Here is a 72,089-nt window from a genome sequence, read left to right as displayed (position 1 = left end):
CTTTAGCGTTCTCCTGGCATCCGCCAAACCCAGATTTGTCCATCAGACTGTCAGATGGTGAAGAGTGATTTATCACTCCAGAGAACACGTTTCCACTGCTCTAGAGTCCAATGGCAGCAAGCTTTACACCAATCCAGCCAACGCTTGGCATTGTGCATGGTGATCTTAGATCTTAGGCTGCTCGGCCATGGAAACCCATTTCATGAAGCTCTGGACGAACGGTTCTTGTGCTGACGTTGCTTCCAGAGGCAGTTTGTAACTCGTTAGTGAGGGTTGCAACCGAGGACAGACAATTTTACACGCTTCACGTTCCATCACTCGGCTGTCCCGTTCTGTGAGCTTGTGTGGCCTACCAATTTGCGGCTGAGCCGTTGTTGCTCCTAGACATTTCCACTTCACAATAACAGCACTTACAGTTAGTTGACCGTGGCAGCTCTAGCAGGGCAGGAATTTGACTAACTGACTTGTTGAAAAGGTGGCATCTTATGACGGTGCCACGTTGAAAGTCATTAAGATCTTCAGTATGAGCCATTTTACTGCCGATATTTGTCTACGGCGATTGCATGGCTGTGTGCTTGATTTTATACACGTCAGCAACGGGTGTGGCTGAAATATCCAAATCCACTGATTTTAAAGGGCTGTTCACATACTTTTGGCCATGTAGTGTCTCTAGATCTATCACTCCAGTGTCCCTGCACATTGTAAATAATGGTGTTGGAACTGACCCTGTATATAGCTTACTTACTTTCTTGTGTTCTTCTTATTTTAATTTATTGTGTGTTTCTGTTCTACCTCATGTTATTTTTAGTACTACATTGATACTGTTTACTGCATGTTGGGTTACGAGTGAAGAGCTTGCAGGAAAGGCATGTCACTGTACTTGTGCATGTGACATTAAAACTTGAAACTGAAACAAGCACTCGTCTAGCCCTCGGAGTGGCACATTACATTTTAATGGTGAAACTAGGTTGATGGTAATCTGACACCTGAAGGCTTCTGAGCTGGACAGTGGTGGTGAGAGAATGCTGGGAAACGGAGAGTGTCTGGGTGATCTGGCGACTGAGCCACCCTGCTTAACCGGGCTCCTCTGAGAACATCAGAAATGTTTTAACAGGGCTTTAATGGGCAGCCTCCACTCTACTGCTCCTGGGAGGCTTTAGAGTAGCTGCTGTGCTGTGAGAGGAGAGAAAAGCTTCTCTGGCTGATGGGAGATGACATGCCCTCCTTTTGCTCTTCTAGCTAGCTGCCGGCTAACTCGTCACGTGGCCAGGGCTGGGTGACACGGGGAGAAACCCTAGAGAATTTTGAATGTAGCCCTCGGGGAACTGAACTGCCTCCCCTTCCCCCCTTCTCTTAGAGAGCAGAGAGGGTGGGTACTATACGTGGGTAAGGGAGAGTCTGTTCCTGACAGAGTACCTGGTTCTTCTCATCGAGAGCTCCTTTGCAGCAGTCATTCATTTTTCATATCAATTTGATAGTTGTTATGATTCAACACTGAATCATACTGTCAGCTCTGTTCTATGAGACAAACCAGAGAGAGGAGGCTAAGTATAGTTACAGTATAATGGAAGGTATAACAGGCAGGTGTCCATGGAATAATTGATAGTGCTTCTCTTTTGTTCGTTATTTACATGCTGACACGTACTGCAGAATCTGTTTACACAGACTAGTCCAAAAAGCTGTCACAATTGTTGACTTAGTTTCTCGTGTGAGAAGCGGCAAAATACTGCTGTGTTTGCCGTGACAAATTTCCTGTCTAACCACCCTCTCTCTGTTTCTCTCTACCTCCCTCCCTCTCTCTCTGGCCTGCAGTGTGGCCATGGCCTGGTTTCTGGACTGAATGGGCATCCTGTGATGGTGCGCAGAGCTGCTGGGCACGCTCATTAGCAGATTGTAGCGACACACTGGCGCTGAATAGAGGGACTTGTTGCTACACAATGGTTCCCCCTGAAGGCAGGTCCTTAGGCCTGGCTCCACACTGACGCCTACATGGGCCAAACTGGTCTTGTGTCTCCATCGGTGGGCCCAGCCTGTCTTCCAGTGACAGGGTCGGGGAGAATGGGCCCGTGTTGTTGGCCTGACTGGGTCACATGGTGCTGCCTGGTTCTGCCTGGAGGACATGGCTATTAGCAGTCCCAGCCACCCGGCCACACTGTTAATCAGATCAGAGTCACTCATGTAGATCTCTAAATCCCCCCTACACACACGCGCACATGCCCAGACGGACACACGCAGACACACATGCATCATTGCGCGTATACACATATATTCACATAGTTCAGTCTCTCTCCCCTTCTATCTCTCTCTCTCTCTCTCTCTCTTTCTTTCTCTGTTTTTCTTTCTCTCTCTCTCACACACACACACACACACACACACACACACACACACACACACACACACACACACACACACACACACACACACACACACACACACACACACACACACACACACACACACACACTCATAGCCTGGAGCATTGGAGTACAAGGGCAGGGAGTGTGAGTGTTCTGCCAGAAAGCATCATCTAAAGGAAAAGTATTTCTGGCCTCAGCATTCACACCACAACTGTTACAACTCAACAGGGGGCTCCATTTACCCACTTCCGGTTTGTTGTTGTTAGTTTTTACTTCAGTGGCCATCTCCACAATTTGTATACTGTAACACAAAATGGAGTTACACTGTTGCATCAGGCCTGGTGTCCATACTGTATGGCTGTGTGTGCCCTCATCATCCCTGAACCTCTCACAGTTGTAAGCAACAGAAACAAAGTTAGGCCTGGTAACAAGATAACAGGGCTTATTACACGCGTTAACTGCTACATTAGAGCTGAGATGTCTGCTTGCTTGCATTTTGTATCAGTCACATGCAAAACATTTCAAACTGAAACGTTTATTGATTGACAAGCTAGCGGATGGCACCTACCCGGTCTTATTATCCCCACAGTGTTGTAGAGAAAGACTACATGCCCTCTGATTTGCCAAAGGGAAAAAATGTGTGTTTACAAGTCAGAAGCAGAAAGTTCACACTACCATGAACTTCATGTTCGTGCATTTGTGTGTGCGTGAGTTCTTGCATGTGTGTGTTTTGTTCTTTGAGGGAAATGAGTATCATCTCCTAGAGACCTATTACCTCCGATAATCATAATTCCAGCGTTTGGCAGATGGTCAGTTGCTCTGCAGAGGGAGAACCCAGGGTCTTTCATGTTGCCCATGCCCTGATAACTACAGTGCCTTGCGAAAGTATTCGGCCCCCTTGAACTTTGCGACCTTTTGCCACATTTCAGGCTTCAAACATAAAGATATAAAACTGTATTTTTTTGTGAAGAATCAACAACAAGTGGGACACAATCATGAAGTGGAACGACATTTATTGGATATTTCAAACTTTTTTAACAAATCAAAAGCTGAAAAATTGGGCGTGCAAAATTATTCAGCCCCCTTAAGTTAATACTTTGTAGCGCCACCTTTTGCTGCGATTACAGCTGTAAGTCGCTTGGGGTATGCCTCTATCAGTTTTGCACATTGAGAGACTGAATTTTTTTCCCATTCCTCCTTGCAAAACAGCTCGAGCTCAGTGAGGTTGGATGGAGAGCATTTGTGAACAGCAGTTTTCAGTTCTTTCCACAGATTCTCGATTGGATTCAGGTCTGGACTTTGACTTGGCCAGTCTAACACCTGGATATGTTTATTTTTGAACCATTCCATTGTAGATGTTGCTTTATGTTTTGGATCATTGTCTTGTTGGAAGACAAATCTCCGTCCCAGTCTCAGGTCTTTTGCAGACTCCATCAGGTTCTCTTCCAGAATGGTCCTGTATTTGGCTCCATCCATCTTCCCATCAATTTTAACCATCTTCCCTGTCCCTGCTGAAGAAAAGCAGGCCCAAACCATGATTCTGCCACCACCATGTTTGACAGTGGGGATGGTGTGTTCAGCTGTGTTGCTTTTACGCCAAACATAACGTTTTGCATTGTTGCCAAAAAGTTCAATTTTGGTTTCATCTGACCAGAGCACCTTCTTCCACATGTTTGGTGTGTCTCCCAGGTGGCTTGTTGCAAACTTTAAACAACACTTTTTATGGATATCTTTAAGAAATGGCTTTCTTCTTGCCACTCTTCCATAAAGGCCAGATTTGTGCAATATACGACTGATTGTTGTCCTATGGACAGAGTCTCCCACCTCAGCTGTAGATCTCTGCAGTTCATCCAGAGTGATCATGGGCCTCTTGGCTGCATCTCTGATCAGTCTTCTCCTTGTATGAGCTGAAAGTTTAGAGGGACGGCCAGGTCTTGGTAGATTTGCAGTGGTCTGATACTCCTTCCATTTCAATATTATCGCTTGCACAGTGCTCCTTGGGATGTTTAAAGCTTGGGAAATCTTTTTGTATCCAAATCCGGCTTTAAACTTCTTCACAACAGTATCTCGGACCTGCCTGGTGTGTTCCTTGTTCTTCATGATGCTCTCTGCGCTTTTAACGGACCTCTGAGACTATCACAGTGCAGGTGCATTTATACGGAGACTTGATTACACACAGGTGGATTGTATTTATCATCATTAGTCATTTAGGTCAACATTGGATCATTCAGAGATCCTCACTGAACTTCTGGAGAGAGTTTGCTGCACTGAAAGTAAAGGGGCTGAATAATTTTGCACTCCCAATTTTTCAGTTTTTGATTTGTTAAAAAAGTTTGAAATATCCAATAAATGTCGTTCCACTTCATGATTGTGTCCCACTTGTTGTTGATTCTTCACAAAAAAATACAGTTTTATATCTTTATGTTTGAAGCCTGAAATGTGGCAAAAGGTCGCAAAGTTCAAGGGGGCCGAATACTTTCGCAAGGCACTGTACACGGAGGTGTGTGGGCTTCTTGGTTTAGAGACAACTCACTCCTGATGGTGTGATTTCACCCAGACTGACACTCTATGATTAGTCACACGTGACAGACAGACAGGATTATACACGTCAGCCATGTGATGAACTTTTAGCTCCCCGTTTGATAAACTTTTAGGCTCCCTAATGCTGTCCAGTGGTCATTGAAATGGTGGGTGCAGTGTTAGTGTCTGTTAGTCTTTCATCAGACTTACTTAGATATTCTACTGCCAGTCTCCTAAAACCATTAGGGGGATGGTGACCTGTTCATGTCTTTATGTTATTTTGCTACACTGATGGCCTGCACCTTAGGTCCTCAAACGGGTCAATCTCCAGTTGCCCCTCATCTGTTAATTTGCCTCATGACCTGTTTCTGTCTGGCCAGGAGGACAGGGCTTCAGTGGGACCACATTGCATGGCCTCACTCAGGATGGGTGAAAAACACAATCTCCCCATGTCCTGCCATAAACCTGCTGAGGGAACACTTACTGTACACAGGAGAAAAGTGCTAAGCAGGAAGAATGAACGTTTTCACTCAAGCGATTGGAGCGAATACAACACTTCTGGATGAGTTCCCCTTAAAGCTTTTCAGGTTTAAAATTGAATTGGTTGGCATCACAGTGAAATAATAGATACATATTGTATATATTTATTCCAGCTAGCTTTCGTTCCTCTTCAATGTCTGTCTGTCTGTCTGCCTGCCTGCCTGCCTGCCTGCCTGCCTGCCTGCCTGCCTGCCTGCCTGCCTGCCTGCCTGCCTGCCTGCCTGCCTGCCTGCCTGCCTGCCTGCCTGCCTGCCAGCCAGCCAGCCAGCCAGCCAGCCAGCCAAACTCTATAGAGGAGACCTCTATATCACTCATTGTAATGCCCTGGCCTCTACATTCACATTTATGAGCTGCTCATTAACTCTGAGCCCTACCACTGAAATGTATGGGATTTCAAAGTTCCAACAGGTTTTTGGTATTTTACAGGATTATGGAGAAAAACTCAGTGGTCACAGGAGAGAAGGGTATTTGCCTTATTTGGCAACAGTGTGTTGTAAATCTAGGTCTGCAAAGACCTACTGCACAATCACAGAATTATAGGCTTCAAACGGATAATGTATTAAAATGTGTTTTTTCACTACCAAGAAATGTCCTTTCATTTGACAGTTTGTTTCTTTAATCCTTTGTTGTTGTTGTAATGAATTCTTCACAGCATGTTTCTTTTCATCATATTTTAAGTAACTTGTAGTGAATACTCTTTTACACTGTCATGAAGCATTATGACTGTACTGTGTCACTTTAATTGGACTAAGAAAATACACTTTATGACACTGTCAAGAAGCATTATGACCACCAGCATCGTATAAGGCAGATAGGCCTATCACATACAATGCATGCCCTTATGTCTGTCATCAGTCAAAAAGAGGGTGTCCTGCTCCTGAAATCTGCTCCTGCATGCATCCCAGTCATCAGCAACAGGGCATTGGGGTAGGTGCATGTCTGAAGGTGTGCACAATTACAATTATAATTTGATATGGTCAATTTCAGAAAACGTTATATAACATAAAAATGCTATTGACACAAGTAGGGTATGGTGTAATATGTTTTGCCTTGTGTGGTAGGTTTTGGGGGTTTTGCCATTCTTAGATTTACATTTTACATTTTAGTCATTTAGCTTGAGCAATTAGGGTTAAGTGCCTTGATCAAGGGAACATTGACGTAGCCTTGTTGGCTTGAGGATTCGAACCAGTAACCTTTCAGTTACTGTCCCAACGCTGTAACCACTAGGCTACCTGCTGCCCTATAGGCTACCTGCTGCCCCTTTTATGTAGGTGTCATAATCAGCCATAAAATAACACAATATATGTTACCACCGGTCTAAATATATGTGTTATGACCATATTATGACAGGTTATGGCATGTTATGTTAAGCTTGTGGGGTCTGTTTTGTTAGACTTCAGTGTGGGTGTTGACATTATCGATCATAGTCTGCAACTGGAAAAACATTTGTGTTATGGCTTTACACCCTCTGCTATAATGTGGACAAAGAGTTACCTCTCTAACAGAACACCTCTCTAACAGAACACTAAGCCTCTCCAACATAATCCAGGTAGAATCAGGAATTCCCCAGGGCAGCTATCTAGGCCCCTTACTATTTTGCAATCTTTACTAACGACATACCACTGGCTTTGAGTAAAGCCATTGTGTCTATGTATGTGGATGACTCAACACTATACTCATCAGCTACTACAGCTACTGAAATGACTGCAACACTTAGCTCAGGGCAGCACGGTTAGCCCTTAAATGTACACGGAGAGCTAATATATATGCATGTCAATCTCTCATGGCTCAAAGTGGAAGAGAGATTGACTTCATCACTACTTGTTGACAAGCTGAATGCACAGAGGTGTCTGTTTAAACTACTAACACAGCTCGGACACTCATGTATACCCCACAAGACATGCCACCAGAGGTCTCTTCACAATCCCCAAGTCCAGAACAGACTATGGGAGGCACACAATACTACATAGAGCCATGACTTCAAGGAACTCTGTTCCACATCAGGTAACTGATGCAAGTAGTAGAATTAGGTTTAAAAAACAGATACAAATACACCTTATGGAACAGCAGGGACTGTGAAGAGACACAGACACGGGTACAGACACACGCATATGCACACACACTCTACACACACGTACATTGTAATATTGTTGTATGGTGGTATTATACATTTTGTATTGTAGATATGTACTGTAGTGGTGTAATAATGTTATATGATGTGCTGTTTTATATTTTGTTTTATGTTTGATGTAAGTGCCTTAATGCGTTTGGACCCCAGAACGTGTAGCTGCTAATGGGGATCCCTAATAAATACAAATGTCAACTGTTATGACATATTATGACATGGTTATGACCGTTTCACAACGTGTTATGACGCTAGGTGTCACGTAAAGTGTTACCCAGTTCATATGTTAGTCTGTCAACAGTTTGTTCTAGATTCAGTGTGTGTTTAGAGAAACAGTTTGTATACACACATACACCATCTCCTCATTGTATGTTTGACGGTTTCCACCGTTGTGCCACTCTTCCCAGTCACTGATTTAACCTGACCTCTCTCTGACTAGGCCCAGGGAGTTCAGGAATGTACACCTTTGCTGTGTGTGTGTGTGTGTGAGAAAGAGAGAGAGCGAGAGAGAGAGAGAGAGAGAGTTATGTTATGTTGAGTAATGGATTTTTCACAAGCACATCACTCCAGGGAGCATGTCTTGTCCATTAGTACATTTTTGTCTGAGATTTTGTTTCTTGTGTATATGTTTTGCTACTTTCTCTGTGTCAAACTCTCTTTGCAACTTCAAAGTGTGTATCCAGTAAACTTGTGTGTGTGTGTGGTGATACTTTGCCATATGTCCATAGGTGTCTCACAGGGATGTAGTTTTCACTCTCCCGGCATGTGAAAAGCCCAGCCTCACATGAGAAAGGGTGTTATGACTGGCTCCTCTGTCATCTTTATAGCACTCCCCAGAGGAGCTTTCCAGGGACAGCTCCTAGAACTCTTACGAACCCAACACCCCTCTCACGCTATGCCCTTAATTTGTTGTCTCTAAGTTTATTACAAGTATTTATTATTGTATACTTAGACCTGTATGGTACTGTATATTAATGAGTGTGTATGAGTGAGTGTGTGTGTGCTCGTGTGTGTCTATGTGTGTGTTTGTGCCCGACAGAGTGTGAAAGAGCATTGTGTGGATGTGTCAAGGCATTTAAGGAGTGAAGCGTGGCTTCGTTACCCCAAAACACCAGTTTGCCCCCCCCCCCCCCCCCCCCCTTCTCAGACAGGCCCCACATGACACCATGTGAGGCTGCCCCCTCCCCAAAGCTCCAGCAACTGCCTTGACCTCCTCACCTTTCAACTCTACTTGAACCTCCAAGGGGGACTTTTGCAAGGAGGGGGTGAAACTGATTTTAAGATGTGATTATATGTTAGGTTAGCAACGATGCTGGGGTTGTGATCCCTTCCTGTGTGTGTGTGTGTGTGTGTGTGTGTGTGTGTGTGTGTGTGTGTGTAGATTGATTAGGGCAAAACATTATTTGTGTGTGTGGTGGGTATCTGTAGCAAGGTCCTGGGTAATACGCTTATGCTTGTAGGCTAATGCTAAACCTGCACCCTGCTGTATGTTGTCAAACAAAGGGTGATTATCCCCACCCCAAGCTGGAACATGCTACCTGCACCACCAACAATGTAGCTTGCACTTAGTGCATTAAGAAGAATAGCGCATTGGTTAAGAAGAATAGAGCATTGGTTAAGAAGAATAGAGCATTAGTTAAGAAGAATAGAGCATTGGTTAAGAAGACTAGAGCATTAGTTAAGAAGAATAGAGCATTGGTTAAGAAGAATAGAGCATTGGTTAAGAAGAAGAGAGCATTGGTTAAGAAGAATAGAGCATTGGTTAAGAAGAATAGAGCATTGGTTAAGAAGAATAGAGCATTGGTTAAGAAGAATAGAGCATTAGTTAAGAAGAATAGAGCATTGGTTATGAAGAATAGAGCATTGGTTAAGAAGAACCGAGCATTAGTTAAGAAGAATAGAGCATTAGTTAAGAAGAACAGAGCATTAGTTAAGAAGAATAGAGCATTAGTTAAGAAGAATAGAGCATTGGTTAAGAAGAATAGAGCATTAGTTAAGAAGAACAGAGCATTAGTTAAGAAGAATAGAGCATTAGTTAAGAAGAATAGCGCATTAGTTAAGAATAATAGAGCATTGGTTAAGAATAATAGAAAATTGGTTAAGAAGAATAGAGCATTAGTTAAGAATAATAGAGCATTGGTTAAGAAGAATAGAGCATTGGTTAAGAAGAATAGAGCATTAGTTAAGAAGAATAGAGCATTGGTTAAGAAGAATAGAGCATTGGTTAAGAAGAATAGAGCATTTGGTTAAGAAGAATAGAGCATTGGTTAGGAAGAATAGAGCATTAGTTAAGAAGAATAGAGCATTGGTTAAGAATAATATAGCATTGATTAAGAAGAATAGAGCATTGGTTAAGAAGAATAGAACATTGGTTAAGAAGAATAGAGCATTGGTTAAGAATAATAGAGCATTGGTTAAGAAGAATAGAGCATTAGTTAAGAAGAATAGAGCATTGGTTAAGAATAATATAGCATTGATTAAGAAGAATAGAGCATTGGTTAAGAATAATATAGCATTGATTAAGAAGAATAGAGCATTGGTTAAGAAGAATAGAGCATTGGTTAAGAAGAATAGAGCATTGGTTAAGAAGAATAGAGCATTGGTTAAGAAGAATAGAGCATTGGTTAAGAAGAATAGAGCATTAGTTAAGAAGAATAGAGCATTGGTTAAGAAGAATAGAGCATTGGTTAAGAAGAATAGAGCATTGGTTAAGAAGAATAGAGCATTAGTTAAGAAGAATAGAGCATTGGTTAAGAAGAATAGAGCATTGGTTAAGAAGAATAGAGCATTGGTTAAGAAGAATAGAGCATTGGTTAAGAAGAATAGAGCATTAGTTAAGAAGAATAGAGCATTGGTTAAGAAGAATAGAGCATTGGTTAATAAGAATAGAGCATTGGTTAAGAAGAATAGAGCATTGGTTAAGAAGAATAGAGCATTAGTTAAGAAGAATAGAGCATTGGTTAAGAAGAATAGAGCATTGGTTAAGAAGAATAGAGCATTGGTTTAGAAGAATAGAGCATTAGTTAAGAAGAATAGAGCATTGGTTAAGAAGAATAGAGCATTGGGTAAGAAGAATAGAGCATTGGTTAAGAAGAATAGAGCATTGGTTAAGAAGAATAGAGCATTAGTTAAGAAGAATAGAGCGTTGGTTAAGAACAATAGAGCATTAGTTAAGAACAATAGAGCATTAGTTAAGAAGAATAGAGAAGTTGTTATTAAGAAGAATAGAGCATTTGGGTGACATCCGTTTCTTGTTTACCAAATATATTCAACAGTGAATTCCTGCATGTGTTCAAATTGTTTTCCTGGCAAAGAAGTACTGTTCAACTCAGTTTAGATGTTTCCTTTCTGAGCACAATAAGAAGCATTCTGAGTGTATCTCTGGTGTCTGTGTGTGTGTGCATGTGTGTGTGAAACAAAGCTCAGGGAGTGACACATACCATTAACACTCTTTTTATATCGGCCTGCTCACTTGAGTGTGTGTTAAATTGGGGATTACAGTCTTTCTAGGGGGCTGTCTGCCTGCTGTGAGTGCTGCCAGCCTGGCTGTGCATTGAGGGCGTAGAAGGGCGCTTGGGTGCATTATATCCTGCTGAATGGGTTTGATTGGGTCAAGCCTGTTCCTTCTGCAGTTTGTTAGCTGACTAATGCAACCTCTGGTCTTGGGCAAACCTACCGGGCTACACTCATTTTAACATTCCTCACAGTGTGAGCATACCCCTAAAAGTCTGTACTCACAGTACACCACTTATGACAGTGTGTATGGCGAGGGGAGAAGGAGAGACATGAAAGTGTCAGAGGAGAACAATAAGAGAACATGGCATGGGAGGGAGAGTATGATGAGAAAGGGACTGGGTTACAAGAGAGATGGAGGAAGATTAGCTGTAGAGATAGTAGTATGGTGGATACACGATGAGAGGTGACAGATTGAAGTTTACTAGAGAGGGAGAGAGCTCTGAAAACCTGCATTACCCAGTCTGAGCTTTTGCTATGCATGTGTGATCAATCAATCAATCAAATGTATTTATAAAGCCTTTCTTACATCAGCTGATGTCACAAAGTGCTGTACAGAAACCCAGCCTAAAACCTCAAACAGCAAACAATGCAGGTGTAAAAGCTTTGGAAATAATTTTTCTGCATGATTGATTTTCTATTGAACAATGGTTTGTGTTTTCACCCAAAAATAAATTGATCTAATACTGTACATTCAGCGATTGCTACAGATGTTATGGTCGTGCCAATAGGCGACTATAGTGAGAAGGTAAGGTTGATGCTCAAATTTAAATACAAATTGTCCTACCATGACATCTAAGCCAACATGACACCAATGTCTATTGAACTTTGCAAATCAACTTGATTGGAGGTACACGACACACTCCTTGCCTCTCATCAGACATTCAGCCATTACCGAGAACCACATACCAGATTTTCTTATTTAATTTTACCCTCTTTTCTCCCCAATTTCATGGTATCCAATTGCTAGTAGTTACTATCTTGTCTCATCGCTACAACTCCCGTACGGGCTCGGGAGAGACGAAATACGAAAGCCATGCGTCCACCGAAACACAACCCAACCAAGCCGCATTGCTTCTTAACACAGCGTGCATCCAACCCAGAAGCCAGCCGCACTAATGTGTCGAGGAAACACCGTGCTCCTGTCTACCTGGTTAGCGTGCACTGCGCCTGGCCCGCCACAGGAGTCACTAGTGTGCGATGAGACAAGGATATCCCTACTGGCCAAACCCTCCCTAATCCGGACGACGCTAAGCCAATTGTGCGTAGCCACACAGACCACCCGGTCGCGGTCGGCTGCGACAGAGCCTGGGCACGAACCCAGAGTCTCTGGTGGCCACCCGGGAGGCTACATACCAGATTTTTTTAATACTTTTTTTTGTTGTACCAGATTTTTTTAAATACATTTTTTGTTGTTGTACCAGATGGGGATTTTCAGCAATGAGACAAGATTGAAAATTGGAGAGGAAAAGGGGTAAAATACAACAACAATAAAACATTTATATATATAAATGTTAATGTATATATAAATGTTTTATTGTTGTTGTATGTAGGCCGGTTGTGGCATCATCTTTTGACTTTACCTAGAGCATATAAATATACATATACGGATGTATTGCTCTCACATGTCCAATAAAAACCAACAATGTGCTACCTTTTTGTAGCATTTCTGACAATTCTAACATCTATCTTTTTCAGACACTCTGAGTTCTACAACCTGGTTGCTGGGCAACTCAACAGCATGCAGCTGCACAGGCAGATAGACACTGAGACAGCTGGCATTCAGATGTAGATGAGAATGAGGGATGATGCAGTAGATAGCTATGGTGGTATTCCAGTTGAGGTTAATCAATAAATGTACACAGATAATTGTCAGATATTAAAAATGTGGTTTCATTAGTGGGCTGTTTCCAATTTAATAAGTTAGCCATTGAATGTGGTTTCATTTTGGTTAGCTTGTTTTCCAAAACTCCAGCAGCTGGCCAACGTTAGCTAGCTAACACCACTCAGATGAGAGCCCACTAACTAGCTAACAAACATGCACAGAAAGCTAGCTAGATTTGGTTATGGAAGGTTTTTACACAGATTACTTCGGTCATTAGCTTGCTAGCTAGCTACTTCACACAGCTAATGTTAGCTTACCAATGATATCGAGACAGTGGTGTGGACATTCTTGCACCACAACTCAATGTTTAATATGTCCCACATTCTTCCACAAAACAAGCTAGCTAGCTAGCTAGCTTGATAAGTTCAAGGCCAACACAAAACTTTGGGAAACTGCCACGCTAGTAACTCTGCATTACTCAAATCACTAGCTACCTACATTTCCTTGACTAAGACCAGCCAACACACAACAACAAACTGTGGCTGAGAAAACAAATAGCCTTGCCAAGAAACAATTGGTTGTGCAATGCAGTGTACATGCTCACTAGCTTTCGAGAACCCAAGGTTCCGAGAACCTTGATTTTTGGAAACCTCATATAAGCGGGTAATAATTTTAAAATACAAAACATACACTCACCGCCTTGGTTACAACACATTCTCTCATCTTGCGCTTGCAATTCCATTTTACCATTCCTTTCCACATGGAAAATACAGTCAAGTGCAACTTTCCTAAACTGGGTACAGTAAGTGCATCTTTTGTACTTAAAAAGCAATTTCTTGCTTATGTGAAAGTTAAGTTCCAAAGGTTTCCAAAACTGTATCGCATGCGATTCGAATTTGAGTTTAGACGGAGCATTTGGGCAGTGTCGGGGAATTCCCCCCAGTTGGCAGACAGCTTCGTTAGTAGACGGTATCATGTTTAACATGACCATTTATTGAATGCTCAATAGCTAAATACACTAGATACACATGGCTGAGCATTCAGAAGAAGTTCCAGGTCATTACCTTGATGCAAATTCAGTACGTTCCCTTCCCCTCCCTGTCATCGTCAACTCTTCACTCTTCTCTTGCCATTTAATCCCAAAGATCTCTGGCCACAACTTTGCCATGACAGCTCCGAGCTAGCTACTTGACAGCTAGCCCATGTGTACTAGCTAACTCTATTGGTCAACAACTCCACCATGCAGGGCCGGATCCAGTGGCACACTGCTGGTGGGGGCAACCTCCCTCCAAACCAAGATGACAACCATTGTATAACGACACATAGCTCAGAAACACCATAAAAGTCTCTATGAAGGTTGAAACGGAGTGTGAAAAACCCAGCAGCGTTGCAGTTCTTGACACAAGCCGCTGTGCCTCGCACCTACTACCATACTCCATTTAAAGGCACTTCAATCTTTTGCCTTTCCCATTCACCCTCTGGCACACATACACCCCATGTCTCAATTGTCTCAAGGCTTAAAAATCATTATTTAACCTATCTCCTCCCCTTCAACTACACTGATTGAAGTGAGTTTAACAAGGGATCATAGCTCTCACCTGGATTCACCCGTCAGTCTATTTCATGGAAAGAGCAGGTGTTCTTAATATTTTGTATATCATTAGGCTGTATGTATTTTTAGATATAGGCCTATTGTAAATGTGTTTTATTGTATCGTCACCATCTTTACTGCGAAAATAAATACAAATACAAACATAACTTGCATGTTCATTTGACTGAGATAATGAACTGTCCATTAATCAACACAGAAATTGAAAGAAGAGCACCATGTTTGTAAAAAAACAAATGGTTGTAAGCTTATGTCAATATTACACAGCTTAGCCAATGGTTACAGAAATCATGAATGCAGACAGGCTCTAAAGACCTCTCTATCTACAGTGTATTTGGAAAGTATTCAGACCCCTTGACTGTTTCCACATTTTGTTACGTTACAGCCTTATTCTAAAATGGATTACATCGTTTTTTATCCTCATCAATCTACACACAATACCCCATAATGATAAAGCCAAAACAGTTTTTTTGACATTTTTTCCAATGTATTAAATATAAAAAGTGAAATATCACATTTACATAAGTATTTAGACCCTTTACTCAGTACTTTGTTGAAACACTTTTGGCAGCGATTACAACCTCGAGTCTTCTTGGGTATAACCTTTACCCAGATCTGTGCCTCGACACCATCCTGTCTTGGAGCTCTACGGACAATTCCTTTGACCTCATGACTTGGTTTTTGCTCTCACATGCACTGTCAACTGTGAGACCTTATATAGACAGGCGTGTGCCTTTCCAAATCATTTGAATTTACCACAGGTGGACTCCAATCAAGTTGTAGAAACATCTCAAGGATGATCAATGGAAACAGGATACACTGCAGCTCAATTTCAAGTCTCATAGCAAAGGGTCTGGATACTTATGGAAATAAGGTATTTGTGTGTGTGTGTGTGTGTGTGTGTGTGTGTGTGTGAGTGTGTGTGTGTGTGTGTGTGTGTGTGTGTGTGTGTGTGTGTGTGTGTGTGTGTGTGTGTGTGTGTGTGTGTGTGTGTGTGTGTGTGTGTGTGTGTGTGTGTGCAGATTGGTTAGGGCAAAACGTGATTTAATACATTTCAGAATGAGGCTGTGAAAGAAAAAAGGGGTCTGAATATTTTCCGCATGCACTGTCTATGAGTGACTGTGTTCAACACACCACGTGTTGTAGTGTTCCACAGCTACCGACCAAGAAATTATGTTATCATGAAATATACGTTTTTCTCAATGACATATATTGATAAAATAAAGGTTTAAATGAAATAAAAATGGCAAAGAACAGCAGGCAGGTACCTCATAAATGATTACAAGGCATAAAGCTAATTCAATCAAGCCTGATGGTCTAATAAAAGCAAAGCTTGCATTCATATAATTTAATATAAAAAGTTTGAAAAAGTAGTGGAATGGGATAATGTCTTGGTGTGAGTTGGAAAACGTGCAATACATTATTTTATATGTATGCGGTACAGCACCTCCTCTAAGAGTATGAAGTAGGCTGTTTGAAAATGTTTGAATCCTAAGCAACCTGCCTACACATTGTTTGAAGTACAGTAGACAAACATAGCTACGGTAGTAGATCAAAGCTATGTACTGGAAAACCTTGGTAGAGCATGGATTTAGAATGTGTCTGTGTCTGTTCATCTGAAGCTCTTGAACTTGAAGCTGTACAGCGTCCTCGGAGGCCACGTCTTTCAGACCAGAGAAGGTTCAGGGTCAGTGAGTTTCCAAGAAAACAAATACTTTGGGAATCCCTCTAAGTTTAACCTGGCGAAAGAGACACAAACCGCTTGTGTTGCACATGCGCTCATTTATCCGACAGCCTGATTGACCAGGGAAATGCAGCCCATGGGTGGGAGTCATAATCAGACCCTGCTGTCTGTTGGCACAGATTTTTTTATCTATGTATTTATTTAACTAGGCAAGTAAGTTAAGAACAAATTCTTATTTACAATGACGGCCCACCCCGGCCAATCCCTAACCCAGACAACGCTGGACCAATTGTGTGCCGCCCTATGGGACTCCCAATCACGGCCAGTTGTGATACAGCCTGGATTCAAACCAGGGTCTGTAGTGACCCCTCTAGCACTGGGATGCAGTGCCTTAGACCGCTGCGCCACTCGGGAGCCCAGATGGTAGTTGCAGTAGGCCTCTGTCTGTCAGTAGCTCTTTCAGGCCAATTGTTGTCTAGCCTGGGAGGACACAGGGGTCAGCGGGGTCAATGGCCCATCTGTGATACACATCACAAAATACTGTATGGCCACGGGTTAACACTGCTCTTCTCATATCACTCTGTGTGTTATAGGCTGCAGGTGCTTCTGACTGGAAAGCATGGATTAAACCTGACAAAATCGCCCTTTGTTCACATACAGTATCACAATGAATCAATACATGCCCCTGTATTTGATACAAGAGCATTCACAAAAAAAGACGTGTTTCTTTGTGTGCAGGGAGGGATTGCAGCTGGTCAGATTTAAAGATATAGTAATTTTCTCCTGGCCTTTGTGTAGTCCTCTCCCAGTGTTGATAACCTGGTGGGGAGTGACAGATAAAAAGTGAGGATGAAAACATCTGGATAAGGAGCTATTGGATGACCTCCATAAGGAGCTGGTCTGGGTAAAGCATTAGACACTGTGAAAGGAAGAAGGCTCTGGAAAAGACACTCACAGGGAGAAAGAGAGAGGGCACGGTTTTCCTTTGAGCCCCCCTCCAAACCTCACCCACCCTTTACTGTCTATTCACAGAGGTACGTACCCTTGTTTCTCTCCTTTTATAAGTCTGTCCCACTTCTCTGTGGCCTTGATCTCTCTGTTTCATGTCTGTTTCTTTAGATGAGGGCTAGATTTTAAGCACCAGAACTGCCTGTGTGTTTTGGTCCACATATTGGTAAAGAGACGTTTACTTGGCCAGCAGGGTTATGATTCAAAACAACGATGACACAATGTATTCATCTGATCTAAACTGCAAGGCACTTGAATATGATGTTTTTTCTATCTTTGGTCGAATCTAGTCCAAGTGGCCCAGACAAACCCAGGAGTAAAGGGGTCTGATGCTCTGCCAGGGCAGGCCTTGTTACAGAGGTATTAGCTGGACTCAAGTGGCTACATTCATTCCGGAACCAGGGGCCAGCTGTTTGCCCATGATTAGGCCTCCATTTTCAATGTCCCTGGTCCGGTGGAGGGAATTAGCGGCCCTTGAGTTGGTATGTGGGGGTGAGGGAATGAGGGGGTGTGGCTCTTCGTGTATGAGTGTGTGAGCGTTTTCTGTATGTTTGGCTCTGGGTTGGATTCTGATCTAATTCCTGGAAATAATTACTTACACCCGACTCCGGTCATGCAGGCTCCTCATGCACCCTCTTTTTCTTTATACCCCCCCTCCTCTCTCTCCCTCCCCCTCTCCCTCTCCCTCTTGCTCACCCTCTTTCTCCACCCCCCCTCTTCCCTCTCTCCCTCCTCCCTCTCTCCACCTCCTCTCTCTCTCTCTCTCTCTCTCTCTCTCCGTCTTTCACACACCATCACCCTATTTCTCATCCCCTTCTCTCTCTCGTCCTCTTCACACACCCTCCTGTCTCCTCTCTGTCTTTCTCTTTCTCTTTCACCCTTTCTCTCCTCTCTCTCTCTCTCTCTCTCTCTCTCTCTCTCTCTCGCTCTCTCTGTCCTACTCCTGTCTGTATTTTCACATAACCCCACAGCTCCACAGGGACAGCCCAGAGGCAGGGCAGGCATCACAGGCCCAAAGAGTGAGAGGCGCTAGCTAAAATAGCCCTGGATAAATAAAAAAGCGTGGGAACCCTCCGTTTGTTTCCTCCATTAGCCACATTTATCAGGGATCTGTGGAGGCTGTGTGCTAAGCCTCTATGTTGTTCTTTCATAGGGAGAGAGGGATGGTACCCTGCTATGATGTGAAATAAATCACTCTCAGACACGCTTTACAACTCCATTTTTATATCCTCCCGTTTCGTTTGTCTTGGCTTCAACCGCTCTTTTTGGGAGTTTCATTTTCGACGGTGTCTGATGTGCTTGAATGTGACTGGAATTACAAGGCTTACACTTCAGAAACAGGCCACGTTATGCCTACAGTCTGTACATGGGTTCATTCTTTATTTAGTCCGCAACTAATGGGGTTTATTTGGTCTGCTTCTCAATAAACTTGAAAAGGTAACGAGAGACTACAATTGTAATGGAGATGCATCTGTGTGCTCTAGTTTCCCTGAATTACACTGCCTGGTTGTTCCACAGTTCTACCAATATTTTGTTCTAAAAACAGTACAGCATATATGATGGGACAGAGGCTATATGAGAATAGCACACGTTTTGACCACCCACTTGTACTCCCACTGGGTCTCCTGCTTCAGCATGAACCTATATAACCTCTCTCCGTCTGCTTCCATGTTGGTCCATCTGTCCCCCTCTGCCCTCCACCACAAAAGGGCTACTGTAGCTGTTACAGCTATAGTTATCACCCCCCCCCCCCCCCCCCCCCCCCCCAGCATGCACTTATTAAAGCACGGTAATGGTCTCTCCTATGAAAGCAGAGTAACGTCTTGTCACACCTCTGGTGGCTGGTGCGTCAGAGAGGCCCATCAGCCACTGGCTGATCTAATGACACAGTTCTCTCATTTAACATCAGTTCATAGTGAGTACAACCAGGGCCTCCGGAAGAGAAGCAGTGGGTGGCAAAGACCACTTACACTTTCGATGTTTGAAAAGAAAAAGGAAGAAGAACCGTGCATTCACATAGTGATAAGCCCCATTACTATAATAAGATAATAGTAGACGTGCTTGTGAGGGGGAGACACTATAGTTGGGCAGTGTCCAGAGGCTCTGGGAAGCTGCCTTGTGGTCCTGGGAACTAGAGGTCCTGGGGCCATGGTGAAGCTGACGGAGCAGAGCGAGAGGAGGCTGCCTCTGGGGTCTCTATGGGTCCCCTATGGCTCCCTGGGTGGGTGAAGTCCCTAGTCTTGGTCCTGGGAACTGTGATGTGATGGGAGATGTTCTGCCAGGCTCCCAGGGCCCCTCTGGGAGCGTGGAAAGGGGACAGGGGCAGAGTGGCTGCAGCAGGTCAGGGTCTCTGCTGCTTCCCAGTGCTCCCTGTCCCTGTCCTGCTAGGGTCAGAGGGACATGGTCAAATCAGGCCCTTGCTGAACTCAGAGCAACCCTGCCTTGCCTGAGAGGATGGGAGAGTGCCCTGGCAATGTCAGATTCACACACATTACTAAGAGGGTAACTGGAATCTAGTTTTGAATGCTATCCTTAGAGTTGAGAGAGTGTGTGTGCATACTGTATTATGTAAGACTGCTACTGTATGTTTACCTGAGCTTGTGTAGCATGTTGTGTATATTTTGTATATATGGTATGTGTGTGACTGGTTGCAGTTGAGAGGAGTCATGTGAGAAGTCTCTCAGAGTGGGGCGATCTGTCTGTGTTGGTGGGTCTTTGTTTACAGGATGGATGTGTGTGTGGTGTGTGTGTGGTGTGTGTGCGGTGTGTGTTTATCCAGCCCTGAGGAGATAATGGCCACAGCTCTGACACCACACTTAACACAGGACTGATGACTCTCAGGTGAACAGCACACACACGTCAGACTTTGATGAATTGCTAACGGGCCTGAGCTGCCTCCTGATTTACATTCCTGGGCCCCGATAACACTGCATGGTCTTCTGGTCCGCCGTCCTGTGGAGTCCTCTGTACACACTGAACATGTACAGAGGACTGACTGATTGTTGACAATGGTAAGCTGTCTGTGTTACATGAAGAGGGTAAGACAGATGGTCATGTATGTCTCCTGAACACTCTGACTTCCCCAATCGTCCCATCGTCTAGACAAGCCTACCCAGTAACACATTTGGAGGAAGTAAGCATCGTAGTGTTTATGTGAATGAAATACCTGTTGTATCTAATGTTGTCTATGCGCCTATCTGTGAGTGTGCTGATGCACGGTGTACACTGCTGCATTATAGGGCTTTATTGTGTGGCTTGGTTGAGTCAGAGGCGAGAGTTCGGAGCGGGCATTTGTTGGGGGACTAGGGTGTGTGTGTGTGTGTGTGTGTGTGTGTGTCTGTGTCTGTGTCTGTGTCTGTGTCTGTGTCTGTGTCTGTGTCTGTGTCTGTGTGTGTGTGTGTGTGTGTGTGTGTAGGAGAGGACGCCAGGCTGTCTCCAGGCTGGGGCTGAGCCGCAGAAAGAGCACCCCATAAATCAGGGCAGATTAGAGAGAGGCCGCTGGGCCGTCGCTACACAGCCCCGTGCTGCTTAATATCAGAGAGAGCCCCACCGACCGATGGCCTGGCTCTGCCTGCCTGCCTGCTGAAGGCCTGCTCTCATTAAACCTTAACACACACACTGTAAGCCCTCCCTAGTCCCCCAATAACTGCCTGCTCCGAGCCCCCACCCCTGGTCTGTTCTACTTGATTTGTTGTATTTTTTATTGTGCTACTGATATTGATTAGTGCATTGTTGGGAAAGAGCAAGCAAGAAACACATTTCACTTTACATGTGCATGTGACAATAAAAACTTGAAACACACACTCATGACACTTATGCCCATTCACAAACCCACACACAGTCTCACAGACATGACACGTATGCGTACACACACACACACACACACACACACACACACACACACACACACACACACACACACACACACACACACACACACACAGTCTCTTCTGAATCAGAAAGACGAAGGAAATGTGGAGAGTTTGTTTTCCCCTTATTTTACGGATGTTGTTAATCATAGGCTGTGAGAGTTTCTTACAGATATTTATCTATTTCATTTGGCAAACATAAAGAAAGGACTGTTCAGTTCATTACTTTTACAATAAGACCAGGGGATAGATGTAATGCATATAGAAGACATAATCACATTGGAGCCATGGCAGAAGCATGGACATTCATTAATGTTATGTTTGCTTGTGTTTATGTACTATTACATCTTAATTGGGAGAGGATTCGTGGTTAGCAATTATAAACTTGAAGCAATGTCTTCAGACAGGGAAGTTTTCATCCTTGACATGAATAGTGCCAGAAACCTGAGCTTGTATTGGTGCGTATGTCTCAGCAGGCAGTGTCACAGTCTGGAGCGCCACACAGACCACTTAGCAGCACCACCGCCAGGCCACAGTCAGTACTCCCTCCCACCTGTCAATCATTCACAAGCTAGACTTTGATTGGATACATGTTATGGAGCAATAATAAAAGGGCAGGGCAACAGGACAAGGGTGCGTTTGTCTTGTTATAATCATCTGCTAAAGTCCTACAACTTTTGCTTTGTTTTGACTCGTGTGGTTCAAGGGGAAGTGCATGTCATGTACAATGTGTATTCTAAAATAAGGATTTGTGTTTGAAGGTATGCATACAAGTAGAGTTATACTGCTGCTTTGGTTAAATATACAGAGGTACATTTTTATCTCATCATCTCAGATGTTTTCTCAAAGAGGAGATGGGAGAGGATTCAAAAAGTACCCACAAAGACAAAGGGGTTGAAAGTGAGAACATTTCACATGCGGACCACAGAGCCTCCCAGCATCCTCCCGGTTCCCCCAGCCACAGCCTATCTGCCCAGAGTCTCCAAGCATCCTCCCTGTTCCCCCAACCACAGCCTATCTGCCCAGAGCGTCCCATAAACACTCCATGAGCCGTCTGAGGTGAAATGCCACTTCCTCTTCCGCTGGCCCACACTGAAGCCATTCCCATTCCCAAGTTCCATTTATCAGCATTGCTTTATGGGAACGGTTAAATATAACTTTGGCAATGAGCGCAGGCACAATAATCAAACAGTTTACTGCACTTTTACCCCATTTCTCCCTGTTTCTAGGTGGTCTGGCTAATGTTTCACTGTGCTGTCACCCACTCACTCCAAGCCGTCTACTGTCCAGCCAGCCAACCATTCAAATCCACTAGGCTGGAGACAGACAGACAGGGCCAGGAAGCTCATCTACTTGCCAGGGACAGAGGGACAGAGGGATTTCTGGATGGATGTACTGCAGGGAACAGTCTGTTTAGAAACCTAGGTTCTCTGATCCCCTGTCTATCACAGTCTACCCAGAGCCATGTCTTGTGTTGCAGCCTGTCGCATAAATCCATAATGGAGTCCTGTTTGTGCCGGAAGCCTCTCTTTGATCATATGACCACAGATACAACATGAGGAGGCCAGAGAACGGGAGAGGTGCTGGTGTCGCGCAGTGCAAGATTACAGCAAGAGTCTGACGAGTAACATTCCTAAGCAGCTACACAGCAGCATTCACACAAACATCATGATGAAGCCCTGGTTATCTTACACATAGCCAGAATTAAAAGACCAGACGAGATGCTAGACAACATCTTTTCCAGGAACATGAAGGGCTGAGAGAAGTTACAGATGGAGATGAATGTGTACGGCTGTGATTCTGATGATGTTGTCTTGAGAGGAAACACTGATGAATTATCAGGGGCAGATGGATGAAAGGTCTCTCAGGGGATAAGATCTGGCCTTGTCCCTGCCTGCTCTCTGCCCATATGTGGACTGGATTTAGTGTGCAGCGCGAAGCTCGTAGGGCAGCCTACACTCTTTCCCCAGTCTGCACAGCGTTAGCCCAGTTCAGCTAAAGTGGGAGTGGTGGTGCTGAAAGAGCATGTTTTTCTGTGATGAGAAACAGGGGAGGGATGGCGGAGGTTTAATCACTTCAGATCAGTCAACGGGGGGAGGAAAGGAGAGGCCTGGGTCCACGAAGGGAGGGAGTCTCAGCTGGCCAACTTCCTCTCTCTCTCTCTCTCTCTCTCTCTCTCTCTCACTCTCTCTCTCTCTCTCTCTCTCTCTCTCTCTCTCTCTCTCTCTCTCTCTCTCTCTCTCTCTCTCTCTCTCTCTCTCTCCCTCTTCCCACAAACAAAGAAAACAATCGTATATCTGACGCGTCATCGGCTCCCTCTGTTTGCTTACGCCTGCAGTGCTTGTCAGTACATGCAGACTTACGGCTACTTCAGATGATTTTTCCAGGACCTGCCTTGCCTCCTGGTTGTAGATACATGGGGCTGTGTGTTTTATACCCATATAGACCATCCTTAGGCAGAAGTATTGTAAAGATGAAAGACCAAGAACTCATGGAGTCATTGTTCCAAGTTACTGCTCCCCTAAGCCCTCTTTACACTGTGACAAATGTAAGATGTAAGATGCCGGTTAGAACCAAAGGGACCATTCCCTCCTTCCCTATCTTCCCCCTCTCTCGCTCTCTTCCCCCTCTTCCCCCTCTCTCGCTCTCTTCCCCCTCTCTCACTCTCTTCCCCCTCTCTCACTCTCTTCCCCCTCTCTCACTCTCTTCCCCCTCTCTCGCTCTCTTCCCCCTCTCTCACTCTCTTCCCCCTCTCTCACTCTCTTCCCCCTCTCTCACTCTCTTCCCCCTCTCTCACTCTCTTCCCCCTCTCTCACTCTCTTCCCCCTCTCTCGCTCTCTTTCCCCTTTGTCTCTCTCTGCACACATAGTATGGAAAATTACACCTTGGCCAAAATGGGATGTTTCTCAACACATCTCTAAATACTAAAGATCAGACTACATCACCCTAGCTGTACAGAAAGGTGCTGGGGCAGGGTTGAGGAGAGAGCTTGATGTAACATATTCCATCAAAGTTGTACTTCCCTTAACAAAACAAAGGGGCTTTGAGCTACTGTTTGGAAGGCTGATCCTGATTCCTAGCAGCAAGCAACAGCGCTACTATGGTTAGAGGGGCCAGCAGTTATGAAATATATAAATGGCTTGGTTTAAACACCTGTTACAGTTTAAGCTCTTTTGGTATTTCTGAGATTGATTCTGGGCCCAAGGAGCTGATTAGTGAGAATAAAGACAGCCATAGTGCCAGTTTGTTTACACATTACTGTAACCTGCTGAGCCTAATTTAAACGATGTGTGTGTGTGTGTGTGTGTTGCAGGTGTAGAGCCCTATCAAATCTGTTTTTTTTTTTTTCCAAATAAGTTCTCTCTGTTTCATTTCTCCAGGTTTTTCCCATTTCTTTCAGGTTTTTGCTTTTAAAATCTCCCTTTTTTGGGGGGAGAAAACTAAATAGCATGTTCTCAGTCCACAACAGGAGACGACTTTTGAGGTCTAAGAAATGTTGATTGTGGAATGTAGTTACCCTTTAATTAAATTGTGCACTAGCAAAAGACTGTTGTTTGGTTATGAGTGTTTCTGTTCCATATGTGATCACGGTAGAGTTTGCAAAACAAATAACCCACTGGGTTGATGCAAATGATCAGGTAGGCATAACGTAGATCATAAGTCCGACATGATTGTGTTCAAGTGCTTTGAATGTGGAGCAATTCTTCAGCCAATAACGTTTTAGCAGCTAGGTAAGACAGCTAACGTTGATAATAATTCAGTTGGCTAGCTTACTTTAGATCATATTTTGGTTGACTGGGGAACTCAGGTTAGAAAATTCTCAATTTCCCACTTGCAATTACAACTTGGAGGGTCGTTCAAGTGAAATTTCCCAACTCATATAGCATGTAAATGCCCCATAACATTTCATTGCGAAGGTTTATGGGAAAGCCTTTCCATCTGCCAGAAGACAGTCATCATTAGCATCACTAACAGCTACACAAATTGGTAGACATAAGCGGACAACACACACACAGAGACAGGGGCATTCCCATGTTGTAGTATCTTCAGAAAGTTACTGAAAATACAAATCACGGATGCATTCTGTTTGTCTTATGATAAACATGGGCAAATTAACAAATGCTCTAATAAGTTTGATGTGTTTAATTGATTTCCTACTAAGTTCAATAGCTACTGTTTTTTTATATTGTTGAAATCCGTTTTAATGTACGTATTATGTTATTCAGTCCACGTTGTTTGAATTGCAGATTTTACACGTCCCTACAGGTGTCACAAATCCCCTAAACACGTCACAGGGGTCATGTTCCTCTGCTCAGATGTTGCATGCATCAGCAAATGGTTGTGTGCCACGTCATCGCCTATGCCGGGGAGCACCAGATTGCTATAACATATGATGTGGTTAGCTGAAACGTAAAATAGCTATCCAGGCATTGTCAAATCTGTCAGGGGAACACGATGGCATGCTTCTACCTTAATTGATTGCTTTGTTTACAAATCCTACTGGCCCTGACCTGATGTCCTTTTAATCCTTGTGTCAGAGTGGCCAGCCAGGGGAAGAGTAGCTAGAATCTTTAGATGCCTTGGTTTATCAAGAAGATCAGGGTCAAAGAATGATGTAACCATTTTGGTGAGCTTGGAACAACAAAATGAGTACATGTAGAATAGTTTGTATAACTGATTGTCATTTCATTAATTATTAGTGTTGTGTTTGGAATTTTAGCGGGAAGACATTAGGTAGATCTTTATGGTATAAAATAGCAACTTCAGAAACCTGAAAAAAGTGAGAACTAGAAGCTGGTGAACAGACTTCAGGTAATTAGCTATAATTAGTTACCATAACTTGTTATCAATCCCCTCACACCTTGTAGTCCAATCAAGGTAGATTACAATAATTTCATCCATTCGCTCAAGGTGGCAAAGGAGATAAAAATTGTTATTGTATTGGAGCTACAACAATGTGGTCAGGAAGGTTACGTTTGGACCAGCAGCCCAATTCTGATCTTTTTTCACTAATTGCTCTTTTGACCAATCAGATCAGCTCTGAAAAATATCTGATGCGAAAAGATTGGATTTGATTGGTCAGAAGACCAATTAGTGTAAAAATATCAGAATTGACATGCCTGTGTAAATGCAGACGAAGTCACAAAACAATTAAAATGCATTTTCATTTGATTCATACAATTGGTTTAAGTTGGATATGTGATAGAGTGTAGTATTTGGGTTAACACTACGCTGCTTCAGGAAGACTTCAGTTAATTAGCTAATAAGCAATAGCAAGCTAGTTAACGATCCCCTCACAGCTTGTTAGCCAATTACGGTAGATTCCAGGAACTTTTCTAAAGTGTTACTGTTAAAGAGCCACTTAACACGCCAACTGAACACGTGTTTTTCTGTTGCTCATTAAAAAATTCAAAATGTCTGCATTTGGCTAATAATGTTTGTCCCCCCCCCCCATGAGACAATGTAGACTTGGAAGCCTATTTTATTTCCTCAAAATCCCAGAAAGAATATAAGATGACTCAAGATATCTGTAATTAATTGTTATGTTTTGGCCTAGTATACTTTTGTTGTGCAATTTTCAATCTAACTCAGGTGTTTGGTGCGGTATTTCTCAAGTAAAAAAATGTGCGATGTGTTGAATTATCTTAACAAAGTCGGGCTGCTGGGCAGGTCTGTCTCACTGTCTATGCTATTGGATAGAGAGCAATCACCGCAGCTGTTCACCCCATGTTAGTGGGCAAATGGATATTCGCCAAATCAAAACCCGTCTTTCATTTACCCGTTGTGACGCACATATGTTCCAAACTCCGTTTCAGACGAGACTGACTTTATGACCAGAATTATCCTATTTACACTTTGTAGTCAATTTTGACAGTGAAATAATATATGTTTCTGACTCATATTGATATAGGTTTTCAAAGGGATTTGTCATTTTTTAAAGGCAGTCGCTCTTTATTAATAAATACTTAGTTGACAAAGGTCACCAGCTTCTAGTTCTCAAAGTGGAAAAGAGTCTCCTAGGGTTGGAGGCATAGACTTGGAATTTACAGTGATAGAAAGCGGCTTTAGCAGTGGATACAGAAGAAGAGCAAGTGGAAAGATGATTAGTCTTCCTCAGTGGTGGAAAAAGTACCCAATTGTCATACTTGAGTAAAAGTAAAGATACCTAGAAAATGGCTCAAGTAAAAGTGAAAGTAATCTAGTAAAATACTACTTAAGTAAAAGTATTTGGTTTGAAATATACTTAAGTATCAAAAGTAAATGTAATTGCTAAAATATACTTTAGATATAAAATATATAAGTAAAAGTATAAATCATTTAAAATTTCTTATATTAAGATAACCAGGCAGCATAATTTATCTTTTTTTTATTTTATGGATAGCCACGGGTATGCTCCAACACATAATTTACAAACTAAGCATGTGTTTAGTGAGCCCGTCAGATCAGAGGCAGTAGGGATGACCAGGGATGTTGTCTTGACAACTGCGTGAATTAGACCATTTTCCTGTCCTGCTAAGCATTAAACATGTAACGAGTACTTTTGGGTGTCAGGGAAAATATATGTAGTAAAAAGTATATAATTTTCTTTAGGATTGTATTGAAGTAAAAGTAGTCAAAAATATATATAGTACAGTAATGTACAGATACCCCCAAAAAACTACTTAAGTGGTACTTTCAAGTATTTTTACTTAAGTACTTTACACCACTGGTTTTCCTCAATTTTTCTGTGTGCACGCAGGGAGTCACTCAGTCACAGAGCAAGAGGGGAGGGTGGAGTCGGCCTGAAGGAAAAGGGACAGTTGGAGTCCCACTACGAGGTATGAAGGAGAGTCTGAGGAGTGGGGTGGCGAAAGAGATTTCTACGATTCAATTCACATTACATCCTTGCCTTACCTTTCGTTGTCGCTGGCAATGCAACATTCTTGGGCCGCAGCTCAAATTGACCGTCAATTTCACAGTCACCTCTAACCATTAAGCACAAACTATTCAACAATGACAGAAAAGTTTATTTTAAAACATATTACACTATTGAATAATGCAACCAAACCATATTACACTCTTCAACAATGCAACAATTCACAAGCACGTACAGTATGTACAGACAATTAAAGGGTTTATTTTGTCATCTGTAGGCTACACTCATTACATTTTAGCTCCAGGACAAAAGCACAAAAGCACAGCATGTCTTCATCAAGTAATGTTACCCCATAAAAAATGAACGATTAACCCTCTCATACGAATGTAAAAGTACAGTAGGTCTACCTTACAACATTACAACAAACCAGACTTCATTTTTATCAATGTCATGCAAATCATTTAAAATAAACTGTGACTGAGAATGTGGATATACTGTCAGTGAATTCACCCCTACAAGGTGTTTTATATGGAAGCTCATACCCACCACCAAATGTTTTAAATAAAATAAAATGCCTCATGAATTGTTTCACTTGCACAATTAGTCTAATCCCTTCTGGGAATGGCCAGGGGAAACGTAGCATCATGTTTTTACAGCCTAAGCTGTAAATACGTAGCGTATTTTTAGCCTAAAATTGGCTCATTCATTATTCAATCAACACAGTAGTGATGACATACTGTATGAGTATCTTTTTAATTACAGATCCAAAAGCCTACCCGATGCAACCCTGCATACAGAGAGCTCAGCCCTGTTTGCTTTTTTGTTTGTTTTGTCCAATCACATTGTTGTCTCTGTTTGTGAAAAGGTTTTTAATGTTTTCATTCTCCCTAGGGCCAGGAGGTGTTTTAAATAAAAACTATGACCTGATTCGAAAAATAAAATAATCTGGTCCCATCATAACCCTTATGTCACGTTCTGACCGCTATTTCCGTTGTTTTGTATTTATTTAGTATGGTCAGGGCGTGAGTTGGGTGGGCAGTCTATGTTTGTTTTTCTATGTTTTGGGGCATTTCTATGTTTTCGGCCTAGTATGGTTCTCAATCAGAGGCAGGTGTCATTAGTTGTCTCTGATTGAGAATCATACTTAGGTAGCCTGGGTTGCACTGTTTGTTGGTGGGTGATTGTCTATGTTAGTGGCTTGTGTCAGCACAGGTCTCATTTTGTAGCTTCACGGTCGAATTTGGTTTATTGTTTTTGTTACTCGTTTGTATAGTGTTCAGTCTTTCTTTATTAAAGATTTTACCATGGACACTTACCACGCTGCATATTGGTCCTCTGATCCTTCTCGCCTCTCCTCTTCAGACGAAGAGGAGGACGACCGTGACACCTTATCATGACCCATATAAAGCATTAATTTTTATTTATTTTTTACAGTGATTTATCACTATGTCATACGCTACAACTAGAGTCCAGAGTTGGTTAGATTAGCCGACTACTAGATCAGGAAAAACTCTGGGACCCAGGAAAACATTCCCCTCCCACCACTCTGGTACCTGTGGTGCCACCTCTGAAATCACCACACAATGTTACAAATGAAAAAAAAATCCTATTTGTATGATCTACTTTTGCATGTTTTTGGGTGGTGGGGATAGGCTTCCATAGTTTTACGTGGTTCAGTGCAGCTGGCAGCTACTGCAACAATTTCAGAATGTAACAGTCTGTTACTGCAGTGTCAGAATGTAACAGGCTGTTTGTTACTGCAGTTTCAGAATGTAACAGGCTGTTACTGCAGTGTCAGAATGTAACAGGCTGTTTGTTACTGCAGTTTCAGAATGTAACAGGCTGTTACTGCAGTGTCAGAATGTAACAGGCTGTTACTGCAGTTTCAGAATGTAACAGGCTGTTACTGCAGTTTCAGAATGTAACAGGCTGTTACTGCAGTTTCAGAATGTAACAGGCTGTTACTGCAGTTTCAGAATGTAACAGGCTGTTACTGCAGTTTCAGAATGTAACAGGCTGTTACTGCAGTTTCAGAATGTAACAGGCTGTTACTGCAGTTTCAGGTAAAAACAACAAAACAAGTTTCAAATATGTCTGTACATTTCAGCTGTTTCAAAAACATTGCTCTGTATTACCTCCAGAGGTAGAGGTCGAGACGTAGCAAGTACACAAGTTTACATTGTAATAAAATGTGTAGCCGACGGTATTTTTACACAAATTGTAGTACGTGTGAAAAGACTCAAAATAGGTGGAGGAGTCAGGAAACAGGATGGAGAAGGATTTAGCGGAAGGAAGAGATGATAGGATAGAAGAGGACAAGGGATTTTTCAATGTACTGTAACCTGTCGTAACCTGTGTGTGTGTGTGTGTGTGTGTGTGTGTTACTGTTAATTGTAAATTAACTTTTAATTAGGTGTCTGTTTTTACACCACTGGTTGCCAAAAGTTCAGATGTCATCTCAGGAGGCGTCAGTAATCTTGTTGCTTAATTTGACCATACTAATTGGTTTCTGGGGTAAAAGGCTTTTCTAATGGAACCTGACATTACTGTAAGCACCAAAGGTGATACAGATTAAAATTGTATTACATGCTGTCCAAATTTGTTGATGTTAATAATATCTGTGTTTTCTGCGTATAAGAAGGTGAAAATCTTACACACTTGTTGTGTGAATGTAAATCTGTGATTGATTTTTGGGAAGCCTTGATACATATTTAACTTTGTTAACGCTACCCATGTTTTTGACCTGAAGGATATTATAAGTTACTATTGCAATGATGACAGTACCATTGAAATTATAGTGATTCTTTTCCTGTTGCCAAGTACTTTAGACACAAACAAAAATTCCAGGAATCTATGCCAAAATTACAAATATTTCTGATTGAAATGGATAATCTAGTTAAAACATGAACCTTAGTTAAGGACAAAAACAATGATGTCTTCTTGAATCATTGCACTATTAGTTTTTTAAAATTTGTCTTTAAAGGTCTATTCTTGTTTTACCTTTGTGTTTTGTGGTTGAAGTGTTTGATGCAGTGATGTAAATTGTTGATTGCTGATAATTTGTATAACAAATATTTGTGCCTGATATTTGTCATTTGTACTTGGAATTATAAAAAATAAATAAATAGTTTTATATTGTATTTTACCTTACATTTACATTACACTCAGGAAGATTCACATAAAAAGAATGAGTGACTGAAATTATTTTTTGGTATAGCCTATCTACCAGCCAATGTGGCTGGTCAATTGAAAAATCCTGCCTTTTGGTCCACCTCGTTAGTTGGCCCTGAAAAAGGTGTTTCAACTAAACACTGTGCTGAGGAAGACTTCAGTCAATTAGCTAAATCAAGCAAGCTAGCTAGTTATCTATTCCCTGACAGCTTGTTGGCTAATTAAGGTGGAATTCCAATAACCTTTCCCACAGTGTTAATAATAATAATATTGGATTTGTAAAGCTCATTTCCCACGCTCAATGCGCATAAGATAGAAATGAGTTAATGCTATTTAACACTTAATTGAGTGTCTGTAAAATACTCAACACTCTATCCTAAGATGTTGGAGGCGTTACTTGCTGTTGTACTTTGGTTGCATTTTGGTTGCCCCCTCTAATTCATCAAATTGGATTTAATTGAACACTTTTTTAAAAACTTTCCATAGTGTTAATGTTAATTAACAGTAGTTAAACACTTAATCAGGTGTCTGTTGTGTTCTATTGTATTTTATTAGTTGGTTTTACTTGGACAATGTGTTAGTTAGGCATTAGTATCTGGGCAAACACCACGCTATATGAGGAGGACAAGTGTTGGTTGAAATGTCTGACATGCGTACCCTTGTAACTTAGCCTTTCTATGATCTGATACAAAAAAATGTAATAAACTTGTATAGGTTTAGTAAAGTTAATTTGTTTTGCATTATGCAAAAATATTTGTTTTATTGATTATCTCGGTGTGCGTAAGGGGTCTTCTATCCACTTAGTTCTGCGCACTGGTTAACACTACTAAGATGTGTGTGAATGTGTGTTTGTGTGCCTACATGGAAGCTGACCTCATTGATAGAGTTGTCAGTCAGAGGAGTGCAGGAGAGGGTGCTGAGAGTGGGGTGTCAGTGGGCAGGTGGACGGGCAGTACCACAGCGGCTGCTCTGGCTGGGATCACTCAGGGAGTTAGTCCCTCTCTCACAGATTAGGGTGTAAATAACCATGCTGCTTGCACTCTCATGCACTGATAAGCACCATTAAGAGGGCACTAATCCTGATGTGGCACTCTGGGGCTCGGCAAAACGGAGTGGGCATGGATTAAGGAGTATGACCTTTCAGCTGATGGCAAATGAAGGTCATGCTGAACCGTTGAGAGAACAGGCTTGAGATTGGACTCCCCTGTGTTACGCTTAAGGAGGTGTTCCTCTTGACTCTGAACTATCAGTTCTGGCCTGGGCTGAGGCTACGGTGGTGGTGACCCAGAAAAATTATTCACACCACATTGGGCTGGCAGACTGGCTGTTAATGTGTGTAAATCCCTGAGCCAGCTGTTGGAGTTGTCATTCCGGTGAGTGGTGGCAGGGCAGGTGGTCGGGTGGCTCAGGTGGCCCCCACGCATGTCAAAACCATCGATCCCCCACTGAAATGACTAAACGTTTGCTTGTCAGGCGCCGGCTTCTCACTTCAGCATGTCCCCTTAAAGAATGTGGTGCACATGTTTTCCGATCTGTTGACCCCCTGTCTGTGTCTGTATCTGCCAGAAATGTGCCTTCCAGGAAACCCAGGGAGTTAATTCACAGCAGACATGGGTGGGCAGGAGACACAGCTACAGAGCGCTGTATTGGTGGGTCAGTCTGTCCACCTTGTGACAAGGACGTTAGGACAGTTGATATTCCTGCTGGGCTGTAAACAGCCGGATTAGACCAGTGAATGTATGGGTTATACAAGGACTGTTGAATAGAGGATCATGGGGCTTATAGCACCGTTGTCTCCTTGTCAAATCAATTTGCATTTCATGATTAAAGTGGATTGATTATAGACTTTTTAGACATCTTAATGGTCATCTTGTCAAACCAGCTACCTGTTCCCCACTGTCACTTCGGGTCAAATACCAGTGCCAAGGGTCTAATCTAATTCCAACCTATCAGACTTAAAGTCTGCGCAGGGTGTCTTGCCGCCTGACCACAGTCCCAAAATATTGGCAGTAAGTCAATTAAGGGGGCCTAGGCGCATGTCAACCCTCTGCACTTAACTTTATTTATGTCTGTCGCTTCGTATCATTAGTTTCGCTGACTTTAGTATAATTCTCTTCCCCTGTTAAAGAAACAACAAATGAAAGCGTCCAAGGCCGGGGCGTCTGTGGATTCCTCATTGTTTGGAGGTCTGCAATGCTATGGTGCTAGGCGGGGAGGATGACAGGATGGACAGTCCCAGGAGGACAGACCTTGTCATGGATACAGTGTCCGTCCACCCGGAGACGATGTCAGCCCCCCCATACAGAGGTTGGCAGTGTATCAAATTGCTGAGTTCTGATCACAGGCTTGTCTGCGGTTATGAGACTGTACAGACAACAGTCCAACAACACAGTCTGGGAGGTCTTGTGTGTGTGAACCTGAGAAGCCCCAGAGAGCTCTTAACTCCAGCATAACAGCACAATATTGGACATTGGACACTGCAGATCAAACTCCATTACATTAAGGAAACATTAGACCTGATATTTAAGGGGAGGATGGCTTGATGTCAAGGATGTGGGTGTGGGATGGGGTTGGAGGGCTGGTGCAGGGAGGTTGTCTCATCCAATCTGTATCTTCAGGCCTCAGTTGTAGCCAGGATGTCAGAACATCTTCCAGGACTGTTATAGTCCCTACTAATGATGTAAAAGATATTGTCTCAAATCCTTGTCCTTGGTCTCATCAGCCATGTCATCACCATCATGAAGGTCAGGCAGAGTTTCAAGCCACACAAGGTTAACAATTTTGTTCAGCAGTTATTTTTTTTGTCACCTATAAAGTGTTTTACTTAATCCTTTATGACACACAAAATTATAGATTAGCTGAGACGGGTGTCCTTTGTATAATCTGTTTTTGCCCCCTGACAGTCTGCTACTGGTATTTAGGCCATCAGGGGGGTCAGGCCAGGTCTATGAGTGTTCTTTAGGCCTCCACTATCAAACCTACAGACGGTCACGCAGAGCTGGGGAAAATGCGAAGCTGGGGACACGCTAAGCTAGGGACACGCGGAGCTAGGGACACGGGAGATTAAGATGAACAAAAACACTGATGGAAGGTAATACAATGATTTTGATAGTAATTAATTGTATTTAAATATTTGAATGAAGCTGCATAGTGATAAGCAGACAGTTAGAACATGTCAAGATGTTCCACTGCCATGGAGTATCACAACTACAACCTCTACACACCTCCCAGAGGTTTCAGCTGCCAGTGGGGCTGGCAAAGGGAGTGCTTGAGCAATTCGGGATGTGTGTAGGGTGGTGAGGTCTGATCAAGTTGCTAAGTTACTTTAGATCAGAGCCCTGGTTGACTTAACTGTGGGGATGGATTTGCAGTCAATACGAGAGCAGATAGGAACAGTCAGTGGAGGGGGAAATGGAGTGATGTGATCATGAGAAGAGGTGTGAGTAAGCATCCCAGTTCAGAACTTTCTGGAGCATGTTAAAAGTACTTAGCAGAAACCCACTGCTGTGTATAACATGAAGGACATTGCAATAGACTACACTTAAAGTGGAACTGACAGCATTTTAGCAACATGAAATCTTATTCAAATCTTATTAACACCCCCAGGAAGAATATGACACTTTAAAAAAGAAAACATTTTCTGACAAGCGAGAACTTAGATATGGTCGTTTTCATACTTTCATTGAATGTTTGGGAATGATGCAGAGTAAGGAATTTGTGAAAATTCCATAGCAATATAGAGTGGGAAGCGACCATTTTTGGGGACATTTAATAGACACTGCAGTAAATAAAACCTAATAAACACATGTCAGTCTTGTCCAGGACCGGAGTCTACGCAGACCAGTGTGCTATAGCCAATCAGAGCTACAGTAGGCCTATATGCAAATAAACCATTTGCCACACAGGCCTGCCGTCATAAACTTTGAACTAGACTGTTTGTTTACAGTGCGACTTTAGACCATTAGAAAGCATTTGCCAAATATGTAAATACCACGGGAGCCCTCTTACATTTGGGAACTTTACAGTCCTATTGATCAAACAACCGTGAACAGGTAGGCTATCTCTTCCTCCCTAAAATTAACAACTAATGCTAACCAGAGTGAGATGAGCTAAAATCTAACGAGGCAAGAGTAGATAAACCCTCTCAAACTTCATCAGCTTGTAGTTGGGTGTCAAAATTGTACTGATAAACGATGGGGAATAGGAGCCTGGTTGCCCTTCTGCAGCTTGACTGCTAATGCATGCTTGTTCCAACCCACGTTTTGACAACTGCATGGGAACTGCCTGCCCGCCCGCCCATTTGATCGATGCAAAATACATTTGATTAACAACTAAGATATATGCATGCTAACTGTGGATAACAGCCGTTCAGCATAGCTAGCTAGCTAGCAAAGTGATTCACATTTCTTGCTTGCTAACCAAATGACACCTGCATCTCTAGCTGTAGCCACCGAAAAACAACGAGGGGGAAAAGTTGGCCACTTGTCCAATGATATGACATCGTCCCAGCAGCTAGTTAGCTAGCTTACGTTAGGTTCCGCGTTTTTAGCGTGCTAAATAAATAGCTAAATAAATAGTTATGCTTGCCTATTAGCCACGTTATGACTGACTTGTGATCATTGCCCTTGCTTCTTTGATTGTATTGACGTTCCCAGCCTTAGTTACATTCATCCGTTTTGTCAAAATATTGAGTCATTGAAACTGAAACAGTGTATCCCGAATGACTGGAGGCAGCATACAATGTACCAGGCCAGCTGAGATTTACAGCCTTACAGCAATATTTTCTGGACCAGCAAGAAATGTATTGGTGAATTATATTAATAATATATATAACTACATCCATATTTTCTGCCTACAATGCCTTACTCTACGTCATGGAATAGAACCTATTTTTAAAGCCACTTATAAAGTTGGTTTTGTAGCATAAATATATTATGATTGTCTGTTTGTTTCATATCTGCGAAGTAGTTAGAACGCTGTCAGGTTTTCTTTAAAGTCTATCAGCAGGCAGGCAGAGACACAGAGCAGTTTCATTGCTAAACTGTGATGGTAGCAGCCCTGAGTCAGGGCCCCTTACATACGGTTAAATGATATGAAACAAGGCAGACAATGTTTTTTTTTGTTTTTATGTCAATAGCTCTTTAAGTCACATCTGGTCAGTTTGTTGATTTGCACATTTCTTCCTCTTCATATGCTGTTGTAGTCGTGGCAGCTCATGGTTGTGGTTAAAATATAATGAAGCCTATTATGTGTTTATTGTCTATTGCATTCCAGGAAACTGCTGATTTCAATAGGATATAGAGGTTGGTCAGGTTAAGAGTCTTAAAGCCTTGGGAGCTCGTTCTTCCCCCGAAGACATTACTACCAGGTTTATAGATTTAAGGCAGATTTACCTCACCAGATAACGTGCTTTGCACCGCCCACAACAGCAGAGCTCTCCAGAGGGTGGTGCGGTCTGCCCAACGCATCACCGGGGGAAAACTACCTGCCCTCTAGGACACCTAGAGTACAGCACCCGATGTCACAAGAAGGCCAAAAAGATAATCGAGGACAACAACCACCCGAGCCACTGCCTGTTCACCCCGCTATCATCCAGAAGGCGGGGTCAGTATAGGTGCATCAAAGCTGGGTCCGAGAGACTGAAAAGCAGCTTCTATCTCAAGGCCATCAGACTGTTAAACAGCCATCACTAGCACCTTAGAGGCTGCTGCCGTAGATACAAAGACTTGAAATCACTGGCCACTTGAATAATGGAACACTAGTCACTTTAGTAATGTTTACATATTTTGCATTACTCATCTCATATGTATATACTGTTTTCTATTCTACTGTATTTTAGTCTATGCCACTCCGACATTGCTTGTTCATATATTTATGTATTCTTAAATCCATTCCTTTACTTTAGATTTGTGTGTATTGTGTGTATTGTTGTGAAATGGTTAAATATTACTGTACTGTTGGAGCTAGAAACACAAGTATTTAGCTACACCCAGAATAACATCTGCTAAACACGTGTATGTGACCATTTTGCTCAGAAGCAACCATTTGGTCAAGGACACCTGGAAAATATGCTTTATTTGACATTGGTACTCCCTTGAGGATTTATGTGCCTTTGGATGGGCATTTATATGGTTTTTATGGCATTTATATGATTTTACCTATAGTAAGTATTTACCCTGCTTGGACTTTTCACGTGTAATGCTACAAAGTGGGATTGTTTTTGTCATTGATCTACACAAAATACTCCATCATGGCAAAGTGAAAAGAAAATTATATGTTTACAAATAATAATAAAAATGAAATATATACGTATGTATATATATATATATATATATGGGGCGGCAGGGTAGCCTAGTGGTTAGAGCATTGGACTAGTAACCGGAAGGTTGCAAGTTCAAATCCCCGTTCTGCCCCTGAACAGTTCCTGACTTGCCTAGTTAAATAAAGGTAAAAAAAGGTAGGCCACACAAGCTCACAGAACAGGACTCTGAAGTGTGTAGCGTGTAAAAATCATCTTTCCTCAGTTGCAACACTCACTACCGAGTTCCAAACTGCATTTGGAAGCAACATCAAGACAATAACTGTTCTTCGGGAGCTTCATGAGATGGGTTTCCATGGCCAAGAAGCCGGACACAAGCCTAAGATCACCACGCGCAATGCCAAGCATTGAATGGAGTGGTGTATTCACTGGACTCTGGAGCAGTGAATACTTGCATTCTCTGGAGTGATGAATCAGTCTTTACCATCTGGCAGTGTGACGGACGAATCTGGGTTTGACGGATGCCAGGAGAACGCTACCTGCCCCAATGCATAGTGCCAACTGTAAACTTCGGTGGAGGCGGAATAATGTTCTGGGGCTGATTTTCATGGTTTGGACTAGGCCCATTAGTTCCAGTGAAAGGAGATCTTAATGCTACAGCATACAATGACATTCTAGACTATTGCTGTGCTTCCAACTTTATGGAAACAGTTTCAGCATGACAATGCGAGGTCCATACAGAAAGGGTTTGTTGAGATCAGGGTTTGTTGAGATCAGTATGGAAGAACTTGACTGGCCTGCACAGAGGCCTGATCTCAACCCTTTGAGATAAATTGGAACGCCGACTGCGAGCCAAGCCTAATCGCCCAACATCAGTGCCTGACCTCACTAATGCTCTTGTGGCTCAATGGAAGCAAGTCCCCGCAGCAATGTTCCAACGTCTAGTGGAAAGCCTTCCTAGAAGAGTGGAAAATATTATAGTAGCAAAAGGGGGGGACCAACTTCATATTAATGCCCATGATTTTGGAATGAGATGTTTGATGAAATACTTTGGATCATGTCATTCGGGAAAGTATTCAGACCCCTTCACTTTTTCTACATTGTGTTACGTTCAATTGTTTTTTTTTACCTTATCAATCTCCACCAAATACCCCATAATGGCAAAGCAAAAACAGGTTTTTGGACATTTTTGCAAATGTATAAAAAAAAAAAAAAAATGAAATATCATATTTACCTAAGTATTCAGACCCTTTACTCAGTACTTTGTTGAAGCACCTTTGGCAATGATTACAGCCTCGAGTATTCTTAGGTATAATGCTACAAGCTTGGCACCCCTGTATTTGGGGAGTTTTCTCCAATTATTTTCTACAGATTCTCTCAAGCTCTGTCAGGTTGGGTGGGGAGCGTCGCTGCACAGCTATTTTCAGGTCTCTCCAGAGATGTTAGATCGGGTTCATGTCCGGGCTCTGGCTGGGCTACTCAAGGACATTCAGAGACTTGTCTCGAAGCACCTCCCGCATTGTGTTGACTGTGTGCTTAGGGTCATTGTCCTGTTGGAAGGTGAACCTTTGCCCCAATCTGAGGTCCTGAGTACTCAGGAGCAGGTTTTCATCAAGGATCTCTCTGTACTTTACTCTGTTCAGCTTTCCCTCGATCATGACTAGTCTCCCAGGCCCTGCCGCTGAGAAACATCCCACAGGATGATGCTGCCACCACCATGCTTCACTGTTAGCAGTGTGGTTAAGGTTAGGGTTACGGTTAGGTTAAACATCAGATTTCATGACTTTGTGGCTGTGCCGGTTAGTGACCACACTGCAGAGCGGCCTCCAGACCAAGATTCATGATGGAAAACGCTAACCTGCGGCCATGTCATATCTGATTTATTTGCCCTCAAGTTGTTTTCAGACTCTTATTTGACATTTCTTGTTGCTTGCTACAGTACCTACTCTGTTAACAGTTTGACAATAATGTGTGGTAGCTAACTAGTTTAATTATTTAAAGACAAATTAGTGAATGTGCAAGACAGCTAATCAGCTACCTAAATAGCTAGTTGACTAATGTAGCTAGAAAAAAAGGACTTGTTTCGAAAGTTGGATAACCTTATCTTTTGAGGCTTTAAAATGTTTAATTCAAATCAACTGGGAAACGTCCAATGCAGATATTGCTGTTATGTTATCTTGCAACAGAACTTATGAGTGACAGGAAGCACGACCACCAACATCAATCAGTCTACACCACTGTGCACACGCCTGTCGTTACTATGACAACTAGCTTAGCCATGTCAGCAAATGACCACTCTGAACACAAATCTGATTTGGTCACTTGTAACGTGCTGTTTCGACAGTCAGTATTGGAAAAACAAAAGTGATTTGAGCATTAAGGACTGCAGTGTGAACAGGGCTCTACCCCTTACCCCAAAACACTCACATCTGTAATAGCTGCTAAAGGTGTTTCTAGCATGTATTGACTCAGATGATCAAAATATATTAGTGTTTCATTTTCATTCATTTGTGGAAAAAAAAAAAACACACACACACACACTTTGATATAACATAGTATTTTGTGTAGATCAGTGATTAAAAAAAACATGAAATCACACTTTGTAGCACAATAAAATGTGAAGAAGTCCAAGTGGGATGAATACTTATTATAGGCACTGTAGGCAGGTCCCAGCCAAGGAAAAAATTCATTTTTGTCCAGTAACAAATTTCACAGTGATTTTATCATCTTTATTGTTTACTGGTTACATTGAAACATCAATTAAAACAGAAATTCCTTATTTGCATAAGTTTTCAGACACTTTGCGAAATTGAGCTTAGGTGCATCCTGTTTCCATTGGTCATCCTTGAGATGTTCCTACAACTTGATTGTGGTAAATTCAATTGATTGGACATGATTTGGAGAAGAAATATATATATATATATTTCACCTTTATGTAACCAGGTAGGCCAGTTGAGAACAAGTTCTCATTTACAACTGCGACCTGGCCAAGATAAAGGAAAACAGTGCGACAAAAACAACAACACAGATTTACACATAAACAAACGTACAGTCAATAACACAATAGAAACATCTATGTACAGTGTGTACAAATGTAGAAGAGTAGGGAGGTAAGGCAATAAATAGGCCATAGAGGCAAAATAATTGCTATTTAGCATTAACACTTGAGTGATAGATATGTAGATGATCATGTGCAAGTAGAGATACTGGGGTGCAAAGAGCAAGAAGATAAATAACAATATGGGGTTGAGGTAGTTGGGTGAGCTATTTACAGATTGGCTGTGTACAGGTACAGTGATCGGTAAGCTGCTCTGACAGCTGATGTTTAAAGTTAAAGAAGGAGATATAAGTCTCCAGCTTCAGTGAATTTTTTTCAATTCATTCCAGTCATTGACAGCAGAGAACTGGAAGGAAAGGCGGCCAAATGAAGTGTTGGCTTTGGGGATGACCAGTGAGAAATACCTGCTGGAGCATGTGCTATGAAAGAGTGTTGCTATGGTGACCAGTGAGCTGAGATAAGGCTGGACTTTACTTAGCAAAGACTTATAGATGACCTGGATCCAGTGGGTTTGGCAACAAATATGTAGCGATGGCCAGCAAACGAGAGCATACAAGTCGCAGTGGTGGGTGGTACATGGGGCTTGAGAGACAAAACGGATGGCACTGTGATAGACTACATCCAGTTTGCTGAGTAGAGTGTTGGAGGCTATTTTGTAAATTACATCGCCGAAGTGGTAGGATTGGTAGGATAGGCAGTTTTACAAGGGTATGTTTGGCAGCATGAGTGAAGGAGGATTTGTTGCGAAATAGGAAGCCGATTCTAGATTTAATTTTGGATTGGAGATGCTTGATGTGAGTCTGGAAGGAGAGTTTACAGTCTAACCAGACACCTAGGTATTTGTATTTGTTCACATATTCCACATAAGTCAGAACCGTCTTGAGTATTGATGCTAGTCTTGCCGATGGGTGCGGGCAGCAATCAGTTGAAGAGCATGCATAGTTTTACTAGCATTTAAAATCAGTTGGAGGCCATGGAAGGAGTGTTGTCTGGCATTGACGCTCGTTTGGAGGTTTGTTAACACAGTGTCCAAAGAAGGGCCAGATGTATACAGAATGGTGTCGTCTGCGTAGAGGTGGATCAGAGAATCACCAGCAGCAAGAGTGACATCATTGATGTATACAGAGAAGAGAGTCGGCCTGAGAATTGAACCCTGTGGCACCCCCATAGAGACTGCCAGAGGTCCGGACAACAGGCCCTTCGATTTCACACACTGAACTCTATCTGAGAAGCAGTTGGTGAACCAGGCGAGGCAGTCATTTGAGAAACCAAGGCTATTGAGTCTGCCGATAAGAATGCGGTGATTGACAGAGTTGAAAGCCTTGGCCAGGTCGATGAAGACAGCTGCACAGTACTGTCTTTTATCAATGGCGGTTATAATATCGTTTAGGACCTTGAGCGTGGCTGAGGTGCACCCATGACCGGCTCGGAAGCCAGATTGCATAGTGGAGAAGGTACAGAGGGATTCGAAATGGTCGGTGATCTGTTTGTTAACTTGGCTTTCGAAGATTTTAGAAAGGCAGGGCAGGATGGATATAGGTCTGTAACAGTTTGAAGAGGGGGATGACCGCGGCAGCTTTCCAATCTTTGGGGATCTCAGATGACACGAAAGAGAGGTTGAACAGGGGTTGCAACAATTTCGGCAGATAATTTTAGAAAGAGAGGGTCCAGATTCTCTAGCCCAGCTGGTTTGTAAGGATCTGGATTTTGCAGCTCTTTCAGAACAACTGCTGTCTGGATTTGGGTGAAGGAGAAGCTGGGGAGGCTTGGGCAAGTTGCTGCAGGGGGTACAGTGCTGTTGGCCGGGGTAGGGGTAGCCAGGTGTAAACCATGGCCAGCTGTAGAGAAATACTTATTGAAATGATCGATTATCGTATATTTATCGATGGGGACAGTGTTTCCTAGCCTCAGTGCAATGGGCAGCTGGAAGGAGGTGCTCTTATTCTCCATGGACTTTACAGTGTCCCAAAACCTTTTGAAATTAGTGATACAGGATGCAAATTTCTGTTTGAAAAAGCTAGCCTTAGCTTTCCTAACTGACTGTGTATATTGGTTCCTGACTTCCCTGAAAAGCTGCATATCGTGGGGGCTATTCGATGCTAATGCAGACAGGATGCCACAGGATGTTTTTGTGCTGGTCAAGGGCAGTCAAGTCTTGGGTGAACCAAGGGCTATATCTGTTCTTAGTTCTACATTTTTTTAACGTTGCATGCTTATTTAAGATAGTGATGAAAGCACTTTTAAAGAGCAACCAGGCATCCTCTACTGACAGGATGAGGTCAATATCCTTCCAGGATTCCCGGGCCAGGCCGATTAGAAACGCCTGCTAGCTGAAGTGTTTTAGGGAGTGTTTGAAAGTGAAGAGGGGTGGTTGTTTGACCGCGGACCCATTTCGGATGCAGGCAATGAGGCAGTGATCACTGAGATCCTGGTTGAAGACAGCAGAGGTGTATTTAGAGGGCAAGTTGGTCAGGATGATATCTAAGAGGGTGCCTATGGTTAGGGATTTAGGGTTGTACCTGGTGGGTTCAACTATGAAATAACACATATGGAATCATGTAGTAACCAAAAAAAGTGTTAAACAAATCTAAATCTATTTTAGATTCTTCAAAGTAGCCACCCTTTGCACACTCTTGGCATTCTCTCAACCAGCTTCCCACATATGCTAAGCACTTGTTGGCTGCTTTTCCTTCACTCTGGGGTCCAACTCATCCCAAACCATCTCAATTGGGTTGAGGTCAGGTGATTGTGGAGGCCAGGTCAACTGATGCAGCACTCCATTACTCTCCTTCTTAGACAAATAGCCCTTACGCAGCCTAGAGGTGTGTTGGGTTATTGTCTTGTTGAAAATCAAATGATCGCCCTACTAAGTGCAAACCAGATGGGATGGCATATCGCAGCAGAATGCTGTGGTAGCCATGCTGGTTCAGTGTACCTTACATTCTAAGTAAAGCACAGATAGTGTCACTAGAAAAGCACCATCACACCTCCTCCATGCTTCACGGTTGGAACCATACATGCAGAGATCATCCGTTCACCTACTCTGCGTCTCACAAAGACACGGCGGTTGGAACCAAAAACCAAAAATTTGTACTCATCAGAAAAAAGGACCGATTTCCACCGGTCTAATGTCCATTGCTCATGTTTCTTTGCCCAAGCAAGTCTCTTATTATTATTGGTATCCTTTAATAGTGGTTTCTTTGCAGCAATTCGACCATGAAGGCCTGATTCACACAGTCTCTTCTGAACCGTTGATGTTGATATGTGTCTGTTACTTGAACTCTGTGAAGCATTTATTTGGGCTGCAATCCATCTGGCTCCATCTTCTCCCATTGCCTGCCACTGAGCTTCCTCTCGTCACCATATTTGGTGGTGAGTGGAAATGCCAGCCTGATGCTTCAGGTTACCACCGTATTAATAGGCAGCATGCAGTAGAATGCGTTAATCAGTTGATTGACAGGTGTAGGACTGTAGAATGATCAACTTTCCTCTAGTGTGGATGCTCACCAATGTTTTGTAGTTATGTGGACCATAGTTTATTATTGTAGTTATCGTTATAGTTATTGGCTTGGTGGAGGCCCTTAACTCTTACACAACACAACTAACATTATTATCACATCAGAAATATGAATAACTCTAGCTAACTTTAGCGAACATGAATAAATAAATATAAAATTACACTTATACACTCATTCTTATTACTTTACTTTTATGCTCTATATATTGACTCTTCAAATAATTTACTTTGGCAAGTTTGCCATGGCGCGCTACAGTAGGGAAGTAAAGTGGAAGTTGAATCCATCGCTTCCATTATTTGGCAATGCCCATGGCAACATTAATAAATGACCGCAGGTAGCCTAGTGGTTAGAGTGCTGGGCCAGTAACTGGTAAGGTTGCTGGATCGAATCCCTGAGCTGACAAGGTAAAAATCAGGTGTTCTGCTCCTAAGCAAGGCAGTTAACCCACTGTTCCCTGGGTGCTGTGGATGTTGATTATGGCAGCCCCCCACACCTCTCTGATTCAGAGGTTGAGTTAAATGCAGAAAATGCATTCAGTTGTACAGCTGACTATGTATCCCCATTTCTCAAATGAAGAGGATAAATCCATAATACTGCTGAAGTTGTCAACATTTACTGAACCCGACCAATAAAAGTGACTAGTTTTGGTTTCTTTGATTATGTCACAGTTCTTTTAGGACTGGCAACAGGACAATTCTGTCAAATGCAAGATTCGCTGGCATTTGCCCCAGTGGGCCTGTTGGGGGCCTCAAGTAAAGAAATGGGCATTTGCATTAGAAATGCCTAGGACAATTTCTGGTCCCAATCTGTCCCTGTCTGGGACATTAGTTACTGACTGAGTTGAACTTTCCTCAAGGAACAGCTGGTAATTTGTTACCTGATAATCATGACAATTTTCAGTAATGTGTCTGTTGTTTTTTAATCAGTCTATCAACCAATGACCTACCCTAGCAAAACAGCAGGCAGTATGACCCTTGGGACCTACTTTACTGCCTAATTAACATTAAAGCTTCTCTGTGGGCTTTGGATAGCTGAGGATAGCATCATTTCATGCTATGATTAGCATCAGATGAAGCTGTGGATGCCTTTGCCAGGGGATCTGCTTCTGTGATGTCAGCTGAGTGTTATGGAATGTCAGATTTGCTTCTTCTGAAGAGAGGAAGACCTGCTGTAAGTGGAGCATTTTGTGATATAAAGTTTTGGAGTAATCATCAGTTTACGGTAGCCTAGCGGTTAAGAGCATTGGGCCTGTAACTGAAAGGTTGCTGATTCAAATCTCTGAGCTAGGTGAAATATCTGTTGATGTGCCCTTGAGCAAGGCACTTAACCCTAATTGCTCCTGTCAAATCACTGAGAACATTGGAGTTGATCTGATTGACTGCAGTAAGATACTTCATGAGTGCCTCCCACTTTGGGTGTGTGTCAATCCCTACTTTTCTTGGCTCCATGTTCCATTGCGTTTGATTCACTTGTAATTTGTCCGCTTGTAACCCAGTCTCCCAAGTGCCACCCGCCAGGTATGTATTTTCAGTCATTGGATTCCATTTAAGGTGGCAGCTGGCCTCTTCTGACACCTGTAAGGCTCTTAGTCTGGGCCAGGGGCTTGGATTATGTCACCACGGATGGTCGGGTGTGAGACAGATCAGCCGGAGGCTCATCACAGACACCTAGAGGGCAGAGGTGTTGTACTGCAATATTGAGGGAGCTAGCATGCAAGCATTTCACTGCACCTTTTATACATGCTGTAAACTGTGTATGTGATGAACAACATTTGATTTGATTATTGATTATGTACTGGGCTTTATGTGTGTGTCTGTGTCTGTGTAAGTGTGGGAACTGGGCCCTGTGTATGTATCTATCTGTTTAAGGGTGGGTACTGGACTCCAGTGTGTCTAAGTGAGGGAACAAGAGCACCTCCTCCCAGCTGCCCACTGCACTGAGGCTAGGTAACACGGTCACCACAGATAAATCCATGATTATCGAAAACTTCAACAAGCATTTCTCAACGGCTGGCCATGCCTTCCTCCTGGCTACTCCAACCTCGGCCAAAAGCTCTGCCCCCCCCTGCAGCTACTCGCCCAAACCTCTCCAGCTTCTCCTTTACCCAAATCCAGATACCAGATGTTCTGAAAGAGCTGCAAAACCTGGACCCGTACAAATCAGCTGGGCTTGACAATCTGGACCCTCTATTTCTGAAACTATCCGCCGCCATTGTCGCAACCCCTATTACCAGCCTGTTCAACCTCTCTTTCATATCGTCTGAGATCCCCAAGGATTGGAAAGCTGCCGCAGTCATCCCCCTCTTCAAAGGGGGGGACACCCTGGATCCAAACTGATACAGACCTATATCCATCTTGCCCTGCCTATCTAAGGTCTTCGAAAGCCAAGTCAACAAACAGGTCACTGACCATCTCGAATCCCACCGTACCTTCTCCGCTGTGCAATCTGGTTTCCGAGCCGGTCACGGGTGCACCTCAGCCACGCTCAAGGTACTAAACGATATCATAACCGCCATCGATAAAAGACAGTACTGTGCAGCCGTCTTCATCGACCTGGCCAAGGCTTTCGACTCTGTTAATCACCATATTCTTATCGGCAGACTCAGTAGCCTCGGTTTTTCTAATGACTGCCTTGCCTGGTTCACCAACTACTTTGCAGACAGAGTTCAGTGTGTCAAATCGGAGGGCATGTTGTCCGGTCCTTTGGCAGTCTCTATGGGGGTGCCACAGGGTTCAATTCTTGGGCCGACTCTTTTCTCTGTATATATCAATGATGTTGCTCTTGCTGCGAGCGATTCCCTGATCCACCTCTACGCAGACGACACCATTCTGTATACTTCTGGCCCTTCCTTGGACACCGTGCTATCTAACCTCCAAACAAGCTTCAATGCCATACAACACACCTTCCGTGGCCTCCAACTGCTCTTAAACGCTAGTAAAACCAAATGCATGCTTTTCAACCGTTCGCTGACTGCACCCGCACGCCCGACTAGCATCACCACCCTGGATGGTTCCGACCTAGAATATGTGGACATCTATAAGTACCTAGGTGTCTGGCTAGACTGTAAACTCTCCTTCCAGACTCATATCAAACATCTCCAATCTAAAATCAAATCAAGAGTCGGCTTTCTATTCCGCAACAAAGCCTTCACTCACCGCCGCCAAACTTACCCTAGTAAAACTGACTATCCTACCGATCCTCACATTCGGCGATGTCATCTACAAAATAGCTTCCAATAATCTACTCAGCAAACTGGATGCAGTTTATCACAGTGCCATCCGTTTTGTTACTAAAGCACCTTATACCACCCACCACTGCGACCTGTATGCTCTAGTCGGCTGGCCCTCGCTATATATTCATCGCCAGACCCACTGGCTCCAGGTCATCTACAAGTCCATGCTAGGTAAAGCTCCGCCTTATCTCAGTTCACTGGTCACGATGGCAACACCCACCCGTAGCACGCGCTCCAGCAGGTGTATCTCACTGATCATCCCTAAAGCCAACACCTCATTTGGCCGCCTTTCGTTCCAGTTCTCTGCTGCCTGTGACTGGAACAAATTGCAAAAATCTCTGAAGTTGGAGACTTTTATCTCCCTCACCAACTTCAAACATCTGCTATCTGAGCAGCTAACCGATCGCTGCAGCTCGGTAAATAGCTCACCCAATACTGTTTATATTTATTTACTTTTCTGCTCTTTTGCACACCAGTATCTCTACCTGTACATGACCATCTGATGATTTATCACTCCAGTGTTAATCTGCAAAATTGTAATTATTCGCCTACCTCCTCATGCCTTTTGCACAGAATGTATATAGACTTTAAAAAAAAAAATTTCTACTGTGTTATTGACTTGTTAATTGTTTACTCCATGTGTAACTCCATGTGTTTTTGTCTGTTCACACTGCTATGCTTTATCTTGGCCAGGTCGCAGTTGTAAATGAGAACTTGTTCTCAACTAGCCTACATGGTTAAATAAAGGTTAAATATATATTTTTTTAAAGGTACTGGGCCCTGTGTGTGTGCTTGTCTGTGTAAGAGTGAGTACTGGCCTCCAGTGTGTCTATGTGAGGGTAGGTACTGTGCCCTATGTGTGTTTTTGTTTTCATATGTGTTGGGAGGACGTTTTCACCAGCCCTGTTTCTGTCTGTCTGCATGCGCTGTGTGTGTCTGTGCGGTCCTGTCTCCTCTGGCCCTGCCTATTGGAGTCTTTAAATGAGCGTATCTGTGAAACCCTCTTTATTGTGGCTTAATCTGCAGGCAGAAGTGGCCACATTTCAAACTGAATACCTCCCTGTGGGGCCATATCTAATTGGACAAATTTTCCCAGCAGGGAGGCACAGAAGAGAGAGAGATTTGATATATGGGAATAGAGGGCTGCAGGCTGCAACAGATCCATCCACAGCCTGGCGGGCCCTTGTTGGGATGAGCTACAGGGGCTTAGTTGGGGACATCCAGTACCTAACCCTGATTAACCTGTAATTATTTTCAGTAGACTCTATGAACTCTACTCTGCTCTCAAAATAAACATATATTTACTTATTTCTGTACCCTGGCGCTCAAATGGTGGACCATCAAATGTCAGGACAGCTGAGTGCCTGCCCATCTTTTCTGAACATGTCTGTAAACCTACTTCTTCACAGAGTGTTGCAATTAAATCACGCAATATGAATTTTGTGATCATGCCATGGGCTATTGCCATAGGCTCCCACACAAATGTAAATGATAAATTTCATCCATAGCCAGTTGTTATTAACATTTGTCTGTTATTCATTCAAAGTGTTGTGTTTCTGTGATACTCAGAGGTTGAGACATTGGTGATTAAATCTTCTTATGGATCAGTGGGACGTCCCACCTCGACATCTTGCGGTGAAATTGCAGAGCGCCAAATTCAAATTAAATTACTATGAATAATTAACTTTCATGAAATCACAAGTGCAATACATCGAAATAAAGCTGAACTTGTTGTTAATCCAGCCACCATGTCAGATTTCAAAAAGGCTTTACGGCGAAAGCAAACCATGCGATTATCTGAGGACAGCGCTCAGCACACAAAACATTACAAACAGTTAGCAGCCAAGTAGATTAGTCACGGAAGTCAGAAATATCAATAAAATTAATCACTTACCTTTGATGATCTTCGTATGGTTGCACTCACAAGACTCCCAGTTACACAATAAATGTTTGTTTTGTTCGATAAAGTCCCTTTTATAACCAAAAACCTCAATTTTTGTTGGCGCGTTTTGTTCAGTAATCCAATGGCTCAAATGCGGTCACAAGAGGCAGACGAAAATTTCAAATAGTATTCGTAAAGTTCGTAGAAACATGTCAAACAATGTTTATAATTAATCCTCAGGGTATTTTTAGCCAAAATAATTTATACAATTTCAACCGGACAATAGCGTCGTCAATATAAAAGAAAAACAACGAAAGGCGAGCTCTCGGGATTGCACACCAAACAGGTTGGGGACTTTCCACTGGCCTCTCATTGAAACTGCTCTTTCTCCCTCATTCTTCAGAATAAAGGCCTGAAACAACGTCTAAAGACTGTTCACAGCTAGTGGAAGCCATAGGGAACGGAATCTGGGTCCTATCCCTTTAAATGGTGGATAGGTTTTCAATGGAAAAACACCCATTTCAAAATAATAGCACTTCCTGGATGGATTTTCCTCAGGTTTTCGCCTGCCATTTCAGTTATGTTATACTCACAGATATTATTTTAACCGTTTTGGTAACTTTAGAGTGTTTTCTATCCTAATCTACCAATTTTATGCATATCCTAGCTTCTGGGCCTGAGTAGCAGGCAGTTTTCTTTGGGCACGCTTTTCATCCAAAATTCCAAATGCTGTCCCCTATCCCAAAGCTAATCTGACATACTGGTATGACCTAAGATGTTCACCGATATGGGCAACTGTGCCATCAGACTTGTAGCTATAACTTTGGAACACTATGGGCTATCAACTCCGTTTCAATTGCATCTGAAAGATGAGACTTTCATCATTGAATGGAAGCTAAATATGTATTTATATTGTTGAGTTATTTTTTGGTTAAAGTGACTACCAGGCCCCCCAGTGGCCAAATCTGGGGTGGCTTCATATCGAACTCTTTTCAAGATACATGCTGTACATCTACCTTTATGCCAAATGTTTACAAAGTTTACTATTGATTCCACAATTTCAGCTTAGCCGCCCGCGTACCACTACAAAATATCATGTATTTTTAATTCCTCCATATTAAAACAGAAATCATAGTAAAAAAAAAAAAAATTCCCGGTTGCTTGTCAAAGTCCCAACATTTCCAAAATATTTTAAAAAAGGGTTTCAAAATGATGACATTTTACTATGACTGTGATATGTGGTTGTCTCTCTGTTCGTAAATGGAAGGTTATTACCTTTTTATGCACTTTTCTCTGTATGAGTATTCTGACCTTGAACTTCATTGATCCCTATTTTTTATGAACCCGAACTAAAGGTATTTAAAGGGATGGCTTAAGATAAATTAAAACTCCACGATAAAATCTGTTGGCCAGCAAGTGGGAAGGTTTACAGCAATTGAATTACATTTATTCAGCAATCGCAAGGGAGTCACACCTGCGAAGCCTGTTACACACCTTGATAAGGTAAGTCTACCAACTACTGAGAAGTGGTGAAGGCGTGAGAATGGTATAATTTTCTATGTCGGAATCGGGCCCTAACTTCAAATGACTCAAATGTTTAAAAAACAAACATTTAACTTAATGTGAGAAATGTTTGTTATATTAAGCACGCTATGATGTCCAGGGTTGTGGTCAACTCCATTTCAGTTTCAGTCAATTCAAAAAGGAAACCAAATTCTACGGAGTGGGAATTGCTAGGGACCTCGATATTGTCACAATACTTAAGTTCCAATACACTATGTATTTTGATTCCATATGTAACATGATTATATATTTATATTGATTATGTGCCCCATCCCATGTATCTGGACATCTTTGCCCAACCACCTCAGAGACACAAACCCTCAGTTAATTAAACATTTATTTAAAAAAACAGTATTCATTCTATGCTTTCTCCACAAGCTGTACATTACCTTCCTTCCCCTACAACAAGTAATCATAGATAAAAAGGGAAACTCAGACATGTCACATGGGCTATAAATCTGAAGCTGTCACGCCCTGACCTTAGAGAGCTTTTTATGTCTCTACTTTGGTTTGGTCAGGGTGTGATTTGGGTGTGCATTCTATGTTAATTTTTCTATGTTATGTATTTCTTTGTTTTGGCCGGGTATGGTTCTCAATCAAGGACAGCTGTCTATCATTGTCTCTGATTGGGAACCATACTTAGGTAGCCTTTTCCCACCTGTGTTTTGTGGGTAGTTATTTTCTGTTTTGTGTTTCTGCACCTGACAGAACGGTTCGTTGTCGTTTCTCGCTTTGTTATTTTTGTTCTAGTGTTCAGGTTTAATAAAAATCATGAACACTTACCACGCTGCGCTTCGGTCCGATCCTTCTTCATCAGACCAGCGTTACAGAAGCATCTGTTCAGAACTTTTTCTCACCACCAAGTATGGTAATGAGAGGAAGTCCAGTGTCGGGAAGTGGGGGAGGATGGAGCAAGATAAACCTTGGCTGACATTTAGACCATTTCTTTGTTTCTCCCCAATTTCGTGATATCCAAATGGTTGTTACAGTCTTGTCCCGTCGCTGCATCTCCCTTACGGACTCGGGAGAGGCGAAGGTCAAGAGCCATGCGTCCTCCGAAACACAACCCTGCCAAGGCGCACTGCTTCTTGACACACTGCTCGCTTAACCCTGAATCCAGCCCCACCAATGTGGCGGAAGAAATACCCTACAACTGGCGCCCGAAGTCAGCTTGCAGGCGCCCGGTCCGCCACAGGGAGTCTTTAGAGCATGATGGGACAAGGACATCCCGTCCGGCCAAACCCTCCCCTAACTCGGACAATGCTGGACCAATTGCGCGCTGCCTCATGGGTCTCCCGGTCACGGCCGGCTGTAACACAGCCTGGGATCAAACGCTGGTCTATAGTGATGCCTCAAGTGCCTTAGACCGCTGTGCCACTCCGGGAAGCCCATTCTGCAAATGTTCTAATCGGTAAAACATTAGATCTCAATACAGTTTTCCGTTTCCAAAACTGTACTCTGTTACAAACAGAGTGCACTAAATTTTGTAGACTTGACCCTTTCTAAAAGTTGTAAATAATGGTGTTGTTTAGAAGTAGTGCAAGGGCTAATTGAGTTATTGCACATGTGCACTTCACAGAGTAGGCGTTCCCTAAAGGAAATATGCAAATACATGCGCCAATAGGATCTCGCTAGCTCATGCTCGGCTCTGCCCACCTCCTTGGTTGTTCTCAAAGATAGTACAGTATGAAGATGGGCAGAAATTTATTCTCCAATAAAAGTCCACGATCACGCTTTCAGGCGATGTCCTGGCGACGTTAACTAGCTAAGCTCATGCGCAAAAGGCTCTGCATTTCAGGAATCACAGCCACATACCCCTGGTGCACTGTTCAATCATTTTGATATTTAAATAATTAGTTGTTGTTATTTTTAAGAATCTCGGTTTTCGCTATTGCCCTTATTGGCTTCCATGCGTTTGAAACATGAGCTTGAAACGTGAGCTTGTCTGAGGCGTCGGACTTGGTTAGCGACAGAGCACTGTATTTGGTTGCCCAAAAATCTGGGCCGAAAGGTCAATAGGATCTGTAAACATCCTACGAAATCCAGATCTTTTCATAAGATCTGAGAGGTTGGATAAGGAGTACTTATTTTACTTGTTATGTGACAAACACATGTCAATACAGCTGCAAAGCATGGGATGTATGAGAGGTCAAAAGCCTTACAACATTCTCCCCCTGCAGTACTAGAATGAGGTACACAAGTATGGACCAGTGGCTGGCACAACGTCAACAAACATTAGAGTGGAATGAATCATCTATACGTTTCATCAGTCTCTCTTTACTGACCTAGTTTTCCAAACATTGTTTTTATCTCAATTCTAGCCTTCCGTCTCCCTCTTCCTTCCTGCTTAAAGCCCACCAAACTATTTTGGATTAAAAAAAAGATTTACTAAGGTGTTGCTGACAATATGGACTACTATGAAATCTGCCAGGCATTGACACACAATCAAAACATAAGAAGAAGACATGTTTGTTATTTCTATTTCCTTAGATGCACTTTCAATCCCATTGCCCTTCCACTAAAGCTTGTGGGTAAAGATGGCCTCATGCGTATGTGAGTAACAGATGCCATCATCCATGGTCAGGTAAAGGGCACTGTATGAGAAGTGGGCAGATGATGGAGCAGACATTTAAGGCACATATAATAACATCAGGCAGGCTTGGATGTTTATGGCTGACCCAGATCCTTTCATTAGAGCTACACCCTGTGTTAATCATCCCAACCATCAGGCTCCATTTCCTCCAACCTGCCTGTTCTTCTATCAGGGGATCTGGACTGTGTTTCCGCACTATAAGCACTGGTCTCTGGGGGTGGAACAGCTCATTTGCTCTCTCAATGGAGGTTGTCTCCTGCCCCGAGTTTTGCCGGTGTGTGTGTCCCTGTGTGTATAAGACATAACAGAACTCACAGCTGGTCCGAAGCACGGTCTTGTTTGAAAGCTTAGTAAAGGAAATCTGCCATATTTTACTGTCATACCTGTTAATCAATATACTGTTTTGTGGATCTGAAGGAGAGAGCGAGACAGAGGTATGTGATACAGCCATTGATGTTCTTTTAGTAGATTATACAGGTTCTACACTATCTGATGTTGTTCTGTCTGTGATGATCCTTTCTGCTGTGTTCTAAAGTTGCATTGCAATTGCCTGTTGCACAGATAACTGACTTACATGAACTTGGTAAACATCAATTAGCAAACATCATGATGATGCTATACTATGTGTAAGTCATGTTTCTCTAGAGAAACATCTCACTATTTGAGTGGGTTGTAGTGACTATTGGATAGATGGATAAATTATTGTGACAGACCTATATGTAGAGCTAGAGAGAAGAGAAGAAGACAGCTCGTCTGTGGTTGGGGTGGACGGGAGGCTAGTTCCCTGAGCCCTGGTTTAAAAAGCAAACTTCAGCCCCAGCGTGTTTACCTGGCCCTGGCAGAGGCAGATCGATGATCTGCAAAGTGGATTTGTTATTGGCCTGTTTGCCTTGGCAGCCCTTTTAGAGTAGCCTGCTGATTGCAGGCCCAGATGTCTACAGTTATGCAGTATGCATTCAAATCCCTCTTCTTTGAACTCTGCTCTGTGTGTCTGTCTGCTACCTGTTGCTGTGCCACTGCAGCGGCTTCCTCTGGTCAATCCTCTCTCTAGACACGGCTCTGTGACTGTGTGCCCTCCATCCCACCCTGCTTCAACTAGACCCACTGTTTTATCTGCTTCCTCCACTCAGGCCCTAGCTGTGTATATTTCTGTTGTTTGTTAGGGATCTGGAGGGTTAAGCCACTGGGTTGCTAGCTACTCCAGTGTTTGCGTTTACGCTTCCACAGGGAAGCGTTTCTGCGGTTTAATCCCTCTGAGGTGTCGTGCCCTGGACCTTCCACTTCCTCCTCATTAACATCAGCAGCACGGCCACATCTGGGATTTACATTGCAGGACAGGAGGGAGGCAGCAGACTCCTCTGGACCTGAACACCACCTACCTTGGGTGGAAACAATCACCTTCCAATCAAGCTGCAGTTCAATGGATGTTTTCCCTAGTAGGTATGTGTGTGGATACCAGTGGAGATATGAGCAGGCTAGAGAGGTGATGTCCATTGCAATGATGAGGTCAGGCTTTGCATGTACCCAAATGATGGAGAAACCACTGCCCTGCCTGGTAGACCTCTGAAGTGCCTGTGTTTTACTCTGTATGTGAGGCCAAATAAAAATGAACCCCCTTGACACTTTTACTGCAGGACAACGTTTGGGCAGATTTTCAAGTCTTGTTTTCAGTGGGACTAAGATGAGATTGTCCAGGGCTCAGGACTCTGTCAGCACTCATTCACTGTTTATATTGTTTGTCACAGTCACTCATTATTTTATGTGAACCAATTGACTCTTCACCTCACTTTCCCTCTGGTATGACTTTGATCAGGGAGACTGGTAAGACTAGGCCTTTGTAGCTGGGTCAAGCAGATATAAAAGACCTATACTCGTCCTATACTTTCCACTATGATGCGGCAGACCCTTTGGCCTGGGTTAGCCCTGAGCTTTGTAACACCATGCCTTCATTTCCTTGTTGAACAGGGCTGTATTTTAGCCTGAATATGCAGGTTAGTGTTGTGAGTTTGGAGTTTTGGTCTGAAGGATTCTAAACTGGATGAGCTGAATCACTGTCCCAGAGGAAGAATAGGATTTGACTGCAATAATATCAGAATCTGAAAGAACCTTTGACTACACATCAGGTTGGTCAAAACCCAACACTCCGTAGAGTATGTAGAGCAGTCCTAAACAAGATTACCAAGTTTAAAGGGGTTTACTCCACTTTGGGGGCGGAATAGGTAACAAACCATTTCCATTTCCTTGGCTGACTCTATGAGATTTCCCTATCCAGCCATTATGGTGGGTTATTATTGTCATCAGATCTTTACATACCAGATGCTCTTAAAGGCAAAAAAAATATTTATCCTCTTATTTGTCTGGATATTTGTATTGAAGCAATTGATGTTAAGTGCTTTTCTCAGGGGTTGTGACATGGGATTTGAACCAGAAACCTCCCGTTTACGAGCCAAGATCCAAACCATTTTGCAGCCAAATGCAGCTCTAAGGCACAGTGGATATTTCTATTCTTTCTCCCTAGATTGAAGGGACTGACCCTTGTGACTCCTCATTCAAACCCATTCCCTGGTCTCGTGCCCTTTAACCCACATTTAAAGTGGCATTTTTGGACCACAATTATCATGAAATGGAATACATTACAACATGCAATCCGAAGCCTCTAAACACACACCAAATTCATCTACAGCAAATTGTGCTGTATTATTTGTGTTATTATTATGATATATTTTGATGAGTAGTGAAATTCTTTACCTAATACATGAAAGAACTTTGCGTTGCTTGGCAGAAATGTACAGACACATGCTTCATATTTGTTTAGCCTTTATATGATGGCAGTGACTGGGCCACTACATTGGTATTCTGCCCACACTCCTGCAGATCATACAGTGGAGTCTGAGAGCTCCAAATATGTAATGATGAATTAACTCAGGGTGTCTGCATTCCCTCCTGTTGTTGATTTCATGCCGTATTCACACACACACACACACACACACACACACACACACACACACACACACACACACACACACACACACACACACACACACACACACACACATGCACACACCCTGTGGTGTGAAGGGACACTTGAGTCATCTCATTCCTCATTCCCTGCTGGCAATGTGGAGGCAGCTCGCAAGTCAGGAATTTTAGGATCCTTGAAAATGTGTCAGTTTTTCTGTTTGGATTAAGATGAAAGAGAAGGCAGGCCGACACACAGCAGCCCTGGGAGCCGTCTAACACCTCCTCTGTCACTGCTAGTGTGTGCCCACCCCTTTTAGTGCTCACACACACATGCACACCAACGTCAATATGGATACACATGCAGCCCTCACGTGAACACAACCCATCCCCCACCAAAATGAACACACACATACATGTAGGCCTATACACACCCCACCCAGGTCCCGGACTCATCAGGAGAAGCACTTAAACTACTGATATACGGCCTGCCTCTCGCTGAGCAGGCCAGAGTAGAGCAGGAGAGATAAAGGCGAGGCAGTTGCCCAGGAGCAGTCTGCATTCAGATGGAACCATGTCTCACATCAATCATATCACTTTCTCATGTGGTGCGGGCTCCATGGTAGACGTCAGCGCATTGATAAATAATGCTAGATGACAGGGCCAAGGGAAGGGTGTGTGTGTGTGTGTGTGTGTGTGTGTGTGTGTGTGTGTGTGTGTGTGTGTGTGTGTGTGTGTGTGTGTGTGTGTGTGTGTGTGTGTGTGTGTGTGTGTGTGTGTGTGTGTGTGTGTGTGTATGCGTGTCCACTGCCCACATATCTCGAATGAAGACCAGCTGAGGTCTGTGTTTTTCAGGCTTCTTTCACTGCTGCTGCCTTTGGAGGACTTGAGATAAATAGCAGGCAGCACATCCTAACTCACTTACAAAGAGGGCATAGGAATCACGGTCGCCATTACTGCATACATGTCTGCATCCCCCTCCCCCTTTCTCTGAATCTCCATCTCTTTCACTTTCTCTCTCTCTCTCTCTCTCTCTCTCTCTCTCTTACTTACTTACTTACCCTTCCACCCACGCACGCACGCACGCACACACACACGAATGCACAAGCGCACGCACACTCTCTCTCTCTCTCTTTCTTTCTCTCTCACACACACACATACTCTCTCTCACTCTCTCTCTCTCTCTCTCACACACACACACACACACACACACACACACACACACACACACACACACACACACACACACACACACACACACACACACACACACACACACACACACACACACACACACACACTGTCAGTCACTCAGTCATGCATTGAGTGAAATATTGCTGTATGGTGAATGGTGTATGACAGCTTATAAACAGTAAATACAGCTATGTGGAGTTGTACAGTATGCTGTCTCTCGTCATATACTGTACAGTAGGGATGAGTAGGAATAGTGTTATGAGAGGGTAGTTTGCAGAGCTCAGGGAGGTGGAGGGGAAAGGGGCTGGTCATCAATCGCCTGCTGTGGACTGTTTAACCCAGGCAGGCAAGGGGCATATGGGGTTTCCGTCTGAAGCTCAGGGCTGAATGGAACCAACAGTGAGGGGCACCCTGATTAATGACCCCAGCTACGCTCTAGCACAAGTGGGGACACTTCAGGCTGAGAAGTAAGTTTCACACATCCCCATGTGCTACATTCACCCCTCAAACTGTAGATCTGGGTCATTAGGCACCACAGTAGGATGTCACGCCGCTTGCTTAGCAGGTACCACTTCAGGCTGAGGAGTAAGTTTCACACATCCCCATGTACTACCCCTTCTACCCTACCCCTGCACCCCTACCCCTGAACCCCTACCAACCTACCCCTGCACCCCTACCTCTGAACCCCTACCAACCTACCCCTGCACCCCTACACCTGCACCCCTACCCCTGAACCCCTACCAACCTACCCCTCGCCTGCTGTGGACTGTTTAACCCAGGCAGGCAAGGGGCATATGGGGTTTCCGTCTGAAGCTCAGGGCTGAATGGAACCAACAGTGAGGGGCACCCTGATTAATGACCCCAGCTACGCTCTAGCACAAGTGGGGACACTTCAGGCTGAGAAGTAAGTTTCACACATCCCCATGTGCTACATTCACCCCTCAAACTGTAGATCTGGGTCATTAGGCACCACAGTAGGATGTCACGCCGCTTGCTTAGCAGGTACCACTTCAGGCTGAGGAGTAAGTTTCACACATCCCCATGTACTACCCCTTCTACCCTACCCCTGCACCCCTACCCCTGAACCCCTACCAACCTACCCCTGCACCCCTACCTCTGAATCCCTACCAACCTACCCCTGCACCCCTGCACCCCTACCCCTGAAACCCTACCAATCTACCCCTGCACCCCTACCAACCTACCCCTGCACCCCTACCCCTGAAACCTTACCAACCTACCCCTGCACCCCTACCCCTGAAACCCTACCAATCTACCCCTGAAACCCTACCAACCTACCCCTGCAGCCCTACCCCTGAAACCCTACCAATCTACCCCTGAAACCCTACCAACCTACCCCTGCAGCCCTACCCCTGAAACCCTACCAACCTACCCCTGAAACCCTACCAATCTACCCCTGAACCCCTACCAATCTACCCCTGCACCCCTACCCCTGAACCCCTACAAATCTACCCCTGCACCCCTACCCCTGAACCCCTACCAACCTACCCCTGCACCCCTACCCCTGAACCCCTACCAACCTACCCCTGCACCCATACCCCTGAAACCCTACCAATCTACCCTGCACCCCTACCAACCTACCGCTGCACCCCTACCCCTGAACCCCTGAACCCCTACCCCTGCACCCATACCCCTGAAACCCTACCAAATCTACCCCTGCACCCCTACCCCTGAACCCCTACCAACCTACCCCTGAACCCCTACCAACCTACCCCTGAACCCATACCCCTGCCTCCATACCACCCTACCGCTTCTACCCTACCCTTGCATCCCTAACCCTGGGCCACTACCACCCTACCCCTACACCCCTTACTAACCCACCCCTACCCCCCACCCCTGCACTCCTACTACTCTACCCCTAACCCCTACCCCTACTAACCCACCCCTACCCCCCTACCCCCCCACCCCTGCACTCCTACTACTCTACCCCTAACCCCTACTAACCTACCCCTGCCCCCTACCCTACCCCTACTACCCTGCCCCCCTTTCCTATCCCTACTACCCTACCCCTACACCCCTAACCTACCCCTACACCCCTACTACCCCTACTACCCCTACACCCCTACCTACTACCCTACCCTACACCCCTACTACCCTACCCTACCCGTGCACCCGTGCACCCCTACCCCCTACACCACACTCCCTCAGTACATCACTAGCCTCTATTTGCACAACAACTAGTCAACAACAGTGTCATGTTTTCACATTTCTTTGCGTGTATGTAATCCTTTTTGAATCTCCACGATCCGCTCTGTCTCTCTCTCTGAGACGTCATTGATGAGCGGTGCAGGGCGTGCCGGAGCCCTACTGCCTGCCAGTAAAGTAGCTTTAAAGCACATTAACATGTCAGCATAAACAGAGCGTTGCTTCATTTAGTCTGCTTGTAACACAAGCCTGTTTGGAATCCATTAGGCCCTCTGACAACTAGGTGTACCACCAATTTCCTCTCAGCCTGCAGCCTCGTTCATTATTCATTGCAAACCGTAATATTCTGTTTACATAAACTCCACCCATTACACTCATAATGTGACTGTCAGAACTCAGCCCCGGGAGGGACCAGAGGCTGGAAAGCTAATTTGTTTAAATCGGCCCCTGGAAGCTTTTCAGGCTGCACACTCTCAGCTGTGTGGTAGTTGTGTGGTTTGGGCTGAATGTTAAAGAAGCACTCGGGGAGCCTGTGATACTGTACTGTATGACCAGGGCCCAGGAAGGGAGAATGCCCAAGCCTTACACATCATTGCTATGTGAAAGATGACCGTTGAACGCACGCCATAATGTGAGACTTCAGCAAGGCATGGACGCGCGTGCGAAGGATGGAGGTTCCCTTCATCCAGATGTCGGGGTTTGTCAGCGGTTTGTCAGTGAACACACCATTTGGCATCTGCTCTTTGTCAAGGTAATTTTCACCCTTCAGTCTCTACCAGTGCCCATGTTGACTCCATTATTGATGCTGTTGGGCCATCTCAGACAGCAGCGCCCATTAAAGGCTCTGGGACAAAAAGATAACTAGAGAAATTCCAGACAGAACAGACTGGGTTGAAGCATTCATTTTCCACAGTGTTTTTCTCCATTGACTTGACTTATAGTACCCACTGCTTTGAATGGTTACATCACAACTTTGCTCATTTGTCCTTTGCTGTGGCTGTGTGTTGTAGGACCTACTGGGCATTGAACCTTGGTTCTCCTTTATGGTCCTTCTTTACAGTGATAGCCACGATTATCGAGAATTTCAATAAGCATTTCTCTACGGCTGGCCATGCTTTCCTCCTGGCTACCCCAACCCCGGCCAACAGCTCCACACCCCCCGCAGCTACTTGCCCAAGCCTTCCCAGCTTCTCCTTCACCCAAATACAGACAGCTGTTGTTCTGAAAGAGCTGCAAAACCTGGACCCATACAAATCAGCTGGGCTAGACCCTCTCTTTCTAAAATTATCCGCCGCCATTGTTGCAACCCCTGCTACCAGTCTGTTCAACCTCTCTTTCGTATCGTCCAAGATCTCTAAAGATTGGAAAGCTGCCGCAGTCATCCCCCTGTTCAAAGGGGGTGACACTCTAGACCTAAACTGTTACAGACCTATATCCATTCTGCCCTGCCTTTCTAATGTCTTCGAAAGCCAAGTTAACAAACAGTTCACTGACCATTTCGAATCCCACCGTACCTTCTCCGCTGTGCAATCCGGTTTCCGAGCTGGTCACGGGTGCACCTCAGCCACGCTCAAGGTACTAAACGATATCATAACCGCCATCGATAAAAGACAGTACTGTGCAGCCGTCTTCATCGACCTGGCCAAGGCTTTCAACTCTGTCAATCACCGTATTCTTATTGGCAGAATCAACAGCCTTGGTTTCTCAAATGACTGCCTCTCCTGGTTCACCAACTACTTCTCAGATAGAGTTCAGTGTGTGAAATCGGAGGGCCTGTTGTCCGAACCTCTGGCAATCTCTATGGGGGTACCACAGGGTTAAATTCTCGGGCTGACTCTTTTCTCTGTGTATATCAACGATGTCGCTCTTAATGCGTATGATTCCCTGATCCACCTCTACGCAGACGACACCATTCTGTATACATCTGGCCCTTCTTTGGACACTGTGTTAACAAACCTCCGAACGAGCTTCAATGCCATACGACACTCCTTCCGTGGCCTCCAACTGCTTTTAAAAGCTAGTAAAACTAAATGCATGTTCTTCAACCGATTGCTGCCCACACCCACCCGCCCGACTAGCATCACTACTCTGGACGGTTCTGACTTAGAATATGTGGACAAATACAAATACCTAGGTGTCTGGCTAGACTGTAAACTCTCCTTCCAGACTCTTATTAAACATTTCCAAACCAAAATTAAATCTAGAATCGGCTTCCTATATAGCAACAAAGCCTCCTTCACTCACACCGCCAAACATACCCTCATAAAACTGACCATCCTACCAATCCTTGACTTCGGCAATGTCATTTACAAAATAGCCTCCAACACTCTACTCAGCAAACTGGATGTAGCCTATCACAGTGCCATCTGTTTTGTCACCAAGCCCCATATACCACCCACCACTGTATGTTCTCGTCGGCTGGCCCTCGCTACATATTCGTCGCCAGACCCACTGGCTCCAGGTCATCTATAAGTCTTTGATAGGTAAAGCTCCGCCTTATCTCAGCTCACTGGTCACCATAACAACACCCACCCATAGCACACGCTCCAGCAGGTATATTTCACTGGTCATCCCCAAAGCCAACACCTACTTTGACCGCCTTTTCTTCCAGTTCTCTGCTGCCAATGACTGGAACTAATTGCAATCGCTGAAGTTGGAGACTTATATCTCCCTCACTAACTTTAAACATCAGCTATCTGAGCAGCTAACCGTTCACTGCAGCTCTACACAGCCAATCTGTAAATAGCCCATCCAATCTACCTACCTCCTCCCCATATTATTTGTATTTACTTTTTTGCTCTTTTGCATACCAGGATTTATTGCACATCATCATCTGCACATCTATCACTCCAGTGTTAATTTTCTAAATTGTAATTACTTCGCTACTATGGCCTATTTATTGCCTTACCTCCTCATGCCTTTGCACACACTGTATATTGACTTTTTTTCTATTGTGTTATTTACTGTACATTTGTTTATTCCATGTGTAACTCCGTGTTGTTGTTTGTGTCGCACTGCTCTGCTTTATCTTGGACAGGTCGCAGTTGTAAATGAGAACTTGTTCTCAACTGGCCTACCTGGTTCAATGAAGGTGAAATAGAAAATATATAAAAATGCACAACCCCCAAGAACAGTAGGTAAAGACTTTGGATGTCCCATTATGAACACAGCCATATCTGTCTGCACAGGAAGTGTTTGGCTATGAAACAATGAATCAGAGGAGACGCACATTAGCAGCTTAGTATATTACACCCCAGGCTTACACACAGCACAGTCACCCACCCACTCCCTACTGGTTCTTCACACTCACTCCTACAGTACGTCTTATCAGAACCTACATTGCAATAGATGACACAGCACTGGTCTTACCAGTTATTATACACTTATCCATGATATTATCTATCTGGATGTTTGTAGGAATCATATCTTGTTTTCGACACTCCCACGTCCTGTAACTGTTGAGCATGTCTGAGATCCCAGTCTCCACTACCACACACAGCGAGATGCCCTGAGGCATGGAAGCAGGCTTATTTAGCTATGACAGGTTCCCTCAGCTCTACTAAAAAACACAGAGGAACAGTATGGAAAGTGGCACACACAGCAGACACTCAAGGCGCTCTTTACGCTATTAAAGGTTTAACGCTAATTGAAAGATTGCCCCCCTTTCCTACTCCTCGGATGCTCCTGGTTTGGCTTTTAGGGGCACAGTGCTCCATTCTGTGAGAGAGGGCTATAGTAAAAGCCCTCAGAAGGCTATTATTGATGGGATTGCTAACACTCCCAGAGCCCCGGGAGAGAACGGAGTTGGCGGGTAAGGAAGAGAGTAAAAAGGAGTAAATGATTTAACAGCGACATGCTAATGTAATGGAAGCGAGGTGAATCCCTGGGCGGGAAGAGAAGGGAAGATGCTCCTGGAGCCATCATGTGGCGGTGGTTGATCCTGGGGGCTTACATCCACGTTAAGACTTACACTTCGCTGCTAAGCACTTGTGGCAGCTCTCAGGGCTGCGGAGGAGGCCGACGTTACACTTGTCTGGAGGGCTGTCAGTGTGCTGGGCTCTGGCGGAGGCACTGATGGTACAGCCTGGGGACTCTGGGCCAGTGCTGGGCCTCTTCTAGGAACTGTGGGCGTGGGAGAGGAGGGAATGAGGAATGGAGTGGGGGTTGTCGGCTGGGCTTACAGAGAATAGTGTCAGTTTTGGACTGTAAAGAGGCTGTAAGAGCAGGCCACAGATAGCTGAAAGCTAGGGCATATATCAACAGAGAAGAATAGGATGAGGCCACTACTGCTCTGACTACTTCAGTAAGTAGGGCTTTGTAACACCATTCTGTGATTAGCTTCACTGTGGGCCCTTTCAATCAAACCTGTTAACTTCATATTCCATCACTGGTTTTGAATGACAATGTCCCAGTGTTTCCTTGGCCAGGTAACAGGGAAATTAGATTGTGGTTAAGGCAATGGCAGTGCATGTATTTTTTCATTCCAACACTTTGCTCTGTTACTGAATGGAGGCTGATAAAATCTGTAAGGAACTGTCACTGCTGTGTGAGATGCAAGCACCCGTTTGCCAACAGCTGCCTTATACATCATCTCTCACTCCTTTATTTTCACAGTGATGAAAATCACAGTTGTATTTTCTAATGTTGTATTTCCACTCCATCTACTGTGTCCCATATATCCCTCTGCTGCTCTGAGGATATTCTGAAGGAGAGAGAGAATGCATTTAGCCAGAGCCTTTCTGCTTGTCTGCTCTCTGTGGGCTCTCTCACTCTTTTTTTCTCCTCTCTTCTCTCTCTTTTCTCTATGACTCTGTCTCAGGAGACGCATTATTATTTAATTGTGCCATTTTAAAAGCTGGGTGTGAAGGGAGTGGAATGTGGTGCATGGCTGGCTGTCAGACAGACTGAGGGAGGGAGGAGAGTAGATGGCCTGGGTCCAGAGGATGAACTCATGAACTTGACATCCAGATAGACTGCTGCCCCTTCTTTATCACACTTCCCCTGGACTGGACCCTAGACCTTAAAATAACTGCAGCAGACAAAATGTGTGTATGGACAAACAGAGCGATCCACAGCCACACACTGAGCTGTTCACACTGCCACCGACAAGTCTCACCATTGATGATCCAAATTCAGAAGACAAATACCTCAAACAATTAGATGTACTATGTTTAGAGAGATGTCTATACAGAACATATTTTGTTGTATTTTCCCATTCCCCAAGAAACTTACCCACCTAAACAAAAGTTCTTTGATGGTGGATCTGTTGGCCTGGGAACAGACCCATGCTCAGACAACTTTTATGAAGTGGTAGAAAGTTATCTGCCCGGCCTTGTTGAATGTTCAGCCAGTAGATAATAGTTGTCTCGCCGAATCAGCAGCGTTGTGCAGCGGCCGCCTGCCCCCCACTCTCACCTGCGTATTAGCAGCTGTCAGAGGGGACAGTGTGTGGCTGAGCCAAGCCAGGGGGCCCCGGGGACAATTGCAGATTGCCAGAAGCCCCCACATCAAAGGGCCCTATGCAGGGCCCTGTGATAACCCAGCAGCATTGGGTGTGTGAGCTATCTGTCCAGCAAGGCCACTGCACCCCCTCTGCTCTGTTCTGTCTATCTCTATGGCCCTGTCTGTGATCACAGAAACCAGGCAACGTCCTCTGATCCCTCTTTGCTTAGTAGCTTTTCTCCTGCTCCTCTTCTAAGAAAATGACCAAATCTTTATACAGTGCATTCGGAAAGTATAGCTTTTTTTCCTTAACAGCTTCTAGCCCCAAGCCGTAAGACTGCTGAACAATTAATCCACCCAGACTATTTACATTGCCCCCCCTCCCCCTTTGTTTTTACACTGCTGCTACTCTATCATCCATGCATAGTCACTTTACAAATTACCTCGACTAACCTGTACCCCCGTACATTGACTCGATACCAGTACCCCTGTATATAATTTTGTGTTACTTTTTCATATTATTTATTTATTTTCTTAAATCTATTTCTTGAACTGCATTGTTGGTTAAGGACTTGTAAGTAAGCATTTCACGGTAAGGTCTACACCTGTTGTATTTGGTGCATGAGACAAATACAATTTGACTTGATTTGACGCCTGTATTTGGGGAGTTTCTCCTATTCTTCTCTGGATATCCTTTCAAATTCTGACAGGATGGATGCTATTTCAAATCAAATCAAAGGTTATTTGTCACGTGCGCCGAATACAACAGGTGTAGATCTTACAGAGAAATGCTTACTTACAGGCTCTAACCAATAGTGCAAAAAAGGTGTTAGATGAACAATAGGTAAGAAAAGAAATAAAACAACAGTAAAAAGACAGGCTATATACAGTAGCAAGGCTATAAAAGTAGTGAGGCTGCATAAAAACACCGGTTAGTCAGGCTGATTGAGGTGTTTTCAGGTCTCTCCAGAGATGTTCGATCGGGTTCAAGTCCAGGCTCTGGCTGGGCCACTCAAGGACATTCAGAAACTTGTCCCGAAGCCACTCCTGTATTGGCTGTGTGCTTAGGGTAATTGTCCTGTTGGAAGGTGAACCTTTGCCCCAGTCTGAGGTCCTGAGTGCTCTGAAGCAGGTTTTCATCAAAGATCTCTTTGTACTTTGCTCTGTTCCTCTTTCCCTCGATCCTGACTAGTCTCCCAATCCCTGCCACTGACAAACATTCCCACAGCATGATGCTGCCACCAACATGCTTCACCGTAGGGATGGTGCCAGGTTTCCCCCAGATGTGACGCTTGGCATTCAGGCCAAAGAGTTCAATCTCGGTTTAATCAGACCAGAGAATCTTGTTTCCCATGGTCTGAGAGTCCTTTTAGCAAACTCCAACCGGGCTGTCATGTGCCATTTACTGAGGATTAGCTTCCGTCTGCCCACTCTACCTTAAAGACCTGATTGGTGGAGTGCTTCAGAGATGGTTGTCCTTCTGGAAGGTTCTCCCATCTCCAGAGAGGAACTATGGAGCTCTGTCAGAGTGACATTCGGGTTCTTGGTCACCTCCTTGGCCCTTCTCCCCCGATTGCACAGTTTGGTTTGCCGGCCAGCTCTAGGAAGAGTCTTGGTGGTTCCAAACTTCTTCCATTTAAGAATGATGAAGGCTACTGTATTCTTGGGGACCTTCAATGCTACAGACATTTTTTGGTGCCCTTCCCCAGATCTGTGCCTCGACACAATCCTGTCTCGGAGCTCTACGGACAATTCCTTCGACCTCATGGCTTGGGTTTTGCTCTGACATGCACTGTCAACTGTGGGACCTTATATAAATCTCAACATCCGGCGCCGACAGAGATGGCCGCCTCGCTTAGCATTCCTAGGAAACCATGTAGTATTTAGTTTTTATTGTTATGTTATTGTTATTGTTGTGTTATTTCTTTCATTGTTACCCCAGGAAATATTAGGTTTTATTACATACAGTCGGGAGGAAGTATTGGATATAAGAGCAACGTCAACTCACCAACATTACGACCAGGAATACGACTTTCCTGAAGCGAGTCCTCTGTTTGGTTCACCAACCAGGACAATGGATCGGATCCCAGCCGGCGAGCCAAAACAACGGCGCCGCAGAAGGGGCAGACAGAATGGTCTTCTGGTCAGGCTCCGTAGACGGGCACATCGCGCACCGCTCCCGAGCATACTACTCGCCAATGTCCAGTCTCTTGACAACAAGGTAGACGAAATCCGAGCAAGGGTTGCTTTCCAGAGAGATATCAGAGATTGTAACGTTCTATGTTTCACGGATACATGGCTCACTCGGGATACGTCATCAGTGTCGGTACAGCCACCTGGCTTCTTCACGCATCGCGCAGACAGAAACAAACATCTCTACACCATCTACTGCATCTTGCCTATGCCGTTCGGCCATCGCTCATTCATATATTTTTATGTACATATTCTTATTTATTCCTTTTCACTTATAAGGTAGTTGTGAAATTGTTAGGTTAGATTACTTGTTAGATATTACTGCATGGTCGGATCTAGAAGCACAAGCATTTTAACTTTCACATTTCACTTTCACATTTCTCAAGGATGATCAATGGAAACAGGATGCACCTGAGCTCAATTTGTAGTCTCATAGCAAAATGTCTGAATACTTATGTAAATAAGGTATTTTTGTTTTAAAAATGTTATACATTTGCAAAAATCTCTAAAAACCTGTTTTCACTTTGTCATTATGGTGTATTGTGTGTAGATTCATTCAGATTTTTTTCAAATTTAATTTCAAATTTAATTTAATCAATTTTATAATAAGGCTGTAATGTAACAACATGTTTAAAAGGGGAGGGTCTGAATACTTTCCAAATGCACTGTACATTGTCATACATTGTCATACATTACAAGTGTGGTACTTTATTTAAATACTACATTTGCTATTATATCAGCAACGACATGCATTGTTTTTATGACAATATCAATATTTTTTATTAATTCTCTTAATCTTTAAATCTTAAATGACTAATGTCTCACAAAGTGGCAGTGGCAGTCATGACGTTATCAGTTGTAAATGCATGCATGGCATAGACCATATGGTACTGTTAATCTCTAGTATTGTCCAAAATTCACCTCATTGTCTCTAAATTTCCTCAGGTGAAGCATGTTCAGTGTGGTAACATGTAGTCCACTTATGCCCCCAAGATGTCTCATGAAGTTAACCATCAATCACTAATGTAAGTCGTCTTATTTGATGGATTTATATTGCTAATGTCTTAACAGCATGACTCTTAATGTGTTCTATAAAGTTTGCAAAAACAAAAACGACAGTGTTTATACAGTGTCCATTTATCAAGTAAACCCTATAAAGTATTTTTCTCAATAAACACAGCAAATTGAGTTGACATTTTTATTCCACTTTGTTTTATTTCCCAGTTTCCTTTAATGTGTAAATGTACAAGAGGCACAGTGTCTCTTTGTAAACCAGTGATGTCTTCCTTTGCTTAGATAAGCTGCCAAAAAGCAGCCTACGTTTTAAAGGGCCTAAAATTATGTACTAAAGATACAATATGTAACATTTTGGGCAACCCGAAAGAATTCACAAAGATTATAGATTAGTGGATTATAGATCAGTCATTCTCATTTCAAGCAAGTCTAAGAAGCAGTTTCTATACTTCCTGTTCTTAAGTTTTTGCATCTTTTACTTTTGGTTTTGTACACCAGCTTCAAACAGATGAAAATACAATATTTTTGGTTGTGAAAATATATTTCACAGCGGTTTAGATGTTACAATGATTCTCTACACTCTACACTGCTTAAAATAAAGTGGCCTATCACCGGCCCGGATTCACACACAGTGGAATTAAGGTGGGATCTGCATTGAATAGCAATTGAAAGTGTGGATTCATATCCTGACTCTGCTTTAATTCTGCTTTATTTGACACTAATCTGTGAATCCGGTGTATGCATGCCAGTAGACTGTTGGAGTTTGAGAGTGCGCAGATTGAGAATGGGCAGATTGAGAAAGGGCAGATTGAGAAAGGGCAGATTGAGAATGGGCAGATTGAGAATGGGCAGATTGAGAAAGGGCAGATTGAGAATGGGCAGATTGAAAATGAGCGGATTGAGAATGCGCAGATTGAGAAGAGGTAGGTAAAATTGGGTGGGCAATTTACCGATGGACTATGTACAGCTGCAGCAATCGTTTAGCTGCTCAGATAGCAGATGTTTGAAGTTGGCGAGGGAGATGAAAGTCTCCAACTTCAGCGATTTTTGCAATTCGTTCCAGTCACAGGCAGCAGAGAACTGTAACGAAAGGCGGCCAAATGAGATGTTGGCTTTAGGGATGATCAGTGAGATACACCTGCTGGAGCGCGTGCTACGGGTGGGTGTTGCCATCGTGACCAGTGAACTGAGATAAGGCGGAGCTTTACCTAGCATGGACTTGTAGATGACCTGGAGCCAGTGGGTCTGGCGACGAATATGTAGCGAGGGCCAGCCGACTAGAGCATACAGGTCGCAGTGGTGGGTGGTATAAAGTGCTTTAGTAACAAAACAGATGGCACTGTGATAAACTGCATCCAGTTTGCTGAGTAGAGTATTGGAAGCTATTTTGTAGATGACATCGCCGAAGTCGAGGATTGGTAGGATAGTCAGTTTTACTAGGGTAAGTTTGGCGGCGTGAGTGAAGGAGGCTTTGTTGCGGAATAGAAAGCCGACTCTAGATTTGATTTTAGATTGGATGTTTGATATGAGTCTGGAAGGAGAGTTTACAGTCTAGCCAGACACCTAGGTACTTATAGATGTCCACATATTCTAGGTTGGCGAACGGTTGAAAAGCATGCATTTGGTTTTACTAGCGTTTAAGAGCAGTTGGAGGCCACGGAAGGAGTGTTATATGGCATTGAAGCTCGTTTGGAGGTTAGATAGCACAGTGTCCAAGGACGGGCCGGAAGTATACAGAATGGTGTCGTCTGCGTAGAGGTGGATCAGGGAATTGCAGATTGAGAATGGGCAGATTGAGAATACGCAGATTGAGAATGGGCAGATTGAGAATGGGCAGATTGAGAATGGGCAGATTGAGAATGGGCAGATTGAGAATGCGCCAGCCTGAATGGGCAGATTGAGAATGGGCAGATTGAGAATGGGCAGATTGAGAATGGGCAGATTGAGAATGCACCAGCCTGAATGGGCAGATTGAGAATGTGCAGATTGAGAATGGGCAGATTGAGAATGCACCAGCCTGAATGGGCAGATTTAGAATGGGCAGATTGAGAATGGGCAGATTGAGAATGCGCCAGCCTGAATGCGCAGATTGAGAATGGGCAGATTGAGAATAGGCAGATTGAGAATGTGCCAGCCTGAATGGGCAGATTGAGATTGGGCAGATTGAGAATGGGCAGATTGAGAATGCGCCAGCCTGAATGCGCAGATTGAGAATGGGCAGATTGAGAATGCGCCAGCCTGAATGCGCAGGATGCGCTGCTCTAAATTGTCAAATGAGCGTTCTTACAGTCATGAAAATCCTGGAAAAGTCATGGAATTGTATCATTGTGTGTTTTCCTTTTAAAAATATATTATCAATCACTTAGAAGTCTACATATAAACCATGATCAGAATTAGGCCTACCCTTCAGCCCGTCTGTGTTATGTGTGTGTGCTGTGCATCATCTGAGTGTGTGCCAGTGCAAGTGGGCCGTTGACTGACGAGAGAGAGACATTTAAGCAGCAGGTAGCCTATAAAATAATGATAGACAAACTATTAAATAGCCAATTCAAAACATAACTAGCCATACTACAAGCTAGCTCACTACTTCACTTTTTAGCTATAGGCCTAAGTATTAGGCTAATGTCATTGACTCAGCGTCGCTTTTCCACCAGCTTGATGAGAAATAAATCTGACACCGTTATTTGAATGCTGGGATACCCCTCTACTAAACAGTAGGCTCTGTAATTCCAACAACGTTAAAAATATTGACAAATAGCTTCCATGCCGTGCGTAGATCTTCCCTGAAACATAAATATTTTAGCCTTATAAGGTTATAAATGAACTTGTCTTAGTTAGCTATCTTGCTTTGAAGTAGCCTACCTTATCCATTTTACCACTGATTAATTAAATGAGGGAATCATTTTATAAAGACATAAAAGTATTTGGTTGTAATGTTGCAATATTTTATATTAAGGGTGGCCAACCATCCTACAGAGGAACTACTGGGTGTGCAGGCTTTTGTCCCCACTCTAACACACCACATTATAGTCTGAACATCAGTTGCTCAACAGGACCTTGGTAGGCAGACTGTTTCAGGCCTGGAGCAAAAGTTTGCACACCCAGTAGCTCTCACACAATGTATACAAATGTGTTTTATACTGTAGCCTAACAGTGCAGTTATTTTACTCAGTCATTACCATGAGCCCCTTCTCCCCAATTAAGGTGCCACCAACCTCCTGTGATTGACTTGCACCCCCCCCCCCCCCCCACCCCCCCCCCCCCCCCTGCCGCCCCCTATTAAAACAATGTATATATACACTGAGTATACAAAACATTGGGAACACCGTCCTAATGTTGAGCTGGGGCATGGACTCTACAATATTTTGAAAGTGTTCCACAGAGATGCTGGCCCATGTTGACTCCAATGCTTCCCAAAGTTTTGTCAAGTTGGCTGGATGTCCTTTGGCTGGATGACCTTTGTGGTGAATCATTCTTGATACACACGAGAAACTGTTGCGTGTGAAAAATCCAGCAGTGTTGCAGTTCTTGCCACAAACAGTGCGCCTAGCACCTACTACCATACCCTGTTCGAAGGCAAAGGTCCATTCACCCTCTGAATGGCACAAGTACACAATCCATGTCTCAATTGCTCAAGGCTTAAAAATCCTTCTAGAACCTGTCTCCTCCCCTTCATCTACACTGATTGAAGTGGATTTAACAATTCACATCAATAAGGGATCATAGTTTCACCTGGATTCCGCTGGTCAGTCCATGTCATGGAAAGAGCAGGTGTCCTTAATGTTCGGTACACTCAGTGTGTATAGCATCATGTCATTTGGGAATTTGTGTGAACAAAATCTAATGCACCTCTTTTATCCACTGTCTACACAGCTTGTTTTGTCACAAACTGAAATTTGGTGAACTACAAACATTTTAGCAACCAGGAAATGGTGGAGTGATT

This window comes from Oncorhynchus mykiss, chromosome 10 (genome assembly GCF_013265735.2).
Source record: "Oncorhynchus mykiss isolate Arlee chromosome 10, USDA_OmykA_1.1, whole genome shotgun sequence".
Taxonomy (NCBI): Eukaryota; Metazoa; Chordata; class Actinopteri; order Salmoniformes; family Salmonidae; genus Oncorhynchus; species Oncorhynchus mykiss.
The sequence above is the reverse complement of the archived record's forward strand: the minus strand, read 5'-3'. Positions refer to the sequence as shown.